General features: G+C 42.8%; 2 long non-coding RNA genes across 2 annotated transcripts; one reads left to right on the top strand and one right to left on the bottom strand.

The window, feature by feature from the left end:
• Positions 1-31876: 31876 nt before the first annotated feature.
• On the bottom strand, positions 31877-51981 carry LOC309642832. The gene is made up of 3 exons (XR_014253401.1): positions 45304-51981; positions 33810-45208; positions 31877-33533 (listed from the first exon to the last, which is right to left on the bottom strand). It is a non-coding gene; the product is annotated as an uncharacterized lncRNA (long non-coding RNA).
• Positions 51982-54285: 2304 nt separating this feature from the next.
• LOC309642834 lies at positions 54286-57848 on the top strand. The gene is made up of 2 exons (XR_014253403.1): positions 54286-57219; positions 57535-57848. It is a non-coding gene; the product is annotated as an uncharacterized lncRNA (long non-coding RNA).
• The last annotated feature ends 14241 nt before the right edge of the window (positions 57849-72089 follow it).

The raw sequence follows: 72089 nt of genomic DNA, 5'->3' as shown, positions 1-72089 counted from the left end.
TTTGCTGCAAGGGAGGCTGTCCTAAACAGCATGACAATTTAGTGAGCATGTGGCCTTTGAAATGATATCATTCAAATTCATATCCTTGTTCTGCTGTGTGATCTTGGGTAAGTTAGTTAGCTACTCTGTGCCTCTTTCTCCTCACTTGTAAAATGGTGAGCATGGAGGTACCCACCTCTGCTATTTTAATCCTGCTTTGAGTAAAGAGACAACCCCAGTGTCTGGTCCATGATGAATACCACACACATCATACATGTACACACATTATTTATTATTTTTGTCATTACAAGCAACTTTTTCCCACTTGGGATAAGCTCTGAGAGATCATTTTATAAGGAAGTCAATTGCAAGCCTGTCTAGTCAGGATCGAGGTCACTAAAAGACCTGGTTCTGGTGCAGAATCTTTCTGCACTTTCTGATCTCAACCTACAACTCTGAGTTGTGAAGCTGGGCTGAAAATTCTGGGGCCTCTGGGGAAAAGGGGTGGGAGGTTTGTATGTTTTTGTTTTTCCCTCCTCTCCTCTGACTTCGTTTCTGCCAGCTCTGAGACCAGCCAGTTGGTCTCTCTGGGCTTCTTGCCAGGTCCAGTTTGAGGAGCTGACCTCAGAGTCCTCAAAGGGGGTAGAAGTTAAAAACACTCAGTGTAGACACCAAATTTTGGTTCCGATGTGCTTTTCTCACTGCCTAGGACATTCCCCTCCCCTGTCCTCCTAGGTTTACTCCTTCCATAGAGGCTGATTGAGCACCTACTATGGTCCGTTCTAGTGAACAGAGGAAGGTCCCTTCACCGGAGCCCATGCTCTTTTGGAGGGTGTGAAGGAGATATACTAAAAATACAGATAAAGAGGTACTATAATACATGTCAATAAGTGATGTAAAGAATAATTAAACACAGAACAGAGGTAATGATGAGCCTTCCTCTTCATTTCAGGTACAGTAAGTCCCCTACATACGAACGTGTTCCATTGAAGAGCACATTCGTAAGTCCAATTTGTTTGTAAGTCCAACAAAGTTAGCCTAGGTACCCAACTAACACAATCGGCTACATAGTACTGTACTGTTAATACAGTATATAGTAATACTTTTATAATACTTTTTTATAATACTTTTCACACAAATCATAATGTATAATACTTTTCACACAAATCATACATAAAAAACAAATAAACACAAAAAATAAAGAAAAATTTTTAATCTTACAGTACAGTACTTTGAAAAGTACAGTAGTACAGTACAACAGCTGGCGTACAGGGGCTGGCATCGAGTGAACAGGCAAGAAGAGTTACTGACTGGAGGAGGGAGGGAAGATGGGAGATGGTAGAGCTGAAAGATCGTCAGCAGTAGGAGACAGAGGGCAAGCTGCAATGTCACTCACGCCTGATGCTGATGGAACACAGTTCACAGCTTTGAAAGTTCGTAACTTGAAGGTTCATATGTAGGGGACTTGCAGTACTTGAAGAGGGCCTCTTTGATCAGCAGAGACCAGAAAGAAGTGAGGGCATGAGTCCAGTAAATACTTGGGCGAAGAGAATTCTAGGCAAAGATATGAACAAAGGCCCCGAGGTGGGAGCATGCTTGGGGGCTAGAGAAACATTAAGGGGCTGGTGGGGTGTAGAGAGGGGGTAAAGGGAGAGAAGCAGGGCATGAGGTCGAGAGCTGGTGGGGGGCCAGGTTGGGTGAGGCCTTTCAAGCCACGGTGAGGACGTGCGCTTTGAGGGCGAGGAGAAGCCTCTGGAGGCTCCTGGGCAAAGGTTTGAAATCCAACTCAAGTTCAAAACCCAGTTCTGTCACTTACTAGCTACTTGACCTTGGGTACTTAATGTTTTTGTACCTCAATTTCCTAATCTGTTAAATGGGGCTGACAACGCAGTCAGTTTCGTGATAACGCTTGTTTTGAAAATCCAAGTTTATTCTAATGCAACTTATGATATGCCAGGGAACAATTTGAGCATATTTGAGCAATTTCATGCTTGGCTATTCATGATCTCAACTGCAAAACACACGAAGTGAACAGAAAACTGCACCCAGGTGAATGAAGTCCAGTATGGACACACAAATGCACACACACACGCCTCAAACATCTCCCAGCTGCCTCAGTTCACTGCCTGTGTTGGGGGCCACACCCTCCCCAGGTGATGTCACAATTATCCCTTTCAGAAAACCCCCCTTTTACCACGTCACAGTAACTCACAAGCTGACCCTATCTGACTCTTCCGACACCCACGTCTACAGCACACTTTGCCTTTTCCAAGGTGAAGGGCCATATCCAGTGCGGTATTTATGTATTTTGCCCAGCACATTGATTTTTCGGAATGCATATGCCACATTATAGCAGAACTGACTGTAGTACTCACGTCCTAGAATTACTGTGACTATTCAAAGTAGTTAGTACTTACAAAGCAATTACATGTCTAGCTAGCACATATTTATCGCTATAAGGACTTATCAGGCTTATGGTTGTGGCAGTTATTGTTATTGTTATCAGTGGCATGCCCTGTCAAAGGGCCACTCCAGCAGCTGGGGTGAGAACAGGCAGTAAGTGGGCAAGAGTGGAAACCCAGAGACCGCTTAGGAGAATGTTGCAAAAATCCAGATGAGCCAGGATAGCAGCTTGGATGAGACTGTAACACGAAGGTGGGGAGATGTGGTTGGATTCTACTGTGAAGGTTTATCCAACCAAATTTACTGATGGACTGGGTGTGGGTGTGGGATGGGAGAGAAAGGATGACTCCAGGGATTTTGGCTTGAGCCACGGAAGGATGGTAGTGCTCTCCCCTTCGATGGGGAAGATTGTGGAAAGAGCAGGGTCTGGGGTAATCAAATACACTATTTCGGACCTGTTCACCAGATGCCGCTTAGCTGTTCACGGGGAGGTGCCATGGGGACAGTCATTTCCTCCACTCCTTTCTCCACGGTCCCTGAATGAAGAGCGCTGTCCTGCCTTGGGCTCCCCATCACCCTGGGTTTCCTTCCTCCCAGCAGTTCTCAGCTTTTTGGTACAGCATTCTTTGCTAGACTGTAAGCATCATGAAGACGGAACCATGTCTTATTCGCCACTTGATTCCCAGAGCACATGGTAAGTGCTCAATAAATATGTCCTGAGGGGCTTCCCTGGTGGCGCAGTGGTTGAGAATCTGCCTGCCAATGCAGGAGACACGGGTTCGAGCCCTGGTCTGGGAAGACCCCACATGCCGCGGAGCAACTAGAGCCTGTGAGCCACAACTACTGAGCCTGCGTGTCTGGAGCCTGTGCTCCGCAACAAGAGAGGCCGCGATAGTGAGAGGCCCGCGCACCGCGATGAAGAGTGGCCCCCGCTCGCCGCAACTAGAGAAAGCCCTCGCACAGAAACGAAGACCCAACACAGCCATAAATATATAAATAAATTAAAAAAAAAATGTCCTGAAATAAATGAATGGGTAAGTAACGTGGAGGCATCACTTCTTTTTACAGAGCAGCTTCGCCATCACCCCCAGGAATGGCTGCGTTCTGCCAATGGGCTGGACCACCAACCCATCAAGGAGCAGGACCAGGATGCAGGAGGAATCTGGCCAGATCCGGAGCTCCTCAGCGGGGGTGCTACTGGCGTTTTGAATAAAATCCCTCTTCTTACAGGACACCTGGCATCCTAGAGCCCAGAGAAGTCATGCCTGACTCACTCCCTGGGCCCTGTGAGAACAAAACACCCCGGTGGAGAACCACAGTTCCAGTATCTTATTACAGTGGCCCCCACCATTTCCACTGAAAGTGTCCTGCAGTCCGAAAAAGACAGAAACACCACTAACAAAGCACAGATTTTTACTAATAAAAACACAAATGTTACAGAGTAAATCCTCTGGTTTTTCCTAATACAAGTATTTAGAAAGGTAGGGTAAACTTTTAGTGATAACATGACCAACTATCCAGATTTGCCTGGCACTTTCCGCATCTTAGTCCGGAACTAACTTCCCCAGAAATCCCTCAGTCCCGGGCAAACCCAGATGGTTGGTCATGGTGGAACCACGCTGAACCTCACAGGGTCTGTGCATTTTTCCAAAAGCTGACCTCCAGTCCCGGTGTGCAGAGACCCTTCCCGTTACAGATTAGAGGATCAACCTCAGAGAGGCATGTGACTCTGCCCTTGGTACCCAGCGAGGTTTTTCTATGAGAGTGAATTCCCACTGGCAACACCAACATCCAAAGTGAAATGCAAATTCAGTATAGTCCGCCATATCCTTCCATCTTCTTAAGGAATGAATCCACTCTCCGTTTAGCTCTGGCTAGCTCCTGGCTGTTTCTAGGAGTCACTGGAGCGTGGCAGACGGCAGGGACCGCACAATGAGATGACAACCAGGCTCCTGAGGTCTGCACCCCATGCCTTACTGGATCAACAGTGAAGCTATACCCGGGGATGACTAGATGAATCTGGGAAAATGTGACATCGGCAAATCATGTTTCAGGGGCTTTAGTTTCTTGCTAACTATGAAGTAAATTCCGCTGCTTGTTAAATTACACATTGAGATATTTAAGAAAGCGGGGGGAAATTAGCAATGACAGCTATTTCTTTAAATTTTTAAAAGTAGGGATAAATGAATATAAGGCCTGTTCCCAGGCTCCAGGCATATCTGCCTATCAAGTTACCTTTAACTTGGCTATTAAAATGCAGAGGGGAGCGCCTGGATGCAGTCACATGAAAAGCACCTTGGAGGCTATCTCACAGTTGGCCGCACTCGCAGAACAAGAAGGGCCTTTCATGCAGGGATGCGGGCGCCCGGGGAGCTCGGCGAGGCTCGGGCGTCTCAGCGTTCCAAAGTGGGACTTCATATCACAGCCACTCAGGTGGAAAGGGGGCAGCTGGCCTGTCCCTCCTCTGCTCCCGCCTAAGGTCACAGATGAATAGAGCCCGATTGAGGAGTAGAGCTGGCCTCACAGGCGGCTCAGTGATGTGCAGAGGAGGGTGTCCTGTTCGGAGATAAGGTTGGAGTCAGGGAGGCTGTGGGCTTCCCGGGGCGGTCACTTGACAGCGACAGAGACAACACCGCATTGTGGAGAAGGGCCAGCTCGCTTTTGGGCAGAACGAAGCGGGGAGGACAGCACAGCTCACGTGGGCGCTGATGGGAACGATGCCTCAAGCTCCTCCCAGGAGGCTTAGCCCCCAAGAGCTAAGAGCACTTGTCCCGGGCCCCCCAGTCATCTTCCGTTCTACACAACTCAGACGATACAAACCCCATTTGAGAGCTATGCCAAGCACAGTGGTTAAGAGCACAGGCTGTGGAGGCCGACTCCAGCTCCTGCACGTGCTAGGTGCTCAATTAACCGTCGCTACTCTTCACTATTATGGACAAACTGTGATGGTAGCAGCAGCTGGTAGCAAACGCCCCTCTTAAAGGAACGAGCAAATCAGTACAGTCCTGGAGTGGAACTAAGCTGGCTCAAAGTGTCAGCACAGGTGACTGCAAAGTCTTTGCCCACAACACTGGATGTCCCTGAAGGAGGCAGCACCACACAGAGAGAGCTCCTGGCCCCAAATCCAATCAGTCACGGGGATAGCAGCTCCCTGCCAGGAATGCTGGCAAACGTGGGCTTCCCCTGTACCCAGCACGAGGAACCCCTGGGGTAAATTCAGAGCAGCATTGTCTCTGCCACAAGGGTTACATCCGCACTGGAATCCTGCCTTTGCCCACTGACTCAGAGCTCTTTAGATCTGTTTCTTCATCTAATGATGCACAGCCACAAGACTGGCAGAATGCCACAGACATAGTAAGTGATCAATAAATGCTTGCTTATTAATAAATTCAGATTAGTTGGGAAAATTGTACTGGTTTAAATGCCTGGGTTAAATTTCCATAATTATCAAAATATTAAGCAAACTATTCTTGAACCTACAGAATAAAATTTTATACCAACAGGACAGTTGAATAAAAGGGCACTATTCAACAGAAGTAATCCATCACCAACTGAATGTCAGTGTAATCTACCTCTTTTCTACTCTGTTTTCATACATGGCCCTCCTTCTTCTCCTCTGCCTCCAGCAAACTACTCCCTTTCTCGTTGTGAAATCAGAAAAACGGGAGGAATAATTTGCAAATTTTTTCCAATTCTAATTAACATAGTTTTCTATTAGCAGGAGACACAAATTAGGCAATATATTACGGAGGAAATAGCTTAATAACCCCACAAGGTTTAGAGTAGATAATTAAGAATTGAAGAATCACTTAGAAAAATTTCCATGAGGATTACCTGTACCAGAGAAATGCAGTAGGTAAAACTTAGGAGTGAGGGTTTCTTGATTAATTACAATGAAACTTTTTTTCTAATCCTAAAAGATGACAGAGGGCAGTAGAAGGGGAAACCACAAAGGAAACTGAGAAGAAGCCCACAGACACAGGGGAACATCCCTGAGAGTAGTTTTACAAGAGCCAGGGAAATGTTCAAGAAGGCAATGATTCGTAACATCCAGTGACTTTTCATCCAGGATAAGGATTGAAGAGAATTTGGCATCTAGAAGCCTATGGCTGTCCTTACTCAGAGCATTCTCAGTGAAGTGATGGGAAGAAAGGCAAGTTACAGCATGGGAGGGATAAAAAGTTTCAGAAGACAACACACAGAGTCTCCTTTTTAGAGAATCTTGTAGAAAAGAGAATGAGAAAGTAAGAACTGCACCTTGACAGAAGGGCAAGGTCAAGGTAAGTTGTTTTGTTTGTTTGTGGTGTGTGTTTCCCATTTGATTGTTTTAGGAGAGGGAGGAGAGCTTTATAGAGAGACTAAGAAGCAGGTAGAGGGGTAATAACTGACTAGATAAGGATGAGAGGGTATAACAAGGTCCTGGGGTGACCTGGGAAGATTGAGTCCAATGACAGAAGGATTTGTCCAGGGGTGGAGAAAAGAAAGGAGGATGGGAAGAGATATGGATAAGTTTGGAGGTGATGGGGGAAGGAAGGTAATGGAATTCATAGCCGAGCTTCTCATGTTCTTTGATTTCAAGACCATCCTGCTCAGCCATGGCATGAAGTGGGGGGGCATGAAGAGAAAGTGGCAAAGGTTGAAACAAATCCCTTGCAAATGACAAAGAGATCAGGGATGGTGTATACTTTCTTACTGTTGTATAACAAATCACCATAAACTTAGCAGCTTGAAACAATTCACACTTATTGCCTCAGTCTCTGTGGGTGAGGAGCATGAACGTGGTTCACATGGGTTCTCTGCTCAGGGTCTCACGAGGCTACAATTGAGGTGCTGCCTGGGCTGTGTTCTCATCTGGAAGCTTGACTGGGGAAGAATCTGCTTCCGAGTTCATTCAAGTTGTTCGAAAAATCCATTTCTTTGCAGCTGTATGACTGAGGACCCCAGCTTTTTGCTGGATGTCAGCTGGAGGCCACCCTCGGGCCCTAGAGGCCACCCACAGTTCTCTGCCACAGGAACTTCTTCAACAAGCCACTCATTTCCTCAAGCCTGCAAGGCAAGTCCCTCCCTCCAGTGTGGCAAGATAGATTCTTACATAATGGAACACACTCATGGCAATGACATCCTATCACCTTTGCCATATCCTACGGTTAGAAGCAAATCACAGGTTCTGTTCATGCTCAAGGGGAAGGCATAATAGAAAGGCACGAGCACCAGGAGTAGGATCACTGGGAGACACCTAAGGGTCTGTCCATCACAGATGGAGACAAAGACAGCAGATGAGTAGCAAAGCCCAGCTGAATCCAGAATCACATTAGTCAGAGCTGGAAACTTCTCTAGCAAGATTAGAGAGAGCTTAGCTTAGGAAGAAGAAGAGGGAAGGCAGATGATTTGATTCATGCAGGGTTGGAGACTGGTGTTTGGGGGTGGAGGAACCAAAGATGCTTCATAAAAGTCACTAATGATGCGTCGGCGCCAGGGAAGAAAGGGTGCTGCTGTACAGGTAGGGAGGGAGGGCTGTGCAGAGAGTGGGGCTCGCAGAGCTCAAGAGGTAGGCTTATTGGAAGCCAAGGACAGCGGGGAGCCAATAGGAGCTTGTGAGCAGAGGGTAAGGCGTCCAAAGTTATATTTACAGAAACGAGGAAGACAAGGACCTGCCTATGCCCATGGGTTTGAAGTCTAAAGACAGAATTCAGGGATGTGAAAGCCTCCAGTCTTGGAGGGATTATCCTCAGGGACTTTAAAATCTGGCAAGACTATCCATACCCCAAACTTGGGAAGACAGTGGACCAGACATCAAAGACATAGGAGATTATGTACATCTCCAGGTGCTAAGAGAGTGCCCCATAGGCAGTGGCTCTATCAATCTCAGAGAATTTGTAGAGTTGTTCCAGGCACAATGCCCAGGTTCAGTAAATAGCTCTGCCGGTCAATAGCTCACAGATCGAAAGTCTTGGCATCACCTATGGCTCCTCTCTTATACCCTAAATAGGTCAGTTACATCTTCAAAATAAATCCTGAGTCACACCACTGCCCTTAGGCTATGCTACCATCACCTCTCTCCTGAAACCTAAAAGAGCATTTGAACTTGCGAATTTCTAACATTTCCTCTTAGTCCACTTTCAATTCAGCAGCCAGATGGTTCTTGTGAAATGCAAATCAGATCATATCACACACCTGCTCGAAATTCTCCCAGGACTCACCACCTCACCGGAGAAGAACTAAACTCCTTTCCACAGACTCACAGACCTGGCATGGCTTGTTCCCATTACTTCTCCTGCCACCTCTCTGCCATGTCCCCTGTTGCGTACTGGTCTCTTTTTTCTTCCTTCAATGTATCAAGCACATACCCATCTCAGGGCCTTTGCATTTACGTGCCATCTGCCTGAACAGGTCACCCTGGACAGTTCGCTTCCTCACCTCATTCCTCTCAACTTCTTAAAGAGTCTTCCCTGACCACCCTTCCAAAAGAGCAGCCCCGTGACCTGCCCCTCACTCGGCTGTACTTGTCACTAGAGCGCTCCCTCTCAATTTATATCTTATTGTACTAGGGCTCCTCCACTAGAACGTAAGGCTTGGGAGGGCAGGGGCTACATCTGTACTGTTGACCGTCATATATCCCTGGCTCCTAGGAAAGTCTCTAATGGTAGTGGAGACTCAACAACTATTTGCTGATGCACTGACTGAATGAACGGAAGGAAGGAACCTAACAGTTACTTAGTTTATTCCCCATTTTACAGGGGAAGCCAGTCAGCACAGTGCAGCCGGGGTGTCCGGAATCTGAATATAGTGCAGAAATAACATAATATTGTACATTAACTATATTTCAATCTAGTGCAGAGATTAGAGCAAATTCTCCTGGCATTAAGCACTTCCTCAGCCAAGACTGAGGGACCCTTAGCTTCTCTACTCACTGTCAGCTAGAGACAGTAATATTTATTGCCTGAAAGAGAAACTTCTTGTCACTTAAAGGTTAAAAAATTTGGTTATTTGTGTTCCTTTAGTCCAGGTTTTCAAGAACCCGAGTACCAAGTACCCAAGTACTTTCATGTCCTGATGGAATTACTTCTGCCTAAGTTTTCAACAACCGTGGGGTGACGGAGGCAGTAGTATCCCTGCCCCTGACCTTGAGTTTCCAACCTCAGTCTTCATTGACAAAGGCATATCATCAGTCTTTACAACTGTACGAAATGAAATCACCAGGGCTTTGCCTTCCTTCCTACACTGACTGTCTTCATGGCTGGAAACAACGCCTGGTTGTTGGGTCAGAGAGCTGCAAACGGACTAGTAGGGCTGAATCAGCAAACTCTATTCTGTGTGTACACACTGCCACTGGGAAGATGACAAACAGATCCCAGGAACAATGAGCTCCAGGCACATGATTCTGGAAGCGTGTGAATGTTTAATTCTGACTTACACTCTTGGTAATGAAAGTGAGGCAGAGAAATGCCAAGAACACACAAAGAATTTACTGTCAATGCATTTTTACTGCAATGGTTTAGGTACTCTTTTAATCAAGCTATAATTGCTGTTGAGAAATTAACACGTGGGTACCTCTCTACAATCGTACAAGCTCTAATTACACTCACAGTGTCAAAAGAGCACCACGTGGTACTGAAACAAAACTTCAAAATTGAAAATTTGCTTCCCTAATGAGGTTTTTCAGCTTCTACACCAACCACATTATTTCATTAAGGAGGTCCTATGTTGAAATACAAATATCCACAGAATCTGAGGTCATCCTCCCCATGAATTGTTTGAATTGTTCAAACACTTCATCAAGCATGCATTAGCCTTGGCCTGTATACCTCTGGGGGTGGTGAACTTACTACTTACTAAGAAAGTCCTTTAGCAAAACTGAACTCTGCCTCCTGATAAATTCCATCCAAGATCTAAGACCTGTCTTTCGGAGCTACACATTCTGCATGTAACTTTTCTCCCACTTGACAGGCTTTCAGACACTTGAAATGAGATGCCCTGGAGAAGGTCATCAGGGATGGGTACCATATTGAAAATGGGGTGTCTTAGATGGAGTTCCCAGAAAAGTCTATGAGATGAAGGCAAGTGATATAGTAAGGCTTCAGGGGAGACAAGGAAGGAGGGAGGAATCTAAACAAGTGGGAAATTTCAGGCAAAGCTGCACAAAACCCTAAAGCTAAGGAAAGCTTCAGAGCTGCCCATTCTGAGCCAGGACTGCTGGGCTTTCATACTCCCATCCTGAGAATCATTGGTCAAGGACTCCCGTAGGCTGGGGAGGGTCAGTATAAACTCTCAGGCATTGCAACTCTGCACATGTCAGCAAAGTGTTCCAGTATCCCACGGGACGTTCTCCAAAGAAAAGTCACAGGAGCCCACTCTCAGAGGCAACAGCACCTGATACCTAGAGACAGTTGCACACATTGGAAAAAAGAGATCTGAGGTGGGTCTTTTTGGAGCAATAACATTTTTGGCTGCAAAAATAATAATTGGAAGTCACCTAGTGGACTGTGAAAATCCCAGCTGCTTTCCATCACTCAGCAATGAGAAACCTTGAAGCAAGGCTCTCATCTCACAGGTAGAAGATGGAAAGGTTCCTCTCTGGAAAACTGATCAGCTGGACAGAAAAATCCAGAAGTGCTGAAGGTTTAGGTTTCCCCAGTGAAGAAGCTGGATCAACCTACAGTGAGTGCACAAATAAACAACGCACATGCATACACACTAACACCCACACTTAAACGTAAAACTCTTAAACATAAGCAGTCAAGGAGTACCATTAACTTAAAGAAAGCTTGTAAGCCAGAGATCAAAGCTAACGAAATAAAAAATAAAAAATAAAGTTGCGGGAAATCAAAGCAATGTTGTTTTTTTTTTTTTAAAAAAAGAACACTATAATTGCTATTCTCAGAAAGCCAAGAGAAATTATTTTACTCATGAAATAAGAATCAGAGGTTATAAAAAAGGAGTAGTCATAAAACAGGAACAATAAAAAAATCTTTAAGTTAAAAGGCAGAGAGCAGAAATGAAAGATTCGATTATAATTTTGGAAGATAAAGGTGAAGAACAAGAAAAAAACTAGAGAGGTAGGAAATAAAGAGAAAAGAAAATTAGAACACAATTCCAGGAGGTCCAACATTCTGGAATAGATGTGTTCCAAAAGAAAGGATTGAGACAACTGTGGTGAGAAAATCATTTTTAAAAACTCAAGCATCAGACTTCTCAAACTGTTAGACCATAGGGCAAAGCTTTCAAAATTCTAAGGAAAGATGGCTTCCAAATTAGAATTCCATTTCCAACCAGACCATCAATGAAACTTGAAGGTAGAATAAAGATATTCTTAGCTACACAAGTTCTCCAAACTATACTTTTCACACATCTTTTTCTCTGGAAGCTTCCGAGCATGTGCTCCACACATTCACACACAAGTATTTATATTTATATATATGTAACAAAGCAGGAAAAAGAAGAAATGGGATTCAAGAAGCAGGGGCCACAACATGGGAGAAAGGGAATATCTGATGGTGATTAAGGAGATAGAGGATGACCACCAAGTAACAAACCTGGAGGGCAGACAGACCCGGTTGGAGTGAGAGAATGAAGAGCAACAAAAGGGATGAAGGATGTCTCCACAAAAAGGATAAAATTGAGAGGTCAGTTGACGAGTTAGAATATACTGAGAGAAGATTTATACTTCTGATGAAATGTTTGCGGGTACAAGAAAAAAAAATGTGATCATAGTACACTAGCTGGCTCAGCTCAAAATACACCATTATGACAAGGTCAATATTACATATTGAATATTCTAACTGGAAAATGATGATGTAACTGTTGGGGAGGATGTGAGAAGAGAAGTGGGGAAATTGTGGGAAGTAGGCATGGACAAGACAGTTTAGAGTCTCACCTTCAACAGTATTAGGTCAATCGACAACCTCTAGAACTAATAAGAAAAAAATCAAGACGTGGAAGTATGTATTAGTTCTCTGTTGTTGCTGTGACAAAATACCAAAAACCTAGTAGCTTAAAACAACACAAATTTATTGCCTCACTGCTCTGTAGATTAGAAGTCTGAAATGGGTCTCCCTGGGCTAAGGTCAAGGTGTCGACAGGGCTGTGTTCCATTCTGGAGGCTCTAGGGGAGAATCCATTTCCTTGCTTCTCACACTCCTAGTGGTTGCCTACCTTCCTTGGCCCATGGCTTCCTTCCTCCATTTCCAAAGCCTGAAATGGTGGGTCAAGTCTGACTTCTAACTTCTGCCTCCTTCTTCCACTTTTAACGTCCCTTGTGATTACATTGGACCCATCCAGATAATCCTGGGTAATCTCCCTATTTTAAGGTAAACTGATTAGTCACCTTAATTACACTGTCAATCTTAACTCTCCTTCTACTGCATAACCTAACATATTCACAGGTTCCAGGAATTCAGATGTGGACATCTTTGGGAGCCATTATTCTGCCAACCACAGAGTGAAAATGTGTTCCTGGGAAAAGTGATGTAAAACTATAAAAGAGTGGAAAATATCTCCTCTTAGAGAGAGGAATTGAGGTTAGGGAGGGGTAGGGTAGAGGGCAGCTGTTTTCCCTATAAACTAGTACTACTATTTGCCTTTTTAAAAAAACCCTATGTTAATGTATAACTTTAATAAAAAAACAACAATTAAATTACAAAATAAAACTGCCACAGCCAGCGAGGAATTTTAAACCCGTCAGAGACATGATGAGATTTGCCTTTTAGCAAGCTCCCTCTTGAAGATGATTCAGAGGTCAGGGTTAAAAACTAAACTCACCCATCAGTGATATGCCTGGGGAAACAACTCAAGAAGATAAAAAGAAATGTCTCTATTGAGGTCTGGACAGTGTGATCAAAATCCTGCCGAGGAAATCCGAAAAGAAAAGAGAACTCAAAGACGGCATATTTAAAACCAGCATCCGGAAACTTCAGAACCCATACCTGGGCTCAGCTCCACAGCAATGTCTACCTGATCTCTTACTATAGACCAGAGCCCCCTGGGGAAGGGGCCAGGCCTCCATTATGGCCGGGTATAAACAAGGACCTGCTAAGCCCTTGCACAAACAGTGACCCACAGTTTGTAACTACAAAGTCATCCCTATCAGGTCTCCCTGAACTTTTCGTGGCAGCCGTGGCACTAACAGAGCATTTTTTGTTCTCTTGGCTATTGCCTTCCAAATATTTCCTTAATTTAAAATTAATGCAGACTTCAGTAGCAAGACAAGGAAAATCAGACCTGAAGAGGTAATGGTCCATTGAAACAAACACCGACTCCTTTCACTGGCTTTTTACATTTTTTTATTGTAAAGATAATGGGCAGTGATTCATTCGACCAAGAAGGAAGTAGTTCAAAGTTAAAATTCTTTCAGTTCAATTCCCAGCATTAACTCTGTGTGTGTGTGCGTGTGCGTGTGTGTGTGTGTGTGTGTGTTGGATGTTACCGTAACAGCTGACACAGGAGAGTGCTTGCGTGCTCACCAGGTTGAAGTAAACAGTATTCTCACCCTTGTTTTATAGATAAAGAAACCGAGGCTCAGAAAGATTAGAGAACTTGTGAAGGACATTCAGCTAGTGAGTGAGTGAGTCGAGGGTTTGAACCCCCTGCCTCTCTGACCCTCAAATTTGTACTGTTTCTCTGCATCATGCTGCCTTTGGGGCAATGCAGCTCAAAGCCTTTCGCAGGACAGGGGTTCAGAAACACCAATCAGAGCAGAGCCCAGCTTGCAAGTCAGGGGCAAAATTACTAGCAGAAAACATGACGCCATTGTGTGGATGTCATGAAAACCACCATCATCCACAAAAGAACCAGACCAGACATCTCAGAACGATGGCCACTCCCCATAGCTCCACCTTCCATTTGTTGCTACTGATTCCTCCAAGCATTCCCTGGTGAAGAAGAGATCCCACCGTCAGGGGCTTAAAAGAAATTTGGAAGAGAAAGATCTAACATAGATTTTTTTAATCCAGTGAGTGTTTTGAGAAGGGTAGCCATTCACACATCTTTGTGACCAAACACCTTGGTCCCCGTCAAAGCTCATTAGCATCCAGGGGGATCAGGGTCTAAGATGGTGACCTAATCCAGGATGGATACACAGAATTCCCTAGTCCTGCCTAGTGGCATTATCAGCAATGTATTTACTGATACCACCTTCATTTTCCTTAAAATATTCAAAAGTGAATTGGGAGTATATGGGTATTATTTAGTCAACTTTCTGCAGACGGGCTGCCCCAAGAGCAGGAGGTGGCTGACTTTTTCTGTAAAGGGCCAGATAGCAAACATTTTAGGCTTTGCAAGCCGTACAGTCTGTGTCACAACTACGTAACTCTGTCATTATAATGTGAAAGCAGGCATGGACAATATATAAATGAATGAACGTGGCTGTATTCTGATAAAACTTTATTTATGGACACTAAAGTTGGACTTGAATTTTCATGTGTCACAGAATATTGTTTTTTGTATTTTTTCCCAACCATTTAAAAATGTAAACGTCATTTTTTTTTTTTTTTTTCACTCACAGGCCATAGAGAAACAAGCAGCAGGGTAGATTTGCCAACCTTTGCCCTAGTTGATTTCAGGTTCATTTCAGGCAGGTGCAGCCTTCTGTGTTTTTTCTTGGATCATGACACATCATGAAAAACTTCAAACCACTTTTAGGCTTTTGTCCTTCTAGGAAATGGTATTCATGACTCCCACCTCTTTGATCAAGTCATAATGGCAAGAGCAACTCTATTACTGCCAAGGATAAGAGCAGCAGTCCACCAGGGAGAAACAAGGTGGTGGGAGAAAAGAATAAATCACTTATTTATCCTCTAAACATGAAGGAGGGGAAAGGGGCAAGAAGGTGAAAACAGAAATGAGGAAATACACAAGTAAATACGGTCTATGGCAGTTTAGACTATCTGCCTAGTTGTTCCACACTGAGGCTGGAGGCAGATACTCTTCCATATCTCTGCCCTCTTCTCACATTTCTAGTGTGCCATCTTTGGCAGGGCCTTAGACAAGTCACTTTTGCTTTTAGAGTCCCATTCTCCAAAAGGTAAATTGAGGACACTAGCATAGGTCTCCTCCTATCCGCAAAGATCTGACGGGTCTATCCTCCATGACAGTCATTTCTCCAGCTCCAGAAACAGTCCCCAATTTTCCCTGAGCATCCGCTCCCCATTTGCTCAGACGATGTGGTCTGGAGGGAGCTCTACATCCACCTCTGGGGTGGGTGGGACACATCACCCAGGCGCAAGCCGATCGGCATGTTGTATTTCCCCAGCCACCATGATTGCTTCAGGAGCAGGCGTGAGACCCACTCGGTGAGACTCGGCACCACTTCTAATGAACATGCAGACGCAGCAGCCGGCACTCAATCTCAACGTGAGGAGGATGTTAGATTTAGAGTTGTCACCTTCAGTGGAAAACCTGGAAGAGCTGAGGACAACCCGATGGAATGAAGTCAACATCATGGAAGGCAGAACCAAGAAATCAGGGGAACCAAACCCTTGCAGCATTACTGGTACCCTGAATTTAGCTGGCATCCTGAAGTTTTCAGGGATTAAAAAAAAAAACCCACAAAAACCTATATGGCTTAAGCCAGTTGAAATTGGGTTTCCTGTCACTTTCATCCAGAAGAATCCTGACACCGGAGCTGGGAGTGTTTTTGAGACTGTCTTTACTGGGAGCCAAGCTAAAATTTGAGACTGCCGCTCCCAACTGATATATGATATAAATTACAGCATTATCTCCTCCACCCCACCCTCCATCTCAGCACAGACTGGTAATTTGTTACACAACTGGAACATGATGTGGTAAACTCTACCCACCCTCATTCTTTCTTCCATCTCTGTGTGTGAATAAAGAAAATAAGAATTATTAAAAAAGGAATCCTTCAAGACTTTTCTATTTACCCAATACACACAGGTCATTACACATATAGCAGGCACTCGATAAACATTTGCTGAATGATTGAATAAAGAGAAGAACGTTGCTTGTGCAGACTAATAAGTAGTTTCTTTTCTTTAATGCTCCCAACAGAACAAACAGCGGACAAAAGCGTAAGAAGAAAGGAGATGATTGATTTTATTGAGTTATCCTTGGTACAGAACACATCTGTTGAAGTCAGTTCTGGCTTTCCTGATGTAAGAGGGACACAGGGTACTTGGAGAGGGTACAGAGATTAAACTAATGATGGAGTGAAAGCACACATTTTTGGCCAGGGTAAGAGAATTCATAGCAGCAAAGAACAACAAAAGAGACACTTACTACCTAACAAATGTACAAAATCCAAGAGTTTAGAGTTCATCTGATCTAAAACCCTTCTCATTTTACAGAAGGGGAAACTGAGGCTTCCAGAACTGTAGTAATAGGTGGAATGCCAAGGCTTCTGAGATGCATTCTAGGATTTTAGTTTTCAAACTGTGGGTTTTCAAACCTATTAGTTGGTTGTGAAATTAATTAGTGGATTTTGATCATTATTTTTTAAGAGCAAGTGAGAATGGAACAGAACAGAAAAAAATATCCAAGCATATTTTCTATAATAAGAGTAGGTATTATTGCATAAAATTTTGTTTTATGTACTGGGTCAGGATGTAAAATGTATCTCACACTATGAATGAAGTTTCTAAAAGTTTGTAAACCATGGATCTAGGCAGATGACAGCATTGACTGATCATCCATTATGTTCAAAGTCCAGCAGAAGAAACCTGCCTAATGCTCAAACGCCATGTTTATAACAGTGAGTGCAAACCCGGCCAATCATCAGAATCACCTGGGGAGATTTTTTAAATACAGATTCCTGAGTGCCACTTCTAGAGACTCTTAAAGTCTGGGATGATTTTTGTATTTTTAAAAGTTTCTCAGGAAGTTCTCATGCACAGATTAGTCTTGGGATCAGACATCACTCTGAAGGAGAAAAGTTAGCAGAGGACCATTCTTCATTGGATCAATCTACAAAGTGCCACAGGAGTGAACAGAAAGAGCACGCCCAATTTGTCCTACGGGGCGCTGACACATGTGGTTGCTGTGGAGTGCAATGGTTGCATCAGGTACCACCCATGGCTGTTTACAAACAGAGATTTAAGGTTTCCTGGAGACCTAGAGAAGGCAGTGGGAAGAGAAGTAAAAGAGGAAAGCCAAGAACCCTCAAGAGAGGCTAGTATTATTCTGATGCCAAAACCAGACAGATGCATCACAAGAAAAGCAAACACTAAAGACAAATATCTCTTATGAATATGGATGCAAAAATCCTCAACACAATACTAAGAAGTATTGTACACCATGACCAAGTGGAATTTATCCCAAGAATGCGATGTTGGTTTAACACCCCCCCAAGTCAATGAATGTAGTACACCATATCAATAGAATAAAAAACAAAAGCCACACGATTAGTTCAGTTTATACAGAAAAAGCATCTGACAAAACCTAACAATGCTTCCTCATAAAAATTCTCAACAAACTAGGAATAGGAGGGAATTTCCTCAACTGAATAAGGGCAGCTATGAAAAGCCCACAGGTAACATCATACTTAAGAGTGAAAGCTGGATGCTTTCCCCCTAAAGTCAGGCACAAGACAAGAATATTTGTTCTTGCCACTTATAATCAACGTTGTACTGAAGATTATAACCAGAGATATTAAGCAAGAAAAAGAAATAAAGAAACCCATATTGAAAGAAAAACTGTCCCTACTCACAGGTGACATGATCTTACGTGTAGAAAATACTAACAAATCCACCAGAAAAAAAGTATTAGAACAAATAAATGAGTCCAGCAAGGTTATAAGATACGAGGTCAATATACAAAAATAAAAGTATTCCTATATACTGACGATGATAAATCTAAAAATGAAATTAAGAAAACAATTCCACTTACAATAGTATCTAAAAGAATAATAGAGTTGGGAATATATTTACCAAAAGAAGTGTAAAACATACTGTAAAAATTACAAAGCAGTATTGAAAAAATTAAATAGATCTAAATAAATGGGAAAACATTCCATGGTCATGGAGCAAAAGACTTAATATTGTTAAGATGGCCACACTCCTTAAAGTGAGCTACAGATTCAATGCAATTCCTATCAGAATCCCAGCTGGTTTCTTTGTAGAAACTGACAAACTAATCCTAAAATTCATATGGAATTCCAAAGGACTCAGAATAGTCAAAACAATCTCAAAAAAGAATGAAGTTGGAGGACTCACACTTCTGATTTCAAAACTTACTACAAAGCAACAGTAACAGGATGGTATTGGCATAATGATAGACTGGCAACAGTGTGATACTGGTAGCAGTTTGGTCCAAAGCACTAGTGTTGTACTGGCATAATGACAGATGTAAGGAATAGAATTGAGAGTTCACAAATAAACCTATGTGTCTATGGTTAACTGATTTCAGCAAGAGTACCAGGACCACTCAATGGAGAAAGAATAATCTTTTTAACAAATGGTACTGGGACAACTGGAGAGCTACAAGAAAAGAATGAAGTTGCACTCTTACCTTAACACCACATTAAAAAAAAAAACTCCAAATGAATAAAAGACCTAAATGTAATAACTAAAACCATAAAACTCTTAAAAGAAAACAGAGGGGTAAACCATGGTCTCAGATTTGGCAATGGATTCTTAGGTATGACCCCAAAAGCACGGGTAACAAAATAAGAAATAGATAAATTGGACTTCATTGCAATTTAAAACTTTTGTGCTTTTCCAAAGGATACTATCAAGAAAGTAAAAAGACTACCCACAGAATGGGAGAAACTACCTGCAAATCATATATCTGATAAGACACTTGTATCTAGTACATAATACAAAGAACTCCTAGAACTCAATAATAAAAAGACAAAAAAAAAAAAAACAATTAAAAATGGGTCAAAGATCTGAATAGACATTTCTCCAAAGAAGATATGCAAATGGCCAATAAGCACATGAAAAGATGCTCAACATCATTAGTCATCAGAGAAATATAAATCAAACCCACAATGAGATACTACTTCACCCAGAGAATGGCTACAATCTAAAAGACAGATAGCAACAAGTGTTGGTGAAGATGTGGAAAAATCAAAAACTTCATACACTGCTGGTGAGAATGTAAAATGATACAGCTACTTTTGGAAAACAGTCTGAAAAGAGAAGTCCTGATACATGATACAACAAAAATAAATCTTAAAAATATGATGCTAAGTGAAAGAAGCCATTCACAAAAGATCACATATTATATGATTCCATTTATATTAAATCTCTTCAATAAGCAAATCTACAGAATCAAAAAGGTAGATGGTGGTTTTCAGGGGCTGGGGTGTTGGGGGAAATGAGGAGTGACTGATAATAGATATAGGATTTCTTTTTGAGGTTTAAATGTTTTAAAATTTATTCTAGTGATAGTTGCACATATCTGTGAATATACTAAAAACCACTGAATTATACCGTTTATGTAGGCACATAAATTATATCTCAACAAAGCTACTAAAACAAGCAAACAGAAAACTTTCTAGACAGGAGAGAGCAGACTATTCCAAGGGAAACTACATCTTACAGATAACTTACTTCATGGCAAGACACGTCTGTATGGGTACCAAGTCTAGGAACTCAAGGAGGCTGGACAGAAAGACGACAGGAAGAGGCAGGAAGGAAGGGCTGTGGAAGTTGCTGAGTCCCCATTATGAAACAATCAGGCATCTGAATTACACACATAGTTTTTGACAGATGCTGTTTGATATGTGGTTTCTATGCAAGATGACTTGGGTTTTTGAGCCATTTAATACTAGAGTTACGTATGCCCTTGTCATAATCCCTTAGAAGGAAAATCCTTGTGATCAGGGCTCTTACTGTCTCCTGAGGGTCCCCATGTCTCCAGTGGCACATATTAGGTGCTCAACAAAAAATTTGTGGAATGGTAGAGTCTCCTTAAAAGCGACATCTGTGTCCGAGTGGGTTGCATAGCACCCATATATCCAATGTGCTCTACCATCGCTTTCTTTGTCTGTGGCATGGAAAGTAGGGTTGTGCTACGTGGATTTAATAAAATAATACATGTCCAGCACTTAGCAATCGGCCTGAAATGAAGAAAGCATTGAAGTTCAGGACACTATTGTACTATTGTGATTATTGTTGTTGCTATTATTTTTGTTGTTGCATATAGTGACTACTCAGTAAATCTTGATTCGTTCAATGAAGAGGTGAAGTACAAAAAAGAAATCACCGTCAGTGAAGATTTTTAAGCTCTGTGCCCACAGAGCTGGAGACCTTCTCTGCAGGTCTTAAATATCTTCAATGATGATCTGTCTGCCCTATAAGCATGGTCTTGACTTAAATTAACCGGAAGACAAAGGGACATCCAAGGATCTTCCCAGCAGACAAGTTGTGCATGGCTTCTACACACAGCATGAGTGAAAATAACTCAGTGACATCAAAGAGGTCAGCAGAACACTCCTCCAGGAATTTTTTGAGGAATAAAACAATAGGTCATATGAAATTGGCTCTTTGATTTCCAAAGCACTGACCAAATGCATTGCTCACCAGCAACTCTGGAATATTTGATTCCCTAATAGGGTTTTCAAGGGTGCATCATGCTGAATCGTACACTGGATGCTCTTTTTGTTTTATTCCATCCTGGCAAGTATGGGCTCCAGACGTCAACATGAGGATTTGAGGGGCCAACTCTTCCCCAGTTGCACCTGCACAATTTTTAGATCCAAAACCTGCATTCAGCATCAGCCCTGGTAATGACAGTGAAAAGTTCTTTATCAGGCTTCTCCCAGCAAGTGTGAGGCACCCTCCATCACATGCTCTGTGGGATTGGAATGATCACCATGGCACTTGAATGACTCAGTCTTGAACTGGTGCCTTCTCACAGGTACCTGGGCACAGGTGTGGTATCTGTCTTCAGGAAGGCAGCACAAATTATTTGACATTTATTCATATTTTCATTGCTGGTGGGGTGGGAAGTAGGAAGTAAAATTTTTTTATAAACCCAGAACAGTTCTCCCATGACAATGTGTGAAACACAAAACTGTACTATTGGAGAGAGTGTGCTTGTTGGATTCTTGTGGGTGAAATTAGAAACTTGTCAATGAACAGGACTGGCACCTGCTCATTCGGAAAGGTGTGTCAGGGGAGCTCTTGTGGCAATTTGCTACTGTTTCATATAAACCAATAAAAGTAATCAAAGTCAATGTGTAAGCATGTGTTACCCTTCTTTCTTTATATAGCCTTTTGAGTGAATTTCACATGAGGAAACAAGCAAAGCAAGAGGAATAGTTTACAATCCACCATCATGCTAACCTTCATGCATCTTGGGATACTGAACACAATAAACTCAACCTGGCTGAGGACCTGCCATAATATAGCTAGTGCCTTTTCCTTAATAGCCAACAACTGGCTTTTCCATTCTTAAGAAGTAAAAATGATCTTCTGACGTTTTCATAAACTCACAAACATTTCCTCAGCATATTCTAATACATATCTGTACAGATGAAAACCCTGAGTTTAGTGCAAAGACAAAAAGATCCAAGCTTGACATCAAAGACCTGGGTTCGAGCCCAAGTTCTGCCCTGTAATAACCAAGAGTTTAGGGTTGTTTCTCAACCGCTTTGAACTTCAGGTTGCTCATTATAAAATGAGGATATCTTCATTTAAAATCCCCATGGCAGGATATTTGTAAGGATTAAGTGAGAGGAGGGACGTAAGAGATGGCTTCAAGCTGTTGCTTCCAACATTTCATGTGTTTTCTGTATTCTTTTCATAATTATAGTAAAATGCAATTATCTTGGTTTAGTGCCAATCAACACAAGGAGATTATAACCACTGTTCAAGAGTTCCTGCTTCACTTACTGAACATTCTTAAGTTCTGCATTTGGATGCTCAGGGCCAGCAGTGACCAGACCCAGCACCTAGACTGTATCTATTGGGGTCTTTGTAACCCAAGTGGTCCCTATGGAGGATACTTCACTTTACAGGAAACTCAGGTAGAGGGTCAAAAAACGTGTGATCTCAGTGTCATCCAGTGGAGTCAGATGTCCTTCAGGCCATCCCACTGGGGTCTGGACCTCAGTCCAGGATGTGACCTTGTACTTCATTTCTCCAGGAACTCGGTTTCAGTAGGTTTGGTTAGTTCCTGGAGCTGGGAAAACCCTGAATAAAGAACTCTCAGTAACTAAACTCATAAAAGACTGGTATATAACCAGAATGCCAATGTATGGATTTTTAATGAGAAACAGTAAACTGTTAACAGACTGGAATGATCCCATTGACAGGTCAATGAATTCCTTCCCTGAAATAAGGAAAACCACATTCGAATAAGGTGACTATTGAGTCAGAATAAAGAAATACCACTGTCCTTAATGCATCTTCTTCATAAAAGATATTTTGAGGCATTCCCCCCGCCACCCATTCTGGAGTAGCTAGAGAACTCTAGAGAACACCATTGCTTGAACTGTTTAGTTAAGTCTTCTGGACCACGTTGGGTATACGGTGAACATGTCCTTTTTCTCTCTCCCAAACGTGTGCTTGGCCTCCATGCCGGGCATTGTGCCAAGTGTTTTGGTGACATTTCCATTCAACCCTTCCAGTGACGGTATGAGGTACATCACCGTGTCATGTACACCGAAGTTTAAGAGGAGACACTTGCCCGAGGACACATTAGTAAGTGGAAAAACCAGGACTCAGAATCAGGCAGTCTGATCCACATTCTCAACTATGAAATTCTACCACCCATAGTGGACTAAATTACTACAGCCAACCTCTGACCACAGCGACCCCTGAATTCTTCTTGGTAATTTTGGTGTTTCTGAAACTCCCCAGGCACCTGTCAACTCACCATTTATAAAGTTACTGATTAAAAGGATGCCTTAGTTGCCTGATCTCATCTAAGATATGCTGATTTAATTGAACTCTGTTTAATTAAATCTCTCTCTCCTCAGTGGGTCTTCCTACAAAAAAAAATCATAGCCACAGACCGTTAAATCTTGGAAAAGACTGTCAAAATCACGTGATCCACATTCACTCTTTTATGGATACAGAAAATGAGATCCAGAGAGGTTAAGTACCTAGCCCAAGGATTTTCTTAATGTAATGCTCATCAAATATCAACTGAGTGCCTACTAAGCACAAGGTAAGAACACAAGTCTTTGCCTTGACTCTTCATGACTAGCTCTTTAATTCTTCCTGCAGCAGCTGTTCTCCACCCTATACTACAGCAGTTCCAAAAAAAGAGAGTTTTTTTTTTTTTTTAACCAAGATGTAACCCTTCCCCCGATCGTGCAATGTAAAGTGTGCTTTGGGTCCAATTGCTTATCACCCCTTTAAGGATTTCTAACCCTCAAGACATCTTGAGCTGTAACTGATCACTCTTGCCTAATGCTCGCTGCCACATGGATGTCCTAAGATCAGGTCCTAATGGACCACACTGAGGCCATGTGAGGCCTGGGAGGATCCTGGTGTTACGTCATCACGCAATATGTTTCTTAACGCATTCAACAACTCTGGATGAATAGCTGCCAAATGGCTCCGAAATTAAAAATTAAAAGACAGATATACCACCACAATGACTGTCTGTGGGAGGATCCCAGTTAAAAAGCCCTCTAGACTAAAAAGCAGGTGTGGCCAATCTTAAAAGCAGAAGGACAGAGGATAGCCCTACCCCTCGTCCTGTCGCTGTGATGGAACCACCACAGTGGTCATCAGTGAGCTAAGTCTCAGCAATGCATGCATGGCCCACGATGCACATCCGCCAGCCTCTGTGCCCAATTCAGAGTAGAGTGGTGGCGGAAGAACAAGCAGGAAAAGCCAGGCAGTTCCACTTGCCATGAAACCAAGTAAAATCCTCATGGTTTCACTGGAACTTGATTCTCAGGCTTTTCACCTCGGGGTGGAATCTTACCTTGTCGGCAAGTCCGTCTTGAGACATTCCCATGATCAGGTTTCCTTAAGAGGCACCCAAAGATACAACAGAATCCCAAAGCAGCTCTCCAGGACCGTGCAGGCACATTGCCACGGTCATCTGAGCTTTCGCGTTTCCAAAAAGTCAAAATAAATGTCAGATCCTTTCTGGCACTACCCTCTACAGTCTGAGGACTGAGGGGCAAGAGAAATGAGTTCAGCCGATTTTCATCGAGTGGATATTTATTGAGTAGCTATCCTATGGGAGGCATAAGGATATAAAGATGAACACAGCATGGTCCTTCCTCTCCAAAAATTCCAAGTCCAGGTTAAGCCCCAAGTGCCCCAAGGAGTGAATCTACCATATTAGAAATGCTGTTCTGGGTGCTGCAGTGAAATGACTCTCTCCAGGAAAGCAAGAATTGAATCACATTACAGGAGGAGGTGGGATAGCGTGGTAGTTACATTCAGGGGCTTTGGAGTCAGCCTGCTGGGGTTTCGTTCTCAGGCCCACCATTTATGAGCTATGTGACTAGGCGGAAGTGAGCACATTTACTTTGGCCTTTTTAAAAAGTCTCAGTTCTCTCATCTATAAAATGGGGTTCATTGTAGCACCACACAGAGGGTTATTGTGAGCTATCAGTGGCTGAGCCTTTTTAGTGTTTGGGACAATACCCAGCTCATACTAAGAGCTCAGTGCATCTTAGCCATTACTATTTTTAAATTATTAACCTGTAATCCACATAAATTAATGAAATAGCTTACCAAATGAAAGGGGGGGGGGAACAGAAGGAGAGAGGAAAGAAAGAAGACTATATGCTTACTCCTTAAATTGTTCCTTAAGGAAAAAATAAAATAAAACCCCAAAAGAAGTGAAAAGCATAATAGATGATGATCAAAAACATAAGCACCTCTGTCCTCATTAACAGGTCCCCCTGCTGCCCTTCCTGGAACCATCCAGGGGCCACGACACTGTTTGCTTGTGGTCAGGTCAGTGGCCATTTGGGTACCACACACCTACTTCTCATTTCCTCCTCGGCTCTCTCTCCATAGTCAGGAAAACGTTTGAAAAAAAAAAAAAAAAAAAGACTGCTGTTTTGCAAATGAGAGCTCTTCCAAACTGTACAGGGCCTGGGGCACGAAGGCTAAGCCTGCCACCCAGCCAGGGCATCTCTCCCACAATACAAACACAGGCCAAGGAGGCTCCAGAACAAGGATACTTGATGTTCATGGGCAAGTCCAGAGTTGAGCACGTTTAAAAGATTTATTGAGCTCCTCCTATACGTCAGAGTCGGTTCCAGGCTGGAAAGCGATCGACAGTGTCTGCCTTTACATCCGAGTGAGAAAGGCCAATAATAAAGTAAGTCAACAACTGTCTGAGAGGAGTCACGACTCAAGGGCTCCACAAGCCTCTGTTCTCAGCAGACAAACTTTTAGTACTAAACAGATTTCTCTCTATTCAAATTCTGAGAAAATAAACCATGTATTTAGGGCAAGTCCTTACTAACCACAACAGACCTCTCGTCACGGTACTGAATAACCAAATATGTCCCTTAAAGCCACAGAGCACATGTAACACAGAACATTTAAAAAAAAATTTTGCACCAAACATGATATCAACAGCACCAAGTCTATCCATGTGGCCTGAATCACCACCTGGTTCGAGTTTTCATGCCACGACTGTGGAGTCCCTAGATTACTGGATCCGTCTGCTAACTGGTCTCCCCTCTTCTGTTCTTGCCCCTCTCCAATCCATTCTGCACTAGCAACCTTTCTAGGATGCACCTCTGACAATGCCCCTCCCCCACTTAAAACTCATCAGTGGCTTCTGTTACTCATAATCTAAAGGCTGAAGCTAGCCCACAACCAAGGCTGACGTTCCAAATATATAATGACACCCTAGGCGCTCACCAGTCAGAATGCACACCAGCCAAAACAACCTCTGTGAACACACAAGGCTGATACGTGTATATTTACTTTAAAATTATCTACATGCACTGTCATCAATCCCCATATCAAGTATCAGTATGATTCATTTCTTTCTCATAAAAATAAATTCAGGGACTTCCCTAGTGGCACAGTGGTTAAGAATCTGCCTGCCAATGCAGGGGACGTGGGTTCAAGCCCTGGTCCGGGAAGATCCCACATGCTGCGGAGCAGCTAAGCCCGTGTGCCACAACTACTGAGCCCGCACACATAGAGCCCGTGCTCCACAACAAGAGAAGCCACCGCAAGGAGAAGCCCATGCACTGCAACGAAGAGTAGCCCCCCGCTCACCACAAGTAGAGAAAGCCCGCACGCAGCAGTGAAGACCCAGTGCAGCCAAAAATAAAAAATTTGAAAAACAAATAAATGCAAAGATAAGTTTCAATATTTCCTTTCCCGGGGACCAGCATGTATATTTCTGGACACCAAACTTGGAGACCACTGCTCCAGGCTGGGAAACAAGACCTTCCCTTGTGAATGTACAACATAAGAACTAAATAGATAAATAGGATGGACCTAGAGTCTGTCATACAGAGTGAAGTAAGTCAGAAAGAGAAAAACAAATACCGTATGCTAACACATATATATGGAATCTAAAAAAAAAAATGGTTCTGAAGAACCCAGGGGCAGGACAAGAATAAAGACACAGACGTAGAGAATGGATCTGAGGACACGGGGAGGGGGAAGGGTAAGCTGGGACGAAGTGAGAGAGTGGTAAGGACATATATACACTATCAAATGTAAAATAGATAGCTAGTGGGAAGCAGCCGCATAGCACAGGGAGATCAGCTCGGTGCTTTGTGACCACCTAGAGGGGTGGGATAGGGAGGGTGGGAGGGAGATGCAAGAGGGAGGAGATATGGGGACATATGTATATGGACAGCTGATTCACTTTGTTATACAGCAGAAACTAACACACCATTGTAAAGCAATTATACTCCAATAAAGATGTTAAGAAAAAAAAGAACTAAATAATGGAAATAAAAATGTATTGTTCATTTCCATGTTGCTTTACAATGAGCCTCATATCATACACTTGGACCTGGAAATTTGACGTAAACCAAATTGTAGCAAAAGAAACTGTATTGTAAACACAATGAGGGAAACCGACTATTGATGGGAATCCCCTTCAGGCATCCTTTTCGGAAGGTAAATAAATATTTTGTAATTAAAATAGTTCGATACAAATTCATCAGGTTTTCAAGATCCTACAATGAATTTTCTTAAAACAATCTATCACTGCTAAAAGGGAGCCAACAACCAAGAGCGTCAGAAAAACAAATTATGTGCCTTGATCATTCGCCAGCTAATTATTTCACTACCACCATAAAAGAATTGAAAGAAATTATCCTCATAAACATTTGAAAGAACTCTTTCATTACAACAGATATAATTGGTGCACTCTTTGGTAGAAATGTTGCAGACACAGGCAGGTCTAGTAGGCAAGGGGAGTGATCCAAAAATCCAAAGGATGGATAAAACCACGTGTAAACAAACTTTTCACCGTTCTCCAAACACTGGCCCCAATTGCCCACCCTCTAGATTCTTGTTTATGCTGCTTCTCTCTTCAGAAATGCTCTTCCCAGACTCATCTCCCCATCCCCAGACAATTGCATGCAAGCACGGGCCCAGGCGTGTGTGCAGGCACCAGTGTGCACAGGCACAGACACAGACACACATGGTCCAACTTAAATTGTCTAAATCCTACCAACCTTCAAAGCCCATCTCAAATTGAACGTTTCTAGGAATCCACACTTGATCTGTCCAGAAATTATGGAAATCAACTCATCTGAAGTCCCATATCCCTTTCTCTGAATGATAATTAATTATAATATAAATGTAAAAGTTCTGTTCTGTTTCAATTCTCCCACTAAATGCCAACTATGTTGAGATCCCAGACTTTTTCTTACACATTTCCCACAGCATCCAGGGCTATGTTTTATAAATGGTTTATGCCTCAAAAATCTTTGTTTGGTGAATGCATGGAGAGATGTCTCACTGTCCAATAACCTTCCATCGCTGGTATCAACCCAGTGGTTTGCTTTGTTTCTGAAACTACTATGTTTAAAATGCAAAACAGGTCATCAAATCACTGATAAAAATTCCCCACATGGTAGCTCTATTTTTAAGGAACCTCCATACTGTTCTCCATCGTGGCTGTATCAATTTACATTCCCACCAACAGTGTAGGAGGGTTCCTTTTTCTCCACACCCTCTCCAGCATTTATTATTTGTAGACTTTTTGATGATGGCCATTCTGACCTGTGTGAGGTGATACCTCATTGCAGTTTTGATCTGCATTTCTCTAATCATTAGCGATGCTGAGCATCTTTTCATGTGCCTTTTGGCCATCTGTATGTCTTCTTTGAAGAAATGGCTCTTTAGATCTTCTGCCCATTTTTTGATTGGGTTGTTTGTTATTTTGATATTGAACTGTATGAGCTGTTTGTATATTTCGGAGATTAATCCCTTGTCAGTCGCATCGTTTACAAATATTTTCTCCCATTCTGTGGGTTATCTTTTTGTTTTGTTTATGGTTTCCTTTGCTGTGCAAAAGCTTTTCAGAAAGTTGTGAGGTGTCCTGTAGAAGACACAGACTGTGCAGACTAATTTGAATGTTCACCTTTCATTCTTTAGTCATCATAACACCTTCCTGATGGAGCTTATAATTATTATTAATTTTGAAATTAATCAATGCTCTCTCCCAAATGCTAATGGCCAGTGGTCCATCCGAGAGCCCATCCCACTGAGGACAGCAGCAGATGTTGGGCTTGGGGCCACAATCCACAATCGGAGGGACTTTGGCAGCAATTGTTTTTTTCCCCAGTCCCCCTCCTTCCTGCCCTTGGTGCCCCTTTCCCCTACCGCCATTTGGAGGTTGTTCTTCAAAGCCAGGCAAGACCCTAGCTGTTCAAACTGTAGAACAACCAGCTTGCAAAAGTCTAAGCAGTTTACCACAAATAATGAACTTCTATTTATAGGGTAATGGGATCTATGTGTAAACCTTAATTTTAAAATGAGTTCCACCCAAGGAACATTTAATCATAAATCCATGGTTAGGCTGTGCATCCCTCAGAACTCTGATACTGGCAATTATCACAATTTTATCAAGGGCAATTTGTAAACTGAAAAAATGGTACTCACCCTCAAAAACCAAAACAGATGGGGAAAGACAGAAGGGATGAGGAAGAGTTTTAATTATCCGAGGCAGGTCTTTGTGTGGTGGTTGGTTAGCTGCCTCTTTTTAGCACTGATATTTCCAAGTCTTTGGTAAAAAAAAAATTTTTAGGAATATGCTGAAATCCCCCTTTTATAATCAATCCCCAGATAACCTGTGTTTTATTTGGTTTTTTAAAAAATCACTGTGATGGTAATAAACTTGAATTGAACTGAAATAAAGATCCCTGAATATTTTTTTAAAAAGATTCAAGTTAGTTGTACATTAGGAACATTTGAAAGTCCAAATTCGTTTTTTGTGTGGACTCTGAATTATAACTGGATAAAGCTATTCTGGAATGAAGAAAGGCCACTCTATACTTTCCTTACTCTCTACGTTTTATTCAAATTTTTATTTTGGAAATTTTAAATGTCTGCAAAAGTCGAGTGATTAGTTGAATGAACCCGGAGGTATCATCACCAGCTTCAAAAATTATCCATTTGTGGTCAGTCTTATTTTCTCTATACCCCATATAGCTCTGTCTTCAAATTACAATTTATTTTGAAGTAAATCTCAGAAATCCTATCAATTCATCTATAAATATCTCAATATGTATATCTAAAAGAACATTTTAAAATACCTCAATAATATTACCACCTCTTGATTATAAATACAATTATTTGTGTATACTTTTTAGGGTGAACATATATGGTAATTGTACATTTAACTTTATAATAAACTTCTGAACTATGTTTGATCCTGAACTACTCTGCATGCCCACCAACAAGATATGAGATTTCCAGGTGCCTTAAATCATTGTCATCATTTTATATCATCAGGTTGAAAAATTATTTTAGTCGTTGTAAGAAATGTTTAATGGTATCTCATTGTAGTTTGCATTTCCAAAATGACTGTGGGCATAGTTTCACGTGCTTATTTGCCATAAATTTGCCTTACTTGGTTAAAAAAAAAAAAGAAAGAATATTACCACCTCTAAAAAGAATGAATAATAATTACTCATTATCACCAAGTTACCTAGTCAATATCCCAGCATTCACATTTCCTAGATTTTCTTAAACATTTTAAAATTACTTGAAGAAATATTCAAACTAGGTCCATACAATGTGATTGGTTTTTCGTCTCCAAAGTCTTTTTTAATGTATAGGTTCTTCCTCATCTCTCTTTTTTAATATCCTTGAAATTTTTTGTTGCAGAAGCTGGGTCATTTGTCCTGCAGTTCCCTTCATCCATTGCATCCCCATGGAGTTTACCTGTTCCTCTGGCCCCTGTCCTCCCTGTAACTGGTAGTTGGATCTAGAATCTTGCTCAGATTCAAATTTGATTTTTTGGTGAGACCACTTCACAAGCAGTGCTGTGTTCTTCCACAGCCGGGTTTTCTCTACATTGTAATGTTTGCAGCCATTGAGGGTCATTGCCTAGATCCATTTATTCATTGGGGTTTGCACAGTGGTCCTCTTTTCTCCAGCCTATGACCCCAGGCAGGGGCATCAGAAGCTGAGGCTTCATTCTGCCCGGCTGCACTACTCCTCTCATTCCTCTTCATTAGCTGTAATACTTGTATAAAAAGAAACTTCCTCTCATCAACTCTTTTGTTCCCTGAGGTACAGTTCATATAGAAACAACAGGATAAATGCTTTATTCTTTCCTTTATTCACCCATTTTCAAAATAATGAGTTATTTCTTAGTATTCTCCAAAGGTGACGAGTGATTTTTTTCCAGTATCATTTGGAACTCCGGATTCAAACATATTTGATGTGTTTCCATCCATTTTAGTTGTGTTTATTGATGTTAAAATATTTGCCCTGTGGAAGCTTTTGCAAGTTGGCTCCTGAGTCATTTTGACATGTCCCTTCTAGTCTTTGATAGCTTCCTTGCATTCACTTATGACAAGTTGCCCCACGCTCACCTTGTTTATTTCTTCCCAAACATGGAATCTGCCATTTTGCCAAGAAGCCTTGGCAAGTAGAACCTTTTAGCAGAACCACAATCTGGGTGCTAGGTGTACTCATTGGTATTGGTTTAAGCATTGGTCCCAGGCACTTTGACTGGACAGAGCTTGAAAAAAATCTATCTATCTGAGTTCATACTCCTAATTCAAAATCAGAACTAATAAGATTTTACTTAAATTTCTTGATCTTACAACTGTATCTATCTATACTCATGCCAAGATCCCATTTCTTAATGACTCCAACATAATTATTTATTTGCTTTATCCCATACCATACTTAAAACAGTATCAGAATAATAATATAAGCACTAGGACCAACAATGTGATTACTGAAAACAATTTAAGACTTCCTTTTGCAGTCCTTTGGCCCTTAAGAGTATATACTCACCAGGGACATACAGTTAAATTACCACATTTAAAAGCCACTTGGAGGAGTTCCTCTCTCCTTGCTTATGCCACCAGTTCAATACACAGTTAGGTTTATTTGTTTCCTTTTATTTTCAACTCTTAGAGATTGCTTTTTAAATTTTGTTTTATAATTATAACATTTTCATGTTTCCAAAGTCAAATCTACAAAACAGAATAGATTTAACAAGGCTGGCTTTCATTTCTGTAACCATCACACTAGTTCCTCCCTTCTTCCAAAGTAGCCATTTTTTTCAATGTATGGTTTATTCTTTCATTGTTCTCTTAATATAAGCAAGTAGCATAAATGGTAAATGACAGCATACTATTCTTTTTTTCCACCCTTCTTTGTTCACTGAACATACCCTGGAAACCACAGCTATACCCAGGGATGATCTTCATTCCCTTTTATAGCTGTGCATTACTCAGTTATGTGGGTGTCCCATGATTTACTCAATTTGTTTCCTATTGATGGACATTTGGGTTGTTTCCAGTCTTATAAATAGTGCTACAGTGAGTAACCCTGTGCATTTGTCTTTTCATATTTTGGCCGGGGTATTATGGAGATTCCTAGAAGTACAATTGCAGGGTCACAGGGTAAATGCATGTGCAATTTTGCTAGGTAGTGGCGAAGTCTCCTGCACAGGGCTTGAACCATTTCACATTCCAACCCGCACCATGTAAGAGTCCCTGTTTCCCCACCACTTTGCCAATAGACCATGTAATCAACCTTTCGGATTTTGGCATCTAGTAGATGAGAAATGGTATCTTAGTGTAGTCTTTATTTTACAATGATTTATTATGAATGAACTTGAGCATCTTTTCATACTTTTAAGAGAGATTTGCATTTCTTTTTCTGTCAATTGTCCGCTTATATTTCCAGACCATTTTTCTGTAGAATTGTTTGAGATTTTCTCCTCTATTTTTTAGAAGCTTTTTTGTGTGTGTACCTTAGGGTTACCGACCATTTGTGTTTTGTGTGTGTTTTTTTTTTTAATTAATTAATTAATTTATTTATTTTTGGCTGTGTTGGGTCTTCGATTCTGTGCGAGGGCTTTCTCTAGTTGTGGCAAGCGGGGGCCTCTCTTCATCGCAGCGCGCGGGCCTCTCACTATCACGGCCCCAGACGCGCAGGCTCAGTAGTTGTGGCTCACGGGCCCAGCTGCTCCGTGGCATGTGGGATCTTCCCAGACCAGGGCTCGAACCCGTGTCCTCTGCATTGTCAGGCAGATTCTCAACCACTGCACCACCAGGGAAGCCCTGACCATTTATTTTTGATATAAGTTGCAAATATTTTCCCTGGTTTGTCTTTTGTCTTTTTATCTAACTCATGGCAATTATTTTTGTTTGTTTTTTTCTATTCTTTGATTTTTTTTTTCCCATACAACATTTTAAAAAATTTCAATACAACCAAGTTTATCAATTTTTTTCTCTTACTGTAATTGGATTTGAGTCATAGTTCAGACAGTTTCACACTCTCCAAGGTTAGGGAATAATTTGCCAATATTAAAAAAAAATAATTTTATAGTTTCAGCTTTTACATTTCAATCTCTTACCTACTTGGAGTTTAACCTCCTATATGGTATGAGGCATGGATCCAATTTTGTGTTTTGCCAATGGCTATCTGCTTATCCCAACACCACTTGTAGAAAAGTCCATTCTTCCACCAATTCGATATACTCCCTTTTTCATATACTGAGTTTCTATATGCAAGTGGATCTTTCTGGGTTCTCTACTCTGCTCCATTAGTCTGCCTATTCATATGTCAATACCAAGCTGTTTGGGCCATAGAGCTTTCCTACTATGTGTTTTTTTTTTTTTTTTTTTAACATCTTTATTGAAGTATAATTGCCTTACAATGGTGTGTTAGCTTCTGCTTTATAACAAAGTGAATCAGTTATACATATACAATATGTTCCCATTTCTCTTCCCTCTTGCATCTCCCTCCCTCCCACCCTCCCCATCCCATCCCTCTAGGTGGTCACAAAGCACCGAGCTGATCTCCCTGTGCTATGCGGCTGCTTCCCACTAGCTATCTGTTTTACATTTGGTAGCGTATATATGTCCATGCCACTCTCTATGTTTTGATGTCTGGGGGAGGCCCACCCCCCTCATTGCTCTTCTTTGTCAGGGTTCTCTTGGCTGATGCTATCTATCTGTTTTTCCTAATTAACTTATCTAGCTTCCAGTTGGAACTTTTGGCTATCAGTCAATTTTCTAAAAACTAATTGACAGCTGTTTGACTTGACTGACACCATGAGCTGGCTGTTCTGTCACAGAGTCTGGAACAGAGCAGATACTTAATAAATGTTAATAGAAGTGAAATGCCTTGAGGTACTCTGCTGGAGGTTATCAGACAACCTCAGTACCTCAACAGCAAATCTAGGTGGGAGAATCGATGATGATTTGAATCCCAGTTATTTCACGATAACTGAAAAGAAGATTGAGTTAATTACACTTAAATTTAAACAGGGGAAAAAAGGAAGGGAGGAAGGAAGGGAGGGAGGGAGGGAGGGAGGGGGGAAGGGAGGAGGGAGGGAAGAAAGTGGGGAAAAGTACTGGTCGCATTAGTGTGCCTTAAATGAAAGGAATTGAATGGACCTTTGGAGGGCATGGGAGGAAGCCTTTTCACTGGGTGCCCTTCTCTATGTTCTGAATTTGTATTACATGTACGTTTACAAAATTAATTACTCAGCAAATTTCATATCATTCGTTAATCACATTTACTGTGCATTTCAGTTAGTTCAAGTCCGGACTTTTTTTCACATATACTCAATGCATATATAAGACAATTGTGGCATTTGGCACCTCATGGGAGAGAACCCCGGGCTTCTATCTAGGATATTCTGTGGGTGGCTTTGCTTGGGCCTCAAATCTTGGCTTTTGCACTATTTCGTATTTTTGAAGAACATATTGTCCTAGGAAAGCAAGGAAAAGAACAGCTCCTTTCTTTAATAAATGATTCAAATGTTGGAAATGGGGAAAAGAAAATATGGCATGAAGGAACATATTTTCCAGGTTGCTACTTTTCTACTGGAAAAGGCTGTGTTAACCAACCCAGTCTTGTTGAATATAACCTGTCCCCGTTCTTCTGGGCTGAGTTTGAGCAATCCATCTATGTCAGAGGAAGCCATGAAAATCCCGGCTCACGCAAAAGGCCAAATGGAAAGGAAAAGGCTTAGGAGGTCACTCTGTCCAGAGTGTGTCCTCCCTCCTGACGAACAGGATGATCTGGAGAGCGGCAGATGGGCCAAAGTCCCCTCGATGATCTGAGGATGCTAAGACCTTGCTTTACCAGTAAACACTCAGATTCAGCAAAATGCTTTTAGTGGATTTGACTCCTGACTCGGTTTATTATCTGCATAAACTTGGGCCTGTCTGAGACTCGATCTGGATGATAGCATAAAAGGAGTGAGTAACACGAGGCATGTAAATGCTTAGGCTGGTAGCCAGCATTAACTGTAATTAATGTAAAAACTTCCAGAACTCTGCCAAAAGCATTCTTATGATACAAAACAAGAGAAAACGGGGCCCCTCTTTCTTCCCCTTTAAGCATTATCTGGTGTTATTTCAAGCTCTGAACAAGTAAGTAAAATGCCCTTCCAGTTTTCCTCTGTGGTCACAATTGATAGTAGTTTCAACTGAGAAGACATGTTTACCTGAGGATGTGCAAAAAGCCCAAATGGAAATGACAATGAGGCAGCACATTATTCCATGTATTTATTCCAAAGGAACGGAGTTTTTTCCTCCCTGCAGATGGCTGGTGCCCTGGTACCTGCCACAGGGAGCCACACCAGAAGCCCAGCTGACACTGGCCTGCAGAGATGATAAGGAGGCTCTTCCAGAAGAAAGTACAGCCGCAGATGCCTGAGAACCACACCCACCCGCCCAAGCCTGGCGTCCTCTACGCTGCACTGGGCTGAGTATTTGCAGTGCAAAAACCATTTCTCAATTACTCATAATTGAGTTGCAAAGAGATTATTATTCTTTGCTGAAACCTGACTTCTCATCCTGGTTTTCTCATTGCGAGGGGAGCAAATTACATTAAAAATCTGTTGGAAAATTTTGGTTGGAACAAGGCACAAAAACGTTGCTTGTAGTTGCAGATGCCTCAGTTGTCATCCTTAACAAAATCAGGGCTCCCTTTGTTAAAAACAAACCCGACCCAGGCATGTTCCCCCTTTCTTTGGAATGTATCCATTGTGCTAAATTAGATTTTTTGAAAACCCTCACCAACAGCCGCAAGGTTGTACGTGGCCATTGCTGACTCTACAGCAGAAGAATTAAGGGCTAAATTTGTTCTGCTGAGTGCCCAGGTCTCTGATGATCCAAAGGGCATTGGGATTCATTTTGGAAAATCCTAGAGATTACACGCAGGCATTCCTCTAAGGGTAGTTAAAGAATGTGGGAGATACCCAGGCACGTGGCTTAACACCCTGTAAAAAAAAATCATGTCTCAAAGGGTGCCCTAGTGACCTGAAATAGGTAAAATGCCTCCCAAGGAAGCCCTTTTCTGTAACACCTTTTGCTTTAAGTCATGTGCTTCTTCCCATCTTCAAAATTGCACAAGGAACACCACCTGAGGGTCTGCCGTGGCTTGACATCTCGGTAACACTGTTAAAACAGTAACAGGAAGTATCCCAGAAATAATGGAGGTATTTCTTCCACCTAATTGTTGTTGACTCTCTTGCTTCCTGGCTCCATCATGATTCCAAAGGAGACAAGGAACTTAATGTTTAACACGGGGAGAGCCTTGAGTTTCAGACGTTTACAAGTCAGGCTGCTCTAACCTTCCTGAATGGTGCCTGATGATGCTTTAGTTTGCTGTTATTATTTTCATTTGTTTTCTTTTCTTTTCCTCCCACAGCTTAGGAGGGGCATGTTTGCACCCCAAAACGTATCTGAAAGGCAGCAACCGGATGATGTTCTCATTGCTTCAGGGACAGCTGTCCTGTGCTGATTGGGGCAGAAACTGTCAGAAGAAAACGTTGCCACATAGGTGAATTTTTAAAATAATCCTGTACATTACAACATTCCATTAAAAATATGCAGTATAAAGGCCCATCCAAAAGATCTGCTGTACTTACTGCTCTGTCGATTTGACCAAATAAACATATGAGGGTAATGAGCAAGGGCACAAGGACATACACCCAAATAAATGTATCTCACGTGCACACACAAAGCAGAGATAGGCTGGCGAGACGGGAGCTACGGAGGGCCTTGTGCTGACCAATTGCTGCGGAATACAAAATACGGCTAGAGGCAACTTCTGGAAAGTCCAGTTGATACTTCATGAGCATGCCAGAGGGAAAAAAAAATTGCCTTTGGCAACACAGGATAAAGCATATATTTTTAGGGCTTCCCTGGTGGCGCAGTGGTTGAGAGTCTGCCTGCCAATGCAGGGGACACGGGTTCGAGCCCTGGTCTGGGAGGATCCCACGTGCCGCGGAGCAACTAAGCCCGTGAGCCACAGCTACTGAGCCTGTGCGTCTGGAGCCTGTGCTCTGCAACAAGAGAGACCACGATAGTGAGAGGCCCGCGCACCGTGATGAAGAGTGGCCCCCGCTCGCCGCAACTGGAGAAAGCCCTAGAACAGAAACGAAGACCCAACACAGCCAAAAATAAATAAATAAATAAATTTAAAAAAACATCTATTTTTAGAACAGGGTCTTAAAACTTCCAGAACACTGAGGACCTTTTAAAGGAATCTGGTACATATCAGTGAAAACAACTTTGAAAACCAAAGAAAACTCCGAGGCCAATGAAAAGAAAAGCACAGAAGGGTCGAGTAATTGATGGCTATACACCTGTGTAGAGCAAGGAGGAGGCTGGGGGTATTTATCTCACTCTTCCCTTTTCAAGGCACATTTTTATTTCCTTTGCAGTCTCCAGCATCCTCCTAATGACCTCTGACAGTAGCAATAGCTAGTGTTTCTATGATGCTCTGTAAATTGCACTTGTAGACTTACTTTAACCTCACAATGACCCTTGGGAGGTACAAATTGTTGTCCCCATTTTACACATACGGAAACTGAGACTCAAATCACATATGTAAGACCGGTACATAGGAACGAGTTTCATTTCGAGAGCACATTCATAAGCCCAATGTTTTCGTTAAGTCCAACAGAGTTAGCCTAGGTACCCAACTAACACAATCAGCTATATAGTACTGTACTGTAATAGGTTTGTAATACTTCTCACACAAATAATACATAAAAAACAAACAAACACAAAGAATAAAGAAAACATTTTTAATCTTACAGGACAGTTCCTTGAAAAGTACAGTAGTACCAGCCACATCACCACTGCTTTTACGCTCTCTTCTGGATATCCTGGGCTTGAAATAAAGATACTGTACTACTGTACTCTCTACAGCACTGTAAAGTACACAAAAGCACAACCACTAGTAGAGGATGCACACACGTGACAGTGTATGCCAGACATGTCAACTAACCTACATGATTGGACATGTGAACACACATCCGCATCCTTGAAAGTTCGCAGCTTGAAGGTTCGTATGTAGGGGACGTAGTGCACAGGTTTTCTAACATCACTACCAGTAAGTGACAGAGCAGAACCTCCACCGCTGTGTAGTAACTCTTGATGACAAGCTCTCCCTACCAGGCCATGCTGGCTCACTTGGCCTAAAGTTCTGCCGAAAAAGACACCAAATGCATGGAAAACCTTCACACAAGTAAAACCAGATATTCACACACATTGTCCACAATGATATCCAACACTGAGATGCTGGGAAATATTCCTAGAGACACGGTGGTTGTTCACGCTTCACTCAGCTGTTCAGAGACAAAAGCCTAATTAGGCCCATCTGTATACAAAGTGAGTCTCTGCTACTAGAATATAAAGTACTTGACTCTCTTTTGTCCACATTTGTATTTTTCTGACAATTTTAGTTTCAAGTTTTGAAATGTATTCATTCATGCATCACCAGGGGAAGGCTGAATTGAGGATGATCTAGCTCATGATAGATGCGTTTGTACCAGGTCTCATCTTCGCTGGAGATTTACAAATCTGGTTTGCAGTCTCAGGTCTTGGAACACCATCTCATTTCCTGTCTTTATGTGAACAGGTCTGCCTTAAGCCAAGGACTATTTTGCTCTATTTAAAAGGGGAAAAATAATCTCGAGTAGGGCAAAAAACAAGGGCAGCACATATGATTTGAATTACAGTCAGATAATCACCATTCATGACCGGTCCAAGCTGGAAGTAAAGCTTGAATTTCTCCTCAGAGACATTTCCCAGCTTAACTTTTAACAAGGGCTACGATTGAGAATGGCCTTTAAGTGTAAAGAAGTTCAACTTATTTAAGGCCTTTAACTGACTTCTCCGGCCCCCTACAAAATTAGCCTTTTTGGAAGATCATTTATGAATTTCATTGGAAGTGGTAAAAATAGCCCTCCCACTCCCCTCCCCGCCTCAGAAAATGTTCTAAAGAAACTTTTTTTCCAAATAAATTTTCCAAGCGACATCACTGTGCCTGTTCCTCGGCCCCTTTCTCTCTGTTTGAAGAGCTTAAACATATAATCTAAACATTTGTCCTCAGAAGGTTTTCTTTGCCATTGAATTCCAAGATGACCAGAGGTCCATCTTAACCTGCGAACCTTCAGAAATCATTTTGGCCACAAAAGGATATGAAGTAAGGTATACATTCTGTGGCTCAAAACCCCAATGATGTCAATGATTCCTCTGGCTAGAGTTTCACCTTTCAGAGACAAGAAGGAATGAAAACCAAAGATCCATCTCTAATAGATACCTTCAAGTGAGGTATACTTGTTCTGAAACAGTGCTTGGATTTGTGGGCACAGCATTTAGGGCCATGGCCCCCAACCCTGGCTGAACAGAATCACTTGGGAAACTTAAAAAAAAAAGTCCTAATGCCTGAGCTTCATCCTGACCAGTCATATCAGAATCTCTAGGGATTCCACTGTTTTAGGGGATAGATTCTTGGCTCTGGAGTCAAGAAAGTCTGGTTCAAATCTCATTTTTCCCACTTACTGGTTTTTAGACAAGTTACTTAAACTTTATGAGCTTAGATGTCTGTATATATATGTGTATATGTGTGTGTGTGTGTGTGTTTTAAAGCTAAAGATCCTACGTTATAAGGTATTGAAAAATGGGATAAAATATTATTTGTAAACACAGCGCCTGGCTTACAAGCAATCCATAAATGTGTACTAGCTTAATGTTTTAAAATATCTAACAATGTTTTTCTCCAGAATTTCCTTCTCTCATTCCTAATTTGTCTTTTCCTTCAAAAGCTTAGATAATTTGAGGACAGAAGATGATTAATCTCAAAAGATTAAGGAGGATACTTCATGAGTAAAAGTATAATACCCCCAAGAACAGAAAAGGACTTCCTGGAGGCCAGAAGAGTCAGATTAGAGGGTAAAAACCAGAGGGGCTCAGGATAAAGACCCTAACTCCCTCCTACTCCATCTCTCCAACTCCAGTCCTAGGAAGGAATCAATCCCCAGTTTGTGGGATCCAAGACCAGGAGACACCTATGACCCAGTCCCAGGGAAGGAAAGACATGGCAGCGTGGAATCTCTAGGTAGATGGGGACTTAGTCTCACAAATTTTCTATTCCTCAAATGCTTTTGCAGCCATGAAATGGTTCCTGTGAGGTATGAAAGCAACAAAGAGAGCTACAGGACCTGAGGTGGTCTTACAGATGGGAATATCGGTAAAGGAGCAGAGGTCTACACCAGCCAGTGACCAAGAGCCAGCCCAAGTGAGGAAGGAATCAGCAGGTACCTATGTGGAGAGATGGATCCGGGACTGGACATGCTCACCTATACCCCTCTGACACTTCATCAGCCCCCTCCCACCTCGTAGGCAAAACCCAGAATGAGAAAAATGAAGAAGTCGTATCTCTTGCATCAGATTTTTGTGACATGAGCTTCATACCTGCTGTTGACATTAGTTACTGTCTTTTTTTTTTTTTCCCAATCAATTTTTGGGGTATAGTGCCCACACTATATAATAGGCTCCAGGGGAGGAGACTTTCATAATCTTCATGTAAGAGCCAGGGAAAACAAAACTGGCAAGATGATTTTTTACCATCACATGAGGGCCCACATCTGAATTGAAATGACTCAGATTAGTAGAATTTGGGCCTTATTGTGGTCTCCGGTAGAACTAAAATCCAAGACACCATTCTACAATGGTATCTACAACAAGCCAACCCAACAAGATAAAAAAATGGATATCTGGTCAACCAAACAGGTAGTGTTGATGACAAACACCAACTAGGCCTTCTGATTATTTTCCCTCAATGGATGATTTGGCCAAAGCAAGTAGCTCTACTCCAAAATCTGAGGCTCTCTGATTGGCCCTGCTTCCAGACTATAAGGCATATCTTACCATAATGTATAAAATAAAGTTGCATACTAAAGTTAACAACTTCTGAAATACAGCTATAACAATTATGTGATTATATGTTATCCTGGATTAACATGTGGCCCATAATCCTTTGATATTACAAAACTCAGCTGTGCCATGAGATCTAAAAAGCTTCATTTCATAGAAAGAGTTATTTGATAATGTTACATACCAGTTCGTTGTTCAAAACATTTATTGGGATTTAACACTACGCAGTAGATAAACAAGTGTTCCCCAGCTGTTAAATCTCACTTCATATATTTTAAACAATCCACTGTGTTGACGATTTCTGAAATGTGAAGACGTCATATCCAATGCACATTTTAAAATGTTACTTCTGAAGCTACATCTGCTTCGCATCTCTTGTTCAAAGTGTTCCCTTTTCTCCAGGGTTACTTAATGATCATATTAGAATGGGTAAAAGTCAAGGACTGCATCCATTTTCTGAAATGTAGGCCTTGCTATTGCACCCTTACATAAGGAAAAAAAAGAGAAAGAGAAAGAGAGAGAGAGAGAGAGAGAGAGAGACATCTGAAAGTCTGGAAAACGTGTCAACCGGGCAACGAAACTGTGAGGATTAACAAAGTCAAATTTATAAAGTGCAAGAAGGTTCTCACGTGAAAGAAGGAGGCATGGAGGAATTTTTTCAGCTATATTATTACTCTAACGGGACTGGGCCATCCACTGAACTTTGTGCAATTTTTCAAGCTGTTCTGAAATGACTAATAATGGCATGTAGTGTATAATACACTGAAATGTGTTGAAACTTTGGGTAATGTTCCCAGTTTGATATTTAAAACACTTGGTCAGCTAGAAAACGTTACAGAGCCATTTCCCTGCTCTGTGCATTGTGCTTTCACAAGCTCCATCTCATTTCACTCCATGAGTTTGGAAATCTAGTCTCCCTCCCTACATTTCAGACAGGCCCATGTCTCGCCAGCATATTTTACAAGCAAGAAAATTAAAGCAAACCATCAATATGAACATAGTTCTGTGGAAACAAAGGGAATGGTGTTGTATTTGACATCCTTATGGTCTCCTAGAATTCGTTCTGTGTTTTGGTTAGCTGAATCTACTCGGCGCCCCAGGAGTCTGGCAACATGATTACTATCATGAAAAAAAAAAAAGATTAAAAAAAAATTCAGCTTGTGTTTGTGGCCCTTTCTGAGAAAAAGGAATGGATTATGTAAGCAGATGTTTGAGATAGTTATTGTTCTTTTGCAATTATATAGCACATGTCCCCCCACAAGAAACCTAGGCCTTCCTCGGAGCAGCAGAATCAAGGTAATGTCAGCATATCAGAAAAGAAAAAGGCCACCTGGCAAGTAGCCAGCTAATTTGACCAATGTAAATAATGTGCTGGCATAAGCTTGTGTTCTAAAAATAGCCCAGAATAACTGCAGACTGTGGTCAACCTCCCAAATATTATGGAACGCAAGCAAAATTTCTGGAGCCTAAGTTTTAAATACGGCAGCTTAAGGAAAGATTTGAGACCCTTCAAGCAATAGTTCAATTTTCATTTGAGTAACTGACATGAAACAGTTGCTCTAAATCAATGAGTAACATTGGCTAAGAGGCAAAATATTTTTAATTGAAGAACAGTAAGAGATAGTAGCTAGGGAGAACTTACTTGTCTGGGGAAGAGGTTCAATAAGCAGTGACTGGAAGAATGAATTAATTTTTTCAATGTAAGTTCTTCAGAATCAGTTAATGAATCCAGGGCAAAACCGACCTCTGTATATTTTCACTTACAACTTCATTATGTAGGCTGGTGACCACCTCATCCATCCAATTTGATTCTTCGTGCTTTCTGGTGGGTCCCCTAAAATCCAATGTATCATTCAAGAGCTGTGCTGTGCTATCAATAAGGATGACTTTAGTGGCATAGGTGCTGAAGAAATTTTCAAAAAGAAATGCCTGCATCTTTAGAATGAGTGAGTCCTTGCCAAAGGTTCCAATTTTGAAGAAGTCAAAACTCTTTGGTATAGATGGTTCTTAGAGTTACATCTTGCTGATTTACCAGTGAATAAAACTGTCAGGTAATGGTCATCTCTTTGTAAGGGGAAACTCTTCCTCTTCTTTTTCTTGAAGCTTGGCACTCTTGTTAGCAAAGTACAGTCTATACACACAGCTCACTTTCCTGCCAATCAAATTACATGTCTGACTTAAGCCATGTTTCCCAAGTCAGGTGAACTGGCTAAGAGGGCTGGGTATTACACAGAGTATAAGATTGGGTTGGAGTGTATTCCATTGTATATATTTTTGAAAATGGGTATACGTGCTTAAGAAGAGAAAACAGGTGATAAAAAAATTTTGGAAAGACCAAAGCAATACTCCATAGAAAATGGTTTTACTAAACATTTTAAGCAACCCCTTTTCAAGTTAAATCTTATGCAGAACCCCAATATTTAATACATATCAAAGTGGAATCTTCCAATTGAATTTGGGAGGGAACAGTGGCAACATCCATCTTTCAAATCATTGTCCCAAACACTTTATTTTGTCAAAGATTTGTTTCCCTGGTAAATAGGATAGCCTCTGAACTTGCTTTATAATTGACCCAGTGATATCTAATTAGCCTTGGTAAAAATCAATGTTCTAAAATGTTCTAACTCATAAAGTGCTGTAGCATTTAAATGCTTGCACAGCACTTTTAACTTCGCCTCAGAGAAACAGTATTAGGAAGACTCACAATGATATTTCCCTTAAATAAAAAAATCTCACAGTCAATCATCTCTAGGCAGGGAAAAAAAAAAAAAAAGAATCAATTAAAACCTAAGATAGAACCATCCTCCTGGAATTCTAGCTTCTGACTCTGCATATGAATTGGACCATTCACTAAATATGAAATTTTTATAGCAAAGACAAGCTTTTCATTTGCTCCTAGCTGAAGCTGCAAATCCCCAGTGCCAAATATTTTGCTGGTGTCAATTAAGGCAGGCTTCTCAGATTTCTACAGGGAAATCTCAATAATCTACAATATCTTCAGAAATAACATTTAGGTTTTTTGTTAGGGAAACAAACAAAGCCCTGACAAAATTGCTGCTTGGGGGAAACATGCATGTGACAATGAAGAGATGCTCCCCGCTCAAGATCAAGAGATGCAATGGAAATTATGGATCTGAAGACAGCGCTAATGACCTGAACGACCCACAATCATTCATGATTAACTAAGGAGTAAGTGCAGACACATCCTCTGGCAGCTAAGAGAATGAGCCAGTGCTTCGTGGGACGTTCTTCGGCTTTTATTTTTGAAAGGCTTTCCTTAGAATGTTAGATGTGATTCCCTCTCCCGATAATGCAATACCACAAATACCTTCAGTAAGTTGAAGAGAGAAAGTGTTCTGAATCACTCAGGGTCCCATTCAGCACAACTGTGCAAGTGTCAACGAGCGCCCATGGAGAGGTGGCCAGGAATCAGGATGGGCCTGCTTTATGGCAGCACAGTTCCTGGTTTTGTCTAAGATCTATCTCCTAGAGGGGGCTAGGCTTGGCAGATGTCCTTCCTGTTGCAGCCAAGGGCGGAGATGTTGGTTGGTATCTTAGCAGGGTTTCACTTTCGGCTGCTTTCAAAATGGCACAAAGCAAAAAAAAAATGAACTGCAGCAAATCTGACCACAAAATTCCATGCAGATCAGTGCAAACAGAGAATTTTTTTCCCCCTTCAGCAACAAAGTTTCTTCTATAGACTAGAGCAGGGGTCCCCAACCAGACCACACAGAAGGAGGTGAACGGCAGGCGAGTGAGCGAAGCTTCATCGGTATCTACAGTCGCTCCCCATCACTCGCAATACCACCTGATTTCCGCCTGCTGTCAGATCAGCAGCAGCATTAGGTTCTCATAGAAGCAGGAACCCTGCTGTGAACTGCGCATGCAAGGGATTTAGGTTGCGCGCTCCTTACGAGAATCTAACGCCTGATGATCTGAGGTGGAGCTGAGGCGGTGACGCTAGCTCTGGGGAGTGGCTGCAGATACAGATTATCATTAGCAGAGAGGTTTGACTGCACGGAGACCATAATAAATCAACTGCTTGCAGACACATCAAAACCCTATCAGGGAGTGGCAAGTGACAAGCTGCATCTTACGGAGTAGACTAGACATAAACAACACACTTCAGGTGTCACTGTCTCCCCTCACCCCCAGGTGGGACCATCTAGTTGCAGGAAAACAAGCTCAGGGCTCCCACTGATTCTGCATTATGGTGGATTGTATAATTATTTCATTATATATTACAATGTAATAATAATAGAAATAAAGTGCACAATAAATGTAATGTGCTTGAATCATCCCGAGACAATCCCCCGCCCCCCGCCCCCATCCGTGGAAAATTTGTCTTCCACGAAACCGGTCCCTGGTGCCAAAAAGTTTGGGGACCGCTGGACCAGAGGGGCTTTTTTCAAGGTATTGGGAAGAAAGCTAAAGGTAGCCACTGAGTTAGGAAGAGCAACGTGCCAGGTGGAGGTGGAACACCTTGGGCCTTGTTATAAGCGTCACAGATGACCAAGTCAGCTCTGCCTTATCCCCTGCATGAGCTGTGGGCTGGGCGGGTTCAAAAGGCCTGTTCATATCTTCTCACCTGGTCCAGGGTGACAAGGGAAGCATCAAGAGAGTTGGAAGGTATGTTGTCCTGGTGAGGAGCCCAGTTCAACCCATCAACCCATCAGCCACAGGCAGAAAGCCTAGGAACGAGCCTAGTAGACATGAAATCCTCTGGGCCTGCTGCTCTACTTGGCGTGCATTCCCAAGGAAGAGTGTAGCAATCGCTTTGGCTAGGGCATTTGCAAAATAAAGGAGACAGGTATCTGCTCGGACTGGCCATAGATCTAGGATAACTTTTGTCGCATGACATCGTCATTGTGTACATATGTGTCTCCTTCAATAGACTATCCAGTCCTTAGAGAAGAGCAGCCATCCCACACCCAGCACAGTTCTCGGCACATGGTAGGGATCCAATTAATGTTTATCTTAAACGTCATGATTTCTGTTTAGACTAAGGAACTATGGACAACATAACCTCTGAAAATTCCTTTCTGGTCACGAAATTCAAGAATGGAAGGTTGGGAAAAAAGGATTGCTCTTATTTTTGCAACATGGCTCTGTTAAGACAAGGCTACATCGGTAACAATCGGCCTAACTGAACTCAATCACAGCATTAGGTCACCTGGGTTTTACGTGGGCTGCGTGGCCAAGTCAAGGTGTGAGTGTAACAGTTTGTACTCCATTGTGTTTGGGTGGTGGCCTTTGAGACTACAATGGGCATTTTTATGGGTAGCTCCTCTCATTTTCCATGGGCATCCATCCTTTAGGGTGACAGTGGGTTCTTCACAATAGAGTCCTTCAAACCAGAGCCCGGACATCAGAAAAACAGACAAAATCCTTGGTTTCCAGGAATCTCTGAAGGACCATGCCTGAAAAGTTCTTCCAGACCCCTGGGGCATCGGGACCTCATTCCTTTGCTAAAGATTACTCCAGAGTGTAGGACTTGGCCAGGCGGGTCTGGGCGGTGCTCCTGTTCTGGGCAACTCATCGGCAACGGTTTCCCGCTTGGTTGGCTCCGGGCTGCACAAAGACCATTTTTGTCTTTGTCAGTTATTTGCCTCCCTCGTGGCCCTGCTTTTCCTTAGTTTGTTCTTGGCTCGTGAGCACCAGAACCCTCATATCCATCACATCTCGGTGGCCTGTCCAAAGTGGGTTGGGTTGTTTTGTTTGGGTTTTTTTTTTTTTGGCTTATTGAGAAAGACAAGGCTTACCCTTGTGCTCTCCACCATCACCAAAGGCCGACACTGTTCCACAGAAAAGAAAAGGCCGAGCCATCGAGAGGGGCCCATGTGGCAGGTGAGGACAGGACTAAGCTCAGGTACCATCCCTGCCCCAAACTGGTAAACAGGGGGGTGAGCGCGGCTGCCTGGCCTGGGCCCCGGTCATGGCGTCCTGAAGGAAGCCCACAGGCTCCTTCCTTGGGACGCTGGGAGCAGCCTGGGGCTGAGCCCAAGTAGCACATGAGGCCAGAGGAGTGATGGTGGTCGACAGAATGCAAGGCCAGCTGGGGAGGAAACAAGGTCCCATCCAGCCTTCTGTGGGCAAGTAGAAAGGAGGTGACTGTGAGATTTTGCTCAGGGATGTTCGTGAAAATGATTACAAGCTTGAGCTATGCCTAGTTTTTTTTTCCAATCCAGGGCACTGAAAGGGAAGTGCCAGGGAGTAGCCCGCACCTAAGGAGGGTCTGTGCTCAACCCACTGATGGAGGCACCAGAAGGATCCGGGACTCATGGGCCAGCCATCAGTGTGTTCCCACTGCAGCAGGTTGGTCTTAGGGCTTTTAATAAAAGTAGCAATAAAATAAACTTCTATTCAAAATGCATTGGATCGATTTCAAGCCTTGTCCCCAGGGTCCCTTCCACATCCCCAGGGTCAATACATTAGAGTGATCCAGCTGGATTCATTTAAATATATCAACAGTGGCTTCCTGGAGCCTGTTCCTTGGGTCAAAAGTGATTTTCAAGACATTTGGGGCAGGTTGTCATTGGAATACCATTTTACAGGCCCAAATTACTAGCTACTAGAGTCTATGGAAAAGCGTTCTCCTTTAAATAAACTTTCTTTCTTCCTCTAAGACCTCAGGGAAAAATAACAATTCAAAAGATTTTTTTTTCCAAGTTCTTTCTACATTGACGGTTTTTATTACCAAAAACCATTTGCTGTGTGCGAAGCACTGTGAAAGATCCTGGGTGCCTTATCTAGATACTATCTGGCAGGCTGGTTGCTGCAGGATAAAAAGACTATTTTCCATTTAACTTCAAGAGTTTGCTGAGCCTATGTTACAGGCGATAAGGGCTGGGTACAATGGAACTCCCCACAGTCCGGGAAGTAAAGATAAAGGCAATGTCTCAGCTGCTTGCCCAGATTCTTCCATGAAACATCAAAATCCCAGTCATCTGACATAGAAAGTTAAAGACCCTTTTACATATTCCACATCTACTATTTTGTTTGAATTTTTCATCATTTGATGTATTCCAAGCTTATTTCCACCACAGGTCCCTCACCTAGAATCCCTCCCTTTTCTCTGCTCACCTAAGCTCCCTCCCTCCTCCCAGGCTCCCTCAATGCTCTTAAAATGAAGAGACCTAGTTGGAGTCCCAGCCCTGGCCTTGACCAGCATGTATGTGCCTTTGGGTGAATTGCATTTACCCTCTGAGGCTCATCTGTAAAATGGGCCGTCAGCTTTGACCTTGCGGGAAATTATGAGCCCAGGGTTGACAAGGCAAGGCACAGTGCTCCAAAGACTCTATCATGACAGGAATCGGGCTGCATAAATCTCCTCCTGCAGGGCTTCCCTGGTGGCGCAGTGGTTGAGAATCTGCCTGCCAATGCAGGGGACACGGGTTCGAGCCCTGGTCTGGGAAGATCCCACATGCCGCGGAGCAGCTGGGCCCATGAGCCACAATTACTGAGCCTGCGCATCTGGAGCCTACACTCCGCAACAAGAGAGGCCGCGATAGTGAGAGGCCCGCGCACCGCGATGAAGAGTGGCCCCCGCTTGCCACAACTAGGGAAAGCCCTCGCACAGAAACGAAGACCCAACACAGCCATAAATAAATAAATAAATAATAAATTAAAAAGAAAAATTCATTAAAAACAAAAAAATCTTCTCCTGCAAACCCAGAGCACAAACGTCTGGACCACTCACTTGACAATTAGCCACCACGTCTTGTGTTTCGTTCCTTTTGCGGGGAAGACATTTGGTATTTAGTTTCTCTGTGTTATGAGGTCTCATGAGTAAGGAAAAGTTATCAGAACACAAACACATGAACAAACTGACAAATGGACTATTTATAAAATTAGAAAAATATATCATTGCATTACCATGCATAGAGAATGCTAAAATTATGATTAAATTAGAACAGCTCAGACTAGAGCCATCATCACTGATAGGTAAGGAAACGGTAGAATAGGACCAGTTAACAAATGATGAAAAAAATCATCTGGAGTGATGACACAATGGGAGATATAAATAGCCAAGGATGAAGAAGATTCCTGGAGGAAAGAGAAATGGCCTCTTATATTTTTGCCAGAATAAGCTTCTTTGTGATCTAGTGCTATGAAAGTCATCCATGGAGAGCAAGACAGTTTTGTCAGAAAAAATTATGCCTCAGATGCCCCAAGATTTGATTCATTCTTTGTTCATACTAAGAAGTCAGCACAGTGCTGCACAATAACCTAGATTCTGCTTACTCTAAGTAAACCTACTTTCATGGTTCTTAAATTCTTTATTTTCCATTATGTAATATGACAATTTTGGTCTTGGTTTTAAGCGGTTTTACTTTTTCTAGAACCAACTATCCTCAGATAAGAAGGATCTGTACACATCTGCCTCAACTGCATGGAGTGCCCATCTAGACAGGAGCCCTGATACAGCTGTTACTGAAGTCCACCAAAAAAGAGGGAATAATCCACTGTGATTCGATTACAGAAAACCCCATGGTTGTACCTGGTCAACTAATAATCATTTCTGATAATCTTTAGAAACTACAATATTACCATTGGAAAGTAAAATTAAAAAAATTTTTTTCAAATCGTTCACTCATCGCAAAATAAATTATTGCAATCAGAAAGGAATCACGGTCAGAAACAGCATCACGGGCTGGGGCTTTCTATGGAAGGAGCACCTCATGAACTTGGGGGCTTCCCTGGAAAGTCTCCCTTTGAGACTTAGGGTGTCCCACAGTGTGACTTGGCATCCCTGCTTCTGGAACCCAGCCCTCGGGACACACGGGGTAATGAGAAGCTAACGTCAGCAGCTCCAAAGATGTACAGAACATGTCAGACAGGAGAAGACGAATCCCATGTGTAAGGTGCAATACACTGCGAGGCTAGACCTGGACCGAGAGCGCGAAAAGTGTCGGGAAGGACAGCTGGGAAGAGAACGAAGGTGATTTTCAGCCTTGGAGCTTTTCAGGATGGTGTCAAACTTCTCCTCGAGTTCATCATTTTGAGGTGCTATGAGTCCACTGCACATAACGAATAACGCCTCCCTATCAGGCCTGTCACCGGGCCTCCCGCTCCCTCCATCACGGCCAGGAGCGAGCGCCCATTTACTCATCCATCTTCCCCGACCTGCGACATAGGGACCGAGATGCCGCCAAGGGAGATGCCGCCAAGGGAGGGTGAGGGGCAGAGTTGCGGGGCCCACGCGGCTGTGGGTTGGAGCAGGAATTAATCTCAACGTTGTTAACCTTCCAAGGGGCAGCACCGATCAGCCACCGGGGGGGCGTGTCCCAACACTCCACAGCCCTGCCCCCGTCTTTGCTGACTGACGGCCACGGATGCGGAGGGTGGGCAACAATCAGAGGGGGCCTTTGGAAACAGTCAAGCCTGGCTGCCGGGTTTGGAACAGCCATTCTTTTCCACTTGCTCATCGCCACTCCCCCCACCATTGTCTTTCAAGTGAAAACCATATCCATTTTCAAGATCCCTTCACAAATGATGATTTAAGAGTAAAGGACTCAGAAGAATAGAGTGATGGATATGCTTTAATTAAAAAAACGAGTCACTGTCTCTTGAAGGTTTTGTCTTTTTCTACCGGCTGCCGTGGTGTTTACTTTAAATTCATATAAATTTAAGCTCCAACTTAAGATTATAAACCTCTGAAAGAAAAAGAAATGGGAAGCCAAATATTTCTTTTTCTTGGATACAGAATCCTTTGGAATCAATTCTTATATAGTCAGTGCTAGAAGGGAGGCGAGAGATGATTGAATTCAATCCATTTCCATGAGGAGTCTGATGTCTAGAGACAGGCATCACCTGCCCAAATTTATCTACAAAGCTGGCTTCCAGACAAGGAAATACACACTTGTTCATTCAATTCTTATTGAATGGGCTGCCAAAAATATGTCCTGTGAAAGTGAAGAGGGCAATATCTGTGCCCTTGATGTGTCTGCAACCCAGCCCATGAGGGTGACACCTGTAGTCAGGCCAGGTGGGGGGGGTGTGACCACGTTCTCGGGATACCTGAGCGTGATGCCTCGTGGAGGGGAAGCAGGGACGCTCAGGGGGAGTGATGCAGAAACACACTCCAGGTTGGGAGAGAGGCTGTACAAAGCCCAAGCAGTGAGCCGAGCGTGTGGTATAGCTTTGAGGAGCTGAGGGTGAGGATGGCAGGGTGTGAACACAGAGGGGGAGACAGAGCGGCCAGCCATGAGGCTGGAAGGGGGAGCAGGGGCCGTGGAAGGGCCACAGGGCTGGCTAACAAAGGCGGCTGTGCCCAGGGAGCAGTTTAAGGAGAGAGGGGCCAGATGGATGGCTGTTGTAGAAGGCAACTCTGGAAGCTCATGGAGGAAGGAGTAGATGGGGACCAGGAAACCACTTTGGAGGCCATCCCAGCAATCCAGGCCAGGAATGAGGACCTGAAACAAGATGGCTTCAGTAGGAGGCCGTGAGAGAAGAGAGAGCAGATAGAGAGAGGATTAGCACAGCTATTGATAATCAGGTTATGGATGTGGAGTTCAGAGAAGGGAAGTGTCAAGGAACTAGCCCAGGTTTCTAGCTTGGGCTGTTGGGAACTGGCAGTTAGTTCACTGAGAAAGGAATTGATGAGAAGGTTAAGGTTCAAAAGGAGAAATGAGTTCTGCTTGGGCCAGAGGTTGGTAACCTATGAGATTTGAAGTGGCAGCGGGACATCCAGATGGAGATATCAAGAAGCAATTGATTAAAGGGACCTGAAACTCAGGAGAGGGAGAGAGAGAGAGATGCCCTGGATATTGGGAGTCACTCAAATATGGACAACATATGGGATGGGGGGAAAGAAGGCAGGAAAAGACTATGAAATGGAAGAGAATATCAAGGATGGAAGACCAACATTTAAGGAAATAGGCAGGAAAAGACTATGAAATGGAGGAGAATATCAAGGATGGAAGACCAACATTTAAGGAAAGAAGACAGACAAAAGGGAGGTGAGAGAATGGTGGAAATGGAGGGTAAAGGGACCAAAGATTTTGGTAAGATAAAAGAACACGAATTGTGAGAACAGGAGTGTAAAATCTAGATGGTCAGTGGTGTGGTCAGAAGATAGGATAAATGAGTTTAAGACAGCAAGGTACCAAGGGATGGTGAGAGGGACTTTAGCCCTATACTCTCCATCTCCATGCCCCTCCCCAAATCAACAATCAATAGAGATGAAAATTAGTACTTTTTTAAAAGTATACAAACTATACTTCTGGTGAAACAAAATTTATATGTGCATTTGCTACATGCATGTTGTCTTAAGATAAATCCCTCAGTTACACCTTCCAACGAGACAGCTGCCCCTGAGGCTCCGCCACATGTAAAATGTGGGGCTTCTCCCGAGCTGAGAGCTTCCATGGGAGCTGAGGATGAGGTCGTGGTGCAACGTCAGAAGGGGTCTTGATGATCCAGCCTCTCCCTCGAGAAGGTAAAAATCACAATGTCTGTCCCATTTTGCCATGTCCTTCAAGAGCCTGGCATAGTGGACACGACAGTATATTTTGTGAATGAATTATGGCTAATATATTCACACACATAATAATCCCAAAGCTCAAGGAGAGATGACAAGTAAAGCTTGTAAGCCTCCGACTCCAGGTGGTGAGATGTCCTTTCCAGGTGGGCCAGGAACACCCTGAGTTCTGAGGTGTCTCTTTGCCTCTGTCTCCTCTTCCTCAGCTTTCCTCCAAAGCTCAGTTCCTCCCAGTCTGACTTTCCCACCGGGCCCCAGTGAGTGAAATCCCAAATGAGCAGTCCCAAACTCCATCCTCCGTCTCATTCGAGTTCATCTTTCTGCATTCGGCACTGCTGGCCACAAGTGACTTTCAAAACTCCCTTCACTCTGTTTCAAGGACATCACTCTCCCCTAATCCTTACATTGCCTCCAACTATCGATTCTGATCCCCAGCCTGGAGTCCACGGGCCCTGCCCTTGCTCTTCTCATATAAACCTCTCATCTGCCTGACAGGTGCCCCTCACCTGTGTTTGAAGCTGCCAGCTCTCTACAGAAGCTCCTTCAGCTTAAGAAAATCCCCCAGGCTCTAGTCCCACCCTTTTCCTTTTGAGCCTTCTTATCTCTGGTCTTTGTCCCATTAGCCTTGGGTGGTTTAGACAGGAAACTTCAAACTCCTTACCTCGCTTACAAGGCCCTTCACATTCTGATATCATCACCTCCCATCATAACCCCTGGCCATTTTCCTTATTTCCCTCAAATCTACTCTACCTTCCGGCTCCTCCGCATTTCTCTATTCTCTGAATTTGCCTTGTCCTCTCACAGGGTCACCATATGGCACATAGACTACAATATGAATGTCCCCCTCACCACCACACACAGACCTGGAGCTGTGCAGTGCACAACCTGTACAACCATGCATAGCAGTCCTGCCCTTTGTCAGTGTCTTGCCCTTATACCTTCTTTCCTTTGCCTGGAATGTCTTCAGTTCTCCTCTTTGTCTCCTCTCTAAACCCATTTTCTCAACCCCCCTAAGTAAAGTTACTCGCTTCTCTTCCCAGATTCCCTCAGCAGCTTGAACGACCCCCATCACTGCACATTCTACTCTGATGACCTGCTTACTCGTCTTTCCTACCCATTAGTCTGGAAGCGGAGACACGTCCCATTCACTTCTTAAAATCCCAAGTGCCCAGCACAATACCTGGCACGTAAACAGTGCTCGTGAAATGTCTGAAGAATGAAGGAACCATTTCTCTGAGTATGATTTACAACAAGACAACAAGCCTGGGCAAATGCTCCCACATCATCTTATCCAGAGAACAATCATTCCTAATGAAGTATTTTTGTATAAATAAAAGGTCCCTAAGGCAAACTCCATTACCTGCAAATTTCAGAAGGTTCTAGAACTTGCTCACACACTCATTTATTTATTCAACAACTATTTAGTCAACACCTACCATGTCCTGGAGCTATGCTGGAGCTGGGCATTCAGCAGAGAACACAGCAAAGCCCGGCCCTGTTGAGCTTGCCTTCTGGCAAAGGAGGATGGGGAAGAGTCAGACAATAAGCCAATAAACCAAAAGTCTTCTCGTATGTAATAGGGTAACGGGTACTAAGGAGAAAAAGTAGGTCATGCAGGCCTATGGGAGAGTGCTCAGGTGGGAGGGAGGGAGTTTGCTATTTTATTATTATTTTGTTTGTTTGTTTGTTTGTTTGTTTTTTTGGCCACCCTGCGCTGCATGCAGGATCCTAATTCCCCAGCTGGGGATCAAGCCCACACCCCCTGCAGTGGAAGCTCACAGTCTTAACTACTGGACCGCCAGGGAAGTCCCAGGGAATTTGCTATTTTAGATACCATGGTCAGGGAAGGCCTCAGAGATAGGAACACTGACCAGGCATATGCGGAATGAAATTCATTATTTAAAAAATATTTTGGAGCACAGTATCTGTGCTTAGCATTGCAAATACTTTCTCTGCTCCCATGCAGTAGCTTTTATTACACTGGTTCTGCCACATCCTCGGGTGCCTACAGGCGGCCATTGGTGCTGTGTCTGGCTGCACCTGGGGACTCTGAGGAGGGAGGACGGAGGGCACTACTGGAAGGACCCACCTATGGCAGCCCCAGCTCCAGGTCTCCTGCTTTCTCATTTGGAGCAGGACAGGGCACTCAGGCCCTACTCTGTGCCATGCTTTGAAACATTTTACTGGGGGCGTGGACACTGGGGAAGAGTCAGCTGTCCTCTTAGGTGCTCTAACGATGTCTCCTCATTTGTAAAATGGAGGTGTTAACACCAGTCCTGCCTTCCAAACCTGTAGCTGCCCGGTGAGCAGCTCAACGGTTTGAGCAAGCTAATGCTATATTTGGATTCAACCTGAAGTCTAGGCTTAACTTATCGATTTGGATAAAGGGCATTTTCAAGGTGTCAAGACTTGCTTAATATCAAGCTAAATGCTGGTGAGTTCTAAAAAAATATTTTCAGAATTCCAACTTTCCTGAATCCGACAAAACTCTAATAGAGGCAGTAATCTGGGCAAATAGGAGGCTGGCTTCCTCCCCTTAATGAGTCTGGCGCTAAGCACTAGGGAATGATGCAAATGTGGTGAGTGGCTAATAATTAAAGGATTTAATTAAGCATCGTCTGGGAACATGTCTAGTTAGCTCTGCGTGTACACTGGCAGCTCCCAGCAACCCAGGTGGTTACGGGGGGGGAGGGGGTAGGCAGCATTGTTGAAGGCAAAGGAACTAGTTATTTGGGGAAGATTTTCTAGTCCAAGGGCAAAAAGAAATACATGTTAACTTTTGATAATACACATTCGGGGCAAGAGTTTCAATGAAGATGGTGAAGGCAGAGATTTCTAATTGCTTAACACTCAGTTATTCGCTGTTACGAACCCATCTAGCGTCTCTCTTGGCAAATGGACAAGAACAGCGAGCCCCCTGTCCATCACTATTTCTGGACCTGAACACATTGTAGGTGCTCAGCGAATGCTCAGGACTGAAGTAAGGAAGGAGTAAATAAACACTAAAAAGCATCTCCAAAAGCAATCAAATTATCACGCAACGTTAAGCCAAAAAAAACTCACAAAAACACCCACACAGGATACACAAATCTATACATAGTCTGATCCAACTATGTAAACAAATACATTGAAAAAGAGTCAAAGGAAATGTTAGTAATTATTTCTGGTGGACGAGATCATGGGTGTTTTCTTTCCTGCTTCTTGATTTTCTATACTTTTAAACGGTTTATATATGTGCATGTGTATCGATACATGCATATATATGAATTATATATTATGTATAATATTTTATACATATTATATGATTACAAATAATATTTTATATACACACTTCTCTTAAAACACATAAACTGTTTATATATGTACATGTATATCGATACATGCATATATATGAATTATATATAATATATAATATTTATATATATTATATGATTACAAATAATATTTTATATACACACTTCTCTTAAAACACATAAAAATAGAGTTGATATACATCAAAGCAAAAGAAAATGCTGCTATTTTTGATGAGGCACCAGACTCACAGATGGACGAAAACTAAGGAATTATCCATTAATTTAATGCATTCATTCATTCATTCATTCAGTCAATAACAAGTAATTGCACACCTGCACCTACTATGCCTGGCACTGTGCTAAGTGTGATCCCCGAACTTACTATTTGCCACACTCTTGAAGACTTCTGCATTCATCTGTTAACTCACGTCACCATCCCTATGTGGTAGGTACTATCATTGTTCTAATTTGCGAATGAAGAATCTGCTCAGAGTCACAAGGGATTAAGCAGAATCCCAACCAAGGCATCTAACCTCACAGCTGGAGCTCTTAACTGCTTGGCTGGAGTCTCCTGGTGGCCGGTCAGGCTGAGCCCTCCAACTGTGACCATCCCCGGGAGTCTATACTGTCTTCCTCCACCTTCCACTCACTGGCTTTGTTCTGCCCTTGAAACTACACAGAATAAGGGAACCCATCACCCACTGAATGACCACATGTCCTCTGCAAGTCCTCTATGTTCCATACTAAAACCTCCTGGGTCTTTTGACTTTTGTCAGAGTTTCCCATGACCCAGTGTGCCACTACTCTTCTCCAGACTTCACCAACTTATCACTGTCCTTAGCATTTGGCTCTGTAGCTGAGCCCCTCACTGTGGTTTGACCGTGCAGTTGACCATTCCCTGTGATGCTCTGTGTGGTGTGACCAGCGCAGAGTGTCACCTCTCTTGAGCCAGACATTGGACTTCTATTACCGCAGCTCAAAAGCATGCTCATTTTGGCTTTTCTACATAGTTGTTTTTCTCCCTTAAACATTGAACTTGCATTCCTTAGTACATAGCATACATGAAGTCCTGTACGATAACAAATGCTAAACTAGAGAAACAAGTAATTCTCAAAGCCTGTATTCTAAAAATTCATTCGTAGGCTAATTATTTGAAATCAAAACTTTAATAAAAACATTATAGTACATGAAGATTATATTCATAGATCAAATCACCAAGCCTACTGTAGCCTTCCCATAATTGAAATACATTTTGTTTGAAATAATGTATAAAACATTAGTAAGGACCCATATTTTGAGCATAGTTTTTAAAAAGCCCAGAGGTTGGGGGGCTTCCCTGGTGGCGCAGTGGTTGAGAATCTGCCTGCCAATGAAGGGGACACGGGTTCGAGCCCTGGTTTGGGAAGATCCCACATGCCGCGGAGCAACTGGGCCCATGAGCCACAAGTACTGAGACTGCGTGTCTGGAGCCTGTGCTCCGCAACAAGAGAGGCCGCGATAGTGAGAGGCCCACGCACCGCGATGAAGAGTGGCCCCCGCTCACCGCAACTGGAGAAAGCCCTCGCACAGAAACGAAGACCCAACACAGCCAAAAATAAATAAATAAATTAATTAATTAAAAAAAAAAAAGCCCAGAGGTTGGGGGTGAGGAAGTGGGCAAAATGGGTGAAGGGTATCAAAAGGTACAAACTTCCAGTTATAAATATATGTCATGGGGGTATAATATATGGCATGGTAACGATCGTTAATAATACTTTATTGCATATTTGAAATTTCCTAACAGAGTAGATCTTAAAAGTTCTTGTCACAAGAAAAAGTTTTGTAATGCTGTATGGTGACAGATGTTAACTAGACTTATTTTGGTGATTGTTTTCCAATAACAACAAATATTGAATCATTACATTGTATACCTGAGACTAACTTAATGTTATATGTCAATGATACCTCAATTTATTTTATTTTATTTTTTTTTAATTTTTTTTTTATTTTATTTTTTTATTTGTTTATTATTTATTTATGGCTGTGTTGGGTCTTCGTTTCTGTGTGAGAGCTTTCTCTAGTTGCGGCGAGTGGGGGCCACTCTTCATCGCGGTGCGCGGGCCTCTCACTATCGCGGCCTCTCTTGTTGCGGAGCATGGGCTCCAGACGCGCAGGCTCAGTACTTGTGGCTCACGGGCCTAGTTGCTCCACGGCATGTGGGATCTTCCCAGACCAGGGCTCGAACCCGTGTCCCCTGCATTGGCAGGCAGATTCTCAACCACTGCGCCACCAGGGAAGCCCGATACCTCAATTTAAAAAAAAAAAAAGGTAATTTGAACATGGAGAATACTCAATACTGTCTTAGTAGGTGTACAGTCATTTCTTCGTATGTTCTTATGCTGTTAATTATTAGAGAAAAAATATTGAATGTAATGTGTTTTACTTATTTTCTATTCCAATATTTGAGGTAAAGCAAGTTTTATTAAAGCAGGTGGTTAAAGATTTTAGAGACAGACTCTGGGAAGATTCTGGGAGAGTTCAAGAGAGCATGAGAGATCCATGGTGCTGGAACTTTGTGTCTAAATCAACCATTAAGCATTCCCTGCCCTTTTTCCTACAGACTGTAGTTGCATTACCTTTGATTTGAAATTCTCTCCCTTGCTTTCTCAGAGTGTCTTATTTTTGGTTCCAGAATCTCTGTGGGTTGAGGGTCAAGGATGAAAGTTTAACCTGGAGCATGAATGTCCAGAAGCCTTAGATTCAACTCACTCTAGGGACTCAACAAAGTTGTCAGGTCTCTTTCTACATCCCTGGACTCTGTTTTCACTGTCATGGCTTCAATTCAGGCGGGTTCTCAACTCTTAGAGATAAAGAGGCCTCCAGTATGTCTAGGCTTACATTTCACCACCTGAATCACCCTAGCCAAAAAAAGTGCCCCTTTTTCCCACAGCTCCCATCCAATTACCAGGTTTGATTCTCACTGGACCAATTTGAGCATGTGTTCATCTCTCAGCCAGTCATCAGGACCGGAGAGATGGGAAACACTGATTGGTCAAACCCAAGTCGTATGCCCGTACCCAAAGCAGGTGGACGGGTGGAGAGTGACCAGCCTCATCCAAATTACATGGACAGTTGGGTATGGAATGGGAGAAGGATGGTTTCCAGGGTGAATTGAGCTGCTGTAGCCTGTAGAAGGATGCGTGGATAATGGAAGGACAAAAACACCAAATATCTACTATAGGGAAGAAAGGAACTTACCTCTACTGAGGGCCTAATTATGTGACCAACACTAGGTGCTCTACAAGGCATTTGTCATCCTCCCAGAGGAAAAGATGGGTAACCACTTAGTAAATCAGCCCACAGCTAAGAGATAAGCAAAACCTAAGGCAAGTAGATGAGGACCTCCTGATGATAGGATTGAGAACGAAGAGCAGCAAGGAGAATTCTCAGGGATGATCATGGCACTGGAGGCAGAAAAGTAACATGTGAAAGGAACATTCCTAGATGTGCTGTCTGTAAGTCAGGTTTACCTGAAATAATAACACTAAGAAGAATAATGGCACAAAAACCCAACTGAGAACCACCTGGAATGAATGGTCTTTTGTCAGCATATCACTCTCCACACCCTGCAAGGATCAGGCAACTATAGCTCCCAGAATCTCTCCCCTGTACAGTTCCATGGCAAGTCTGCCAATGAGCCCTGCATGGTGGGCCAAGAGCAGAGGTCATTCTTCTCTAGAGATCAGCTCAGCAGACACATGAGCAGATGCGAGATCCGTGGCTGTTTCTCAGCCAGTATTGTAAATCACCCATTTTGCTACTGCAGACTAAGCCAGTTGGTAGGAGTTTCTTCAGAAATTTCTAAGAACTCCAGTAGTTTCCTTAGAAGCTTTGAGAAGCCTGAGGTCTCAGTGTCTACTTCCCCAACCATCTGGCTGCAACTTCCCTGATTTTCTGCAATAACTTTTCAGACCTTGGTGGTACTAGCTCTTCCAATACTCAAAAAAGCCCTCATTTCTAGATTAAAGCCCTTCATTCCTGGAATACTTGATTGGCTCCATTTTCCTGAAAAAACCCCATACTGGGAGAGAACCCTACCATAAAAAGTATTCTGCCTAGAGATCAGGATCTGAAGTCTGTGAATGTCCAGCAAATGTGCTTGGTAGCCTTGGTTAAGTGTTAAGCTCTACAAATACACTTTTTTTCCCCACCTCTTCCATAACCATCCCATTGAACACGGAGCGATCAATAAATGACTTAATTTGAAAGTTATAGTTATGTCAAGCACAACGTCTGACCAGCTTTGTCATTGTTAAGATGTTATTATTATGATGATGAACAAAGTCCCAAAAGAATATCAATCATGGTGTGTGCTCATTAATTTTTCCTGGAGGCTTTTGGAGGGATTCACAGAGGGTGTCTGGGGTGAGTAGAAACTTACAGAATAGCTGAAGTTTCTTCAAGGGAGGGGAGGCTTCTGGCCAGATGGGATGAACTGCCTGGGAGATGGGGTCAAGGACAGGCTTGACCCACACAGGCTGGCTGAGCAGACAAAGGCCTTGAGCAGAGTTTTAATTGGTGGAGGATTTTAAGGTTTCTGCAACTCCCACCCCAGGCTGCCCCTATTTCGAGTCAGTGCACCTCCAGGGGGCACTCTGTAGGTCCGGCCTGCCCACCAACCTCTGCCATGATCACTACGTTCAGAAGCAAACCTCCACTATTCGTTCAATGTCTTCAGAACAAGCAAGGTGAATCACCGTTTCACATTATACACACATTTCGGAGGGTCATGTGTAAATCACACCAGGATTGGGAGCCGGCCTAGCCTCCCCTTTACAATCAGCTCTAAGACAAAACTTAATCTGACGGAAGTGCTGTGGGAAGAAGACAAACTTCACTGTTTTCCCTGAGGTTCATTGACCATGAATTCGGAGCATAGGAGTGGCAGTCCGAGAAGCCACACGCAACACTTAGCTTGCTGTTCCTGCCTCTCATTTGCTCCTTTCGCCTCTGGCTGGAATACGTCACCATCCAAACAAACCCGTTGATGACTCCCCCTTTCCCCTCCAATCATCTGTCTCCTCCGGGAAGTCTCCCTGGGCCCCGGGCTTCTGTGCTCCCATAACTGCCTGGGCCTGTGTCCATCCTTGCACTTAGATACTGTGCTCTGACTTCCTGCCTTTAGACTGTGAGTTCCTGGAAGAAAGTGTCTGTGTCATGGTCATTTTTGAGCAGCTAGCACCTCACACAAGTGGGCCTGGCTCATATGCGCGCTGCATAGTAGCTCCTAGAATAAATGAAGCACCATGTTCAGTAATGCACTGGCGAGGGAGTAGGGGAGGGAAGTGACTGCAGGTGAGGAAGTCATTTTAAGAGATTTTTAGATGGGGCTTCACAATCCTGGGCTATGAAAGGGAATAACATACAAGCTAAAGTGATGAAATGAGAATCACTATACAGAGTGAAAAAGCAAAGACGCGCTTCGCAAAAGCTGGAGTGACAGCACCGCTGGGATTTGAACAGTCTTTGTTATGAACTTTCAGTTCTGACTTCCTCGCCGGGCACAGCAATAAGGCCGAGTCCTGTGCCCAGAACACCTGTGAGTGTTGCATCCCCCTAGCATGTCTCTCTAAAATCATGGAGTTTTTCTGCAAGCCTTCCACTCCAAGAGGGGAGATGAAAATGTTTGTGTGCTCGCCCATAAAATGTTGTGTGGTGAATGCCTCTAACGAAATTCCACGCATGGGTCTGAAGACTTGCACTTGAATGGTTTTCATTTTAAGACTTACTTCACCAATATTGCCTAGCTTGGAAGTAAACTATTGAGAAAACTTGAAATTCACATTTAAAATTCAAGTCCCTCCTAGGTTGATATTTATCCCTAGGTTGATATTTATCCCTACCCAGATAAAGGTGCCCTAGAACATACGTAATAACTCCCACAAGCAGGAGCGTACAAGCAGAGGGCGTGACATTGGAGATTTTCTAGTTTAGGGTTCTTGTTTCACGGATGAAGAAACTCAGGTCTAGAAATTCCTTGATCTGCCAAAGGCCCACAGATGGCAAGAGGTGGCTGGCACTGGGGATGGTCTTGAGAGTCAAACCGTGCCGTGGATTGAATTTTCTCCTCCAAGAAGACATCATCAAGTTCTAACCCCAGTAGTACCTGGGAATGTGACCTTATTTGGAAATAGGGTCTTTGCAGATGGTCATACTGGAGCAGGATGGGATCTGATCCAGTGACTGGTGTCCTTATAAGGAGTTGGACACAGAGGCACATAAAGAAATCACCATGTGAAGAGGGAGTCAGAGACTGGAGTTATGCCCCCCACAAGCCAAGGAACACCAAGGATTTCTGGCAGCCACTGGAAGGGAGGCATGGAACAGATCCCCCCTCTGTTCAGAGCCCACAAAAGGAATCATCTCTGCCAACACCTTGATTTTGGACTTCTAGTCTCCTGAACTCTGGGTGAGTAAATTTCTGTTGTGTTAGCCATCCAACTAGTGATGCTTTGCTATGGGAGCTGTAGGAAACCACTGCAAACACAGAACACACTTTTTGCCTTCATGAGTTTCCAGAACTAGAACCTAAAGGTAGAAAACCTTCTTCGAACCCAGTGGTCTTTCTACCACATCAAGAAGAAGGAGAAAAATGTGATCACTTTGACCCCCGCTCTGATGAGCCCACAGATCTAAAACAAGGAAACGTCCCTCCTTCAGGTGCAAGCTTGAGGGACTAAGTGAAGTTGGATCAGTGCTAAGGATTCGAGTGTTGCCGTCAAGGGCTGCAGACTCTAGAAGCCAAGACACAGTGGTCGCCCCTGCAAAGAACTCAGAAAGATATATGCCTGTCCAATTTCCCAACCCAAATGATAAGTAGTCCCAGTGGATGCCCTAATTCTATGAATTTCCAGTGTTACTTTGGGGGCCACGTGACTTGCTACACATACACTCTTGGAATTGGTGAGAAATACAGAGCCTTCCAAGAATATCAGCGTCCAGGCTGCCAAGATACTTCTCAATGGAGCTTGAGATCACTGAGGTTTGAGACAATTGTCCTCCCCTAATCAGATCATCACTGCCACCCAAGCAGTTCCAACACCCAGGGCTAGAGGAGGCTGGGAGGGGAATCAGACCAATCTTCTCCATCCTCGCTCGGGGTTTCCCTGGATGTGAGGAATCAGACAGAAACCCTCGGTGGTGTTTCACACTTCCCAACGTTTTGGTCCAAGTTCATCTTTTATCTCACAACTGTTCCGGATGATCCAACCTGTGTAAGGGTTTGTTCAGGCTGTTTGGGGTTCTTTTGTGAAACTGTCAAAACAATGACCTCATTTGGAGCCATGTGCTAGCAGGCAGGATTGGCACGGAGTTCGCCTCTGACTTGTGTCACTGGAGCAATCAATTCAAGATGGCCACTCCGCGCACGAGGCTTGCTAAGCGATATGGAAGCAGATAACGGATTGCTCCATCCCTTCCTCAAGTTACCAAACATGTCAGTGTTAAGGCAGCCTCCACCAAAGGCTGCCTGCCAGGCATGGCAAAGGGAAGTCATCACCCGATGACCCAGAAACTCAAACCCTTACATTGCCTGGAGTGGGGACGCTTCCCCCACCGGGCCCCCAACTTGTGAAGCAATAGGAACATGACTGAATCAGAGAAAACTGTTGTCTTTGGAGCAGTAAGCATGCGGGTACCATGGACATGTGCACGTCAACACCACGGATGACCTAGATCTGATGCCCGGGTGGCTGAACCAGGGCTCCCCCCATAACCGCAGAGTCCGTGGGAAAGAATCACTCTGGGCATAATTCAGATTCAGTCTGGGATTATCTGAAGAGAATGAACTGGGACATTCTACAAAGGCACGGAGCCCGTAGGTATTCTGGAACTGTGACCAGGGTGCTGAGCCCAGCGTTTTTCACGGCCCCTGCAGTCAGAGAGCAGGTGTGCTTTTACGTGCTCATGGAAAGAAGATGCCTCAGTTCTTATTGCACATCCCCCCTCCATTTCTCTGGGAAAGAAAAGAAAGAAACTTAAGAAATATGCAGGAAATTATTTTTGACCCAATTTGTTGTTATTGCCAATTGACTTCCTGAAGTGGCTCATTGGGCAAATTCAGCAGAATGTTCCAGTCTCAGAGCACTGCTGCACACTCCAGCTCTGCTGAGAGGTGACGCTTTCCTCAGATTTCCTATTGTTTATGATACCATAACAGTGACCCGTGTAGGGGATCGGGGTGGGGTGAGCCTCTTCTCACATGTGAAACCCAGCAAGTAGACATCCCTCACGAATCCGAGCACTTCCAGACTGCTCAGGCAGGTGTTAAGTTTGCTGTGCGCCCGTGATTGTAGCCAAACGAGGTATAATTACCTGAAACTTGGGTCAAGTGGGGAGTGGTAATTTGCAAGAAGGTCGCTATGGCATTATCAACACAGAGTAAAATAAAAGCAGGGTAGCATCTAAATACATAGGATGCAATAAGGAAAAAGTTGGAAGGGCTGAGAGGGACCCACAGGAGACAGGAAGGGAGGGGAAATAATAAGATTGCTACCTGTCTAGAGGCATCACTCTTAAATTGGCCAGTGTCACACTGAGAGCAAGGGCTCAGATACCTTTACTAAGGGGGTGACTTTTGAGTAATCTTTCTTCAGCATGGACCAGGTCCCCACCTGTAACCAAAGCTAATAATAAGAATAATAATAGTAATAATGTATTCGGCAGGGTGGGAGGGGATTGTAAAAGAATAATTAACAAATTTACTTCCCAGCATCTACTCGTGCCACACCTGCTAGAAGAGATGTAGAGAAGACCCTATCCACAACACCAAGAAATGTTCATTCCTAAAGACAGGCCACTGATTGAACCTAGTAAAACATAATTGACTAATTGACTGGGGTGTGCATCTACCCACAAATCTCTTCGATCTTTCAAAAGTCTAAACTGAACTCCATATTTGTAGACACATTTGACATTTTGTAAAGGATGTTTTCATTAATGCGCACCCAAGAATAATACCAGAAAAGATAAACTGCTTATCGCCAGACACAGTCATGTACACAACTTTTAGAGCTTCTTCCTTTGCTTTCACTACATCAGAAGTCAGAAGTGGCTGCTCTTTGGGCTGATGTCATTAACTCAGCATTGTAACATAAAATACCAAATAGTTTATGATATTTTACAAGCTATCAAAAATAGCTATTTTTACATCCAGAAATCCTCTTTAGGTTTGTGGCATGTGGATCTTTACAACTTACTTTAAAAATTACATTTTACTCATGCTTTTGTTTAATACATCTTATAGTATAGCCCAAAGCAATAAAGCAATGATATGCCCCAATAATTAACTATTACACACTAAAAGTAGTGGTTTGAAACAGGCACAAATGCAAATTTTAGTGCATTTAGCTGAATCACAAATACATATTGAAGGTCTAAACCATCTTATTATCTTGTATGATAATTGTTGATGTTCGCCATTTAAGTGAACATGTCTTACATTTAAACATCCATAATAATAGTTATTATTAGGTGTGACTGGTTTTAAAATCCATCCAAAGTAATTTCAGGCAAGGTAATGAATGCAAATGTTTCTCTCTTCTACAGGACTTAAAGCAAGATGGAACTCTGGTCGTGGTTTTTTTTTCTTTCGGTGAAATGTGGAAACGGGGTCACACCGGTCAGCACCCTGGCTCAGCTTCTAATTCACTTACGGACTGGGGCAGGGCTTTCCAAGAACACGGTTCAAGTCTGAGGAGACAGTGCATCCACCCTCTTTATCAGAGCCAGGTGTCAGGACCATCTCGCTGGCTGTGTGTGGTTCCAGGCTGTCAATGGGCCATTCTATTGGAGATTCCCACCTCTCAGGGCACTGGAACTCCCAAAAGTGAGGTAAGGAGCCACTGAGCTCAGGAGAGGAGAAACAGGGAGTCTACTTGACATGCACTCTACCCTATGCCCACGTCCACCCCCGGGTCAATCTGCAACCTTCCATGAGAATTTATGGGTCCCTGGCAATACAAACTGTGCTGGGGAATTTCTTTTTTTTTTTTAAAGTAGAACACTGGAAAATGTGATGCAAATTTGCAATAAGTATTTTTTGTGGTCAGAGAGGTCTCAATTCAGATTCATGTGTCTGTCCCTCCAAGGCTGTCACCATCTAAAATCAATTCCTTCAGGACTTCCCTGGTGGTCCAGTGGTTAAGACTCTGTGCTTCCAATGCAGGGGACGCAGGTTTGATCCCTGGCCGGGGAACTAAGATCCCGCATGCCATGTGGCGCAGCAAAAATAATAATAATAATAATAATAAAATAAAATCAATTCCTTCATCAGCTTATCACTTCAGGGAGGCCAGCGTGGAGGGGCCAATTGCACCAGCTCTGGAGACAGAATTTAACGCTTAGTCTCCCACTAACTGGTATGCCAGGAAATTTCTTAACCTCCCCAGGTCTCAGTTTCCTCATCTGCAAAATGAGCTTGGTTGGGGATCATGCAACCTGCTGAGCTACTTGCAGCCCCAGGGTTTTTGCCACTTGCTCTTGCTTCTGACTGAAGCTGCTTAAGCTGGTTTCCCCCATGGCTGGATTCTTCAGGCTTCAGCTTAAGTATCCAGCCCTTAGAGAGATACTCTCTGCTCACCCTATCTCGATCACACACCCTGTATATTTCTTTCATTGTGATTGTCGCATCCTAAATTATCCAGTTTGTTTGGTAACTTATTTATTTCTACTCCCACCACCACACACACACACACACACACACACACACACACACACACACACGTTCGCACGCGCGCCATCTCTGCAAAAGCTGGGATCTCACCTGCTTTATTCATTGCCCTATTCCTAGAGCCTCAAATAAGAACTTGGCACAGATCAGGAGCTCAGTGAAAGTCTGTTGTTGAATGAAGAAATGCATGTAAAGTGCTTGACCAATACAAGGCCTTCAAAAAATATCAGTCAAACAAACGAATAAATTTCTCAAGTCCAATCACACATACCATGTTTGGAGAATCCTGGAATTCACCTGGCCTCATGCTTTCCACGTTACCTGTCTAAGATTAGACATAGGCCCCTTGGAAGCAGGACTACCCCTTACTGCCTGTGTGTGCATGGAGGAGACAGAGGAAAGCTCAGAGGCTCTCATGCTAAGTTGATGTGATTCCAAATCCCGCCTCTGCAATATGACCTTGGCTGCACGTTTATCCAGGTCCTCCTTCTAAAAGGTGGGGAAAATGACACAATATCCTTGGGCTGATATGAGGATAAATAGAGAGAAAACAAACTATCCAGCAGGACTGGCTACAGAATTTGCAAGCCCCCATGAAAAGTGAAACCACGGGACCTCTGTTCAAAAATTATTAAGAACTTCAAGTTGGCAACAGTAGAGCACTGAACCAAGCTCAGGGCCTTTCTGAGCACGGGGCCCAGTGGGACCGCACGGCTCGTGCCCAGGGTGCTGGCCCTACTGCCCAGCCTGGTGTCTGGCGTGTAGTAGAGCTCTAACAAATGAGTGTCTTTTTTTCTCCTTCCCTTCTCATTAAAAATCTGATGTAATGAAATGAGACAGATTGTGACTATTGGCTGAACAAAGGGATCCTGAGCGGTGGAATTTCTGGTAATGCTAAGCATTCCAGCTAATTATCCAGTCTGTGAATTATTCAGATACCTTGGTTGTCTTTCTTCTTGTCCTTTGAGTTATGTCACTGCTCACTGATCATTCAAAAATAATGTTCCCTTCCCCATTTTTCTTTTGTATCCTGATAAATGACTGTTGGAAGAAGAGGTCAAAGTGACAGGCTCACATACTTGCTATATTTATTCCCAATGTGTTCACTTATTCAATATGCATTTACTGATTGCCTGTAATGGGCAGGTTAGGGTTAGGGTTAGAATGGAACCCTAACCTGGGAAGGTAGAATGGAATGTACCTGAGACAAGGACCTGGAATTAGTCTGAACCCTTGTGGTTGCAAGAGACAGAAACCCAACTCAATCAGTTTAAGCAATGAAGAGATCAGTTGGTTCACTGGACCATGAAGCCGGCTCAAGTGTAGTTGGATCCAGAAATATAAATATGATGGTCAGTTTGCACAGTTACCATAGACAGAGATGGGACCCAAGATTAGCAAGATCTGTTCTTATACCCATGTCTGCAGCTGGAGAGCAGGCAGGACATCCCAACAAACAATTTCCCACATCCACGTGGGATAAGAAAACAACTGCCCAAAGGAAAGAAGAGTACTGAACACCAAATTACAGCAAGCGTCCGTTACTGATCTTAACAGGAAATTTTTTAGAATTGGGACCTTGTGAAGCATGGTCCCAAGTTCCAAGTTCCTGCTCAACAAATATTCCAGGAAAGAAAAAAATAAATAAAGCCCTGTTCTGAGATACTGTGAGAATAGATAAATTAAAAAAATAAAACCTAGGGGACTTCCCTGGCATTCCAGTGGTTAAGTCTCCGCGCTTCCAGTGCAGTGAGCGTGGGTTCAATCCCTGGTCAGGGGACTAAGATCCCACATGCCATGGGGTGTGGCAAAAAAAAAAAAAAAAAAAAAAATCAGCTTTGTTTCTGCAATGACAAAAAAGTTAAAAACAAAAACAAACCTTTTCTTCCCTGATATTCTAGACAGAGACTTTGTCTTCATGATTCCAAACATCTAGAATAAACACAGAGAAAACATGTAGGTAATCATCTAGGTGTTTCTAAATATCCAGACGTCTGGCATCACTTAGTCATTGTCACAGTGTGTATGAGTCTTTTGCAGCAGAAGAATTGGAATCACTTCCCAGAACCAGGTTCAGATAGTAGTCTTCTGAGAAGAGAGATACCTTATCTTGTACAGTTTCTTACAGAAAAGATTTAGCCCTGCCCTAACTAGAGAGCCAAGTTTAGAGAATGAAAATAAATACAAGACAATTTTAAAGTAACAACATTCCCAAAAGTAAAACTGGCACTCTCTTTCTCTAGTCTACTTGAATTCCATTTTAGAAAGAGGAGTTAAAAAGAAAAAAGCAGGGTAGCTCCTCCCAGGTTGCATGATGAAAAAATTGCTTAAATAGCAGATGTTGTAATGGAGAGAACACATAACGAGGGGTTAGGAGGCCTGGGTTTCAGTCTCAATTCTACCACCCTGGAGCCTTGGACAAATCACTTAACCTGTCTGGGGCTCTGATTCTCTGCCTGTAAAACACAGGTATTGGACGGGATGATCTTTTAGGTCTATTCTAACTCCACGACAATTGTGGTGCATCAGTGTTTACAGAAGCAATAACACTAACACCTAACATTTTTATAACATTTTGCAGTTCATAAACATTTTCATGCATGGTTCCTTTGATCCACACAGGAAGTCTGTGAGTAGTATGCTCCGTCAGACTTGGTCCCTTTGTGGAGTGGCAATGTGACATGTGTGAGGTCACAGATAGTAGGTGGTAGAGATGCCTCCAAACCAGATGTTCCCATGCTGCAAGCTCTCCCCTTCATCTGTGACGTGAAACCGATCTCCACCCTTCATAATTGCATTCAAGGTTTAGCATACATTATTAATAGTATCTTTGGGACACCTTGGCAGATTTCAGGTGCCATATGATAGGTCATCAAGTCTCTTAGTCGTCCATGATTTCTAAGTAAAGCAGATATGAATTCAAGGCCAGAATGATGACTCCATATTCACTCCCAGTCACCCAGTGACCCCAGGGCTGGAGCAGGGAAAGTATAAGACCAGCCAGGAACATCTTCTGTTGCCAGAAAATAAGGGAATGCTCAAAAACGATAAGGGCTTGTTGATGGAACAGAAGAGCCCAGCCAGAGGAGCTCCTAATGGCCTCAGCTGGAACAACTTGAGGCACAGAATCAATAGTAAGAGCACTGGATTATAATTCATTGAATAGAATAAATAACTCAAGTCCATACGAACTTATTTATATTAATCAATTAATTAGGGGAGAAAAGACTGCTCTTTCTCAGAATAAAATTCCAATGAATAAATGTAGAAGGACAAAGGGAAATAGCAAACTTCATGGTAATAATAGGCACACTCCATAGTAATAATTGTTGCAGACAAGAGACACCTACGAATGCTAAATTTGGAGGGTGAAAGTGAGAGGAGAAACAGAATTTGCTTAGTCTCATAGTATCTCCCCCAAGATATTTATTAACTACAAAGGAAAGGAGAGTGGATGAAACCAGCAGACATCATCATCTTAACCCAGTGATCAAGGTAAACATCACTAGTAACAAGATGTATCAACATCAGGAACCCATGATATGATGCACTGAGAAGGATACAACATCACTTCTGCGGGATTCTTACCTAATATGCATAACCTTGTTCCAATCATGGGAAAACATCAGATAAGCCCAGACTGAGGGGTAATCTACAAAACAGCTGACAAGTAATCTTCAAAAGTGTCAAAACTGTGAAGACAAGAAAAGACTGACGAACTGTAATGACAGCTTGGGGGAGACCGAGGAGAAATAACAACTAAATGCAATGTGGGATCCTGGACATTAGTGGAGAATTTGGTGAGATTCAAATAAGATATTTAGTTTATAGTATAGAATCAATGTTAATTTCATGGTTCTGATGATTATACTATTGTTATATAATATGCTAATGTTAGGAGAAACTGGATGAGGGATATATGGAAACTCACTGTACTGGTTTTTTTTGGGTTTTTTTGCAACTTTTCTGAAAGTCTGAAATTAGTTCAAAACACTTAATGACACCTCAGAAGCCATTTTGACAGTTTCCTGATCATCTCAAAAAGTAAATTAACTTTCCCAAGATAGCCAGAGTAATTGTAAAATCCATCCTGGCTCTTGTTCCAAAGTGTGTCTCTCTAGAGAGTGAGATCCAAGGGACCCCAAAACCACATTTGACCTTGCCAGTTTGCTAACAATCCAGCTATTGGAAGCCATTCTGCACTCTGGACCACTCATCAATGGCAAACACTGCTGAACTTAATGCCTCCTTGGAGACAATGTGAGCTCTGTCTTTATTGAATGCAGAAAGAGTGAGCCAAACAGCCCCAAAGATGTTTAATAACAAAAGCATCTTCTTCGTTTTGATCACATTTATTCTGATTCTTTTCATACAGCTTCAAGAGCTAAGCAACCAGAATTCTACTACGATAAAAATCTGTCCTATTTCCTACCTCCAACTGTGTCCATCCTGTAATTTCTTTGTCACAGTGTCTGTTCTCATCCTTAATGGGTGGAGAGCACATGTTATAACAATGTTTTCTGCATCTTTTTTTGGTTGTTGGTTTTTCTTAAAAATACACAAGTCTAACTCCGTTATGCATTTCCTGAGGGTGTGAACTGGCAGCCAATTTCAGTTCCAAGTCACACACACAACTGACAATTTTATGACACTACTCAGCCTCACGCAAACCCACAGAACTGTAGAGCTGAGTGCCACTGCTCAGAAGTGAATTAACCTCCTGAAGCTGGTGAGTTTTCCTTTGGACACTAGACTTGCATTTCTTGTCATGAGCCACAGCTCTCTGCTTTTACTGGGGACTTGATGGGTAGAGGAAGGGCCCTCCCTGAATCTCTACCTGCCTCACACCTTGACCAGTTGACCAGCCAGTATCTATGGACTCCTTTTATCTGAGCTTGGGAGGCTGGCTTTATGAGAAGTATAAGACTTGGTCCTTGGCCTCAAGGATCTTGCAGTCAGGTATCAATTTAAATTGCCAATTTTTACCAGTCAAGTCCTAAATAAGAACAATTTACTGTATAATATTTAGGGTAACTGGAATCCAGGAAAGGAGAGAAAATTAATCAGAAAAACTTCCAGCAGGAGGGGGATTTGATCCATTCATACAATAAGTATTTAATTTTATTGTCTGTGCCAGGCACTGTTCTAAGGGCTAGTGTCTCAGTAGGAAATAGATAATAAAAACAAAAACAAATATATAAACAAGTTCATTTCAAATAGTAAGAAATAAATTAAGAAAATGTAATTTAATTTAATTTGATAAAAAAGATTGGTAGAGTATATTCAGTTGCTCTGCAGACTTAAGATGGAACTTTCCATCCAAGCAAATCCAATATCACCATAATTTATGTTTAGGCTTTTGGAACTCCTTCTTAGGACCCCCAAATCTTAAACTGATTTAAAGGTCTGTACACAGAAGCATGACATGCAGCCAGTAAGATCCAATCACTCAGCTCTGGCAGTTTTCTCTTAAAATCCCAAGAC

The sequence above is a fragment of the Balaenoptera physalus genome (genome assembly GCF_965194825.1).
Source record: "Balaenoptera physalus genome assembly, chromosome: 14".
Lineage (NCBI taxonomy): Eukaryota > Metazoa > Chordata > Mammalia > Artiodactyla > Balaenopteridae > Balaenoptera > Balaenoptera physalus.
This window is presented reverse-complemented; position numbering and strand designations above follow the sequence as displayed.